Below are 72,089 nucleotides of genomic sequence, written 5' to 3'. Positions count from 1 at the left end.
AGGCGATCCAGGAATAGCACATATTAGCACACGTATTAGCAAGCTCCCCCTTCAGTGATTCTGCTGCATAGCTAAGGTTGAGATCTACTACCCCAAGAAGCTTTGTGAGTGGCCAGCCTGCAGAGTTAATGTGGAGCTTTTGAGAAAATGCAAATACCCTGGCTCCACCGCTGGAGAGTTTATGCAGTGGTGTGCTGGCTAATGTTTAACAACCATCTCTCTAAAGGAAAAACAAAATCTGATTTGTGGCGTTTGCCAATTTCCATGGTGTAAATATTCCCACCAGGATTTATTTCCAGCTGCATTATGTGAGGGCACTGACCTCAGAGTTGGGAAGACATGTGCACAATCGGTTCTTGCAAGCCAGTGCAAGCTGGCACCTGCACACTGGATGGGTGAATGTGAGAGGGTGTGAGTAGGAAGTTGGCGGGTAACATAGGAAGGCGGAGGCTATTAAATGCAGTTAGTACATGGCAGAGCTCGATTTAAACCCGGCTCTTTCTCACTCCAAAGTCCATGCCTTTAACCCTGCCATTTTCTATGCCTTTGTGCACACTATAGCCTGTTTCAGGAATATTCTTTCCTTCCAGCTCTGTCTATGAAAATTCCACCCATCCTTCAAGGCCCAGTTCAGCTGCAGCCACCTCCTTGAAGCCTTCCCTGTATCATTTCCCCACTCCCAGCAGATGTGTCCTCCCCCGTTGCTATGGGATGGGTTATGGAGAGACATCTTTATTGGAGGCATGCTCTTTCAGCAGACCCACCCTGATTAAACAGAGCAGCACGGTGCAGGAAAGCAATGGGGCATAGTGACAAGAGCATGGGGTTTTGGAGCTAGACATAGATGAATTCAAACCCCAGCTCCAATATTAGTCACCCTTCTAAGCCTCAGTTTACATAGATGTAAAATGGGAATAAGAGTGACCCTGCAGGATCATTATAAATATTAGTAATAATTTATGGGGAACACTTACAAATTGTGGCTATTATTATTCATGTATTTGCCCTATACCAACAAATGCTACTCCTGACTTTGCATCATCAATTATTTGATACCAGAGGCACAGACTACAGTGTAGCTTTCCCTTTATCAACTCTGAATACCACTCTCCAACACACACAACAAAAAGGATAGTATTTGAGATTGTCTTTGGTGACTCTCAGCCTCGCCCTGAGCTTTGGTCAGGGCTGCCAATCCATGCAAAAGCTATGTCCTTTGTTGCCCTGCACCTGTAAATGGCTGGCTTGCCTGATACCCATCTCTCCCCTCCTGCCTCATCTTCTTTATGGCTTTCAGTGCTATGAGTGAGTCAGGAGGGATAAAGTTGGGGTTGCGATGGAGCCCATGTACTACAGTATCAGTGTATCAAAACTCACTCTCCGTGCACTGCTTGAGTGGCAGCCAGGCTCAGTGGGCTGATGAAGTGATGAAGTGGTTGTCGAAGAAACAGCCGATACCAATCCATCAAGTCAGCCTTTGGCCTACAGACAGGAGAGAGCCAAATGTGTCTGGAGTTCACAAGCTTAGGCCTGGATCCTACAGGATGATTGCCGCCAGGCTGGCGTGCTGGAGAATATCCAACTCTACACAACTCTGTGGTGTCTAAAGACTTTCTGGAATGTTCTTTTTTAAACTAAAGGCATTATTGAAGGCTGATTTCAAAGTGTAATAATTGTGAGTGGGGCCACTATCTGATATGGACACCTGTGCAGAAATCAGTTTATCAGTTTAGTCCGTCATTCAGTAACGCTGAGTAAGAGTCAGGCAAGTGAGGTTTACAATTGTGGCCAGGATGGGCTGATTCACTATCAAAACTGGTCAGGGGTTAACAGAGCACTTGAATAGTAGGGTGTGAGGGGAGGGGGAATGTTGGAGTAGTTTTGAAAGTAAACTTAGCCATTCAGAAATGGGAGTTTTGTGGTTTAGGAACAAATTCGCCAGACTTTGCCGTCTTGCTCAGGCTGATTCTGGGTCCCAGACTTAGAGCAGCTCCCTGAATTGCCAAGCAGCAAATGACTTCACTCACTGTTATCCTGCACTGAGAAACAGAAGATAGTGCAGTGACGATACCTGGACATACTTGTATGCACTTGCTGACAGCCCAGGGACTCCGGTTGCAGAGCTATATTTCAACAGCCTTTTTCACTGCTCACTCTCCCTACCTGTGGATGCAGGGATCCTGGGGAATCTCAGTCTGTCAGAAGTAAGGATTTGAATAGCAATGAGGGGAGCCAGTGCTGATTGCATTTCTTGGAAGAGTCCTAGTTGAGGAGAGGGGTAGCCAGTGAGGACAAGGGCCCAGGATCAGCATTGGCTTTGGTCTGACTTCCTCCCGGCCATACCCAGACGTTCAGAGGCACCGTTTTTATTTTAATTGTAGCACAGTGAATTCTGTGAGGGATGTGGGGTTTTTTTCCATATAGTTATAATTTCGTCTCAAGATCTGGTTAGCTGGGAATTATCTCAGAAGAAAATTTCAAATCGATTTACTAAAACCAAGCAACCACACTCAGTCTTTCCTCACTGACTTCCTAATAAAGACAAAACACCAGACACCCAAACCCGCTATGAGATGAGTGATGCTTGCCATTTATGCCAAAGAAGGTGTCCCCTCTAGGGGAAAAAGCACCTCCACAAGGATTCAGCATCATTAATCCTCATTCAGCCCACTAATTATCTTGTCCACTCCTATCCAGTCTCTCGAGGGATGATGTTTTGTTTCTTTTGTCCCTCCTGTTGCAAATGCTAGGCTGTTTATTTCCACTCCATAAATATTTACTGAGTGTCTATTATGTATCAGGCACCATGCCAGGCACTGAGGCTGAAAATATAAATAATTACAATAGTTACCACTTGCTGAGTACTGAATATGTACCAGATACTTTAGATGGGTTTTCTCTTAAATCCTCCCAGTTACTCTAGTAGATATGTACTATTATTGTTCCCATTTTACAGATGAGCAAACTGATACACAGAGCGGCTAAGCAACTTGTTCATGGTCACAAGTGGTAGAAGTAAAACTTTAAACCTAGTTTTCTCTGGTTCAACAGTGAAAGCTTTTATTCTATCATGTATATTACTGTGATAAGGTCTTTACCTTATCTCATGTGATACTCATAAAAACCCTGTAAGGTAAGTATTATTATTCCCAGTTTACAGATGAGGGGACTGAGACTGAGAGGGATTATTTAACTTGCCTGAGTTCATATGAGGAATAAGTGGTGGGGACAAGATTTAAGCCTTGGTAGTCAGACTCCAGAGCACATGTACTTAACTGCTATGTTCTGCTGCCTCCTTGAAAGCGATCTTTGATTATTACATGAAGACCAAGAGGTCAAGAAGACATATCAGTGGCAATAAGACAGGGAAAACTAGAACTAGAAGCCCAGGAGATAACTTGGAATTGACAGGTATTTTAATTCAGGTGGACCAATGGAATACCAGCAAGATTACAAGGAGCAAGAAACCAGGTAACTTAGGTTCAGGTACAGGAGATGAAGCCTAGAAATGTCAGCTAAGGCAGGTAGTAGCACAAATGTATTCGGCAAAGGGGTCATATCTGTTTTTTTCACAGAAGTCTGGAGATTTGCACGCTAGTCTGAGCCCTACTCTCACCTCCCTGGGTGATAGTGGGCAAGTTAGGTCTCTTTGAGCTTCAGTCTTTTCATCAGTAAAATCCAAATTAGAGTCCCTACTCTGTCTATCTTACAGGGATAGTGTGAGGATAAAAGAAAATAATAGACTGTTCAAATGTTTTCATTTCTATTAAATTCATTTTTGGAGTAAGTAGGTCCATTTTTCTGTGTCTTTGCATCATGTAGGCACCACCTGAATTTGACTCTTGGTGATTAACTGATTCCAAATGAACCTTCCAATTGCTTTTATTTTATTTTATTTTTGGCTGTGTCAGGTCTTAGTTGCAGCACGCGGGATCTTCACTGTGGTGCGTGGGCTTCTCTCTAGCTGTGGCATGCAGGTTTTCTCCTCTCTAGTTGTGGCGTGCAGGCTCCAGCGTGCATGGGCTCTGTAGTTGTGGTGCGTGGGCTCTGTAGCTTGCCGCATGCAGGCTCTAGCTGAGGCACACAAGCTCAGTAGTTGTGGCATGTGGGCTTAGTTGCCCCACGGCACGTAGGATCTTAGTTCCCTGAACAGGGGTCGAACCCACGTCCCCTGCATTGTAAGGTGGATTCTTTACCACTGGACCACCAGGCAAGTCCCCCCAGTTGCTTTTAGACATATCTAAAAATGAGAGTCAACTGTTATTCCATAGGTGTTTCCCTGGGATCTCACACTGAGAGATCTGGGCATGGGCCCAAGCTGATTTCCAGTCACTTTTACTATCGACTTTCTAGTTTTTCAACTTGCTCATTTGATTAAGGCAGAGGACACTGGAGTGGGCTTCCCTGAATTTGACAGAAAATCCCCCACCCTTTCTTTGTTTCTTGAACCATTAGCTGGGATTTTCCTGCGTCCTCCTCCAGTTTACAAATTTTAGGAGACTAGGAAATTTCCCTATGTCTTCTTAATCCCCTACCCTCTTCCCCACCTTCCTTACTCCTTGAGGGGAACTAAGCTAAGGCCTAAAATCCTTTCCCTATTTTGAACCTGATTCTCAGGAAAGGGGGTTGTGGTATTGAAACCGTGCATCTCAGATTGGTACTTAAACCCACAGCCCGGGACTAGAACCGAGCCAAATCCCAGACTGGGACTTGAACCCACGGTCTTTCAACTGAGATCGCACACCTGGTCTCCGGACTTAATGAGGCTCAGGTTCTTGATATCTCATTGCAGAAAGAATTCAGTGAGAGACAAAGTGATAGGTAAGAAGTGGATTTATTTAGAGAGAAACACACTCCACAGACAGAGAGTGGGCCATCTCAGAAGGCCAGTGCAGCCCAAGGGTATGGGGTTGTCAGTTTTTATAGGGGTGCATAATTTCATAGGCTAATGATTGGGAGGAGTATTCCAGCTATTTTGGAGAAGGGGTGGGGATTTCCAGGAATTGGACCACTGCCCACTTGTTGACCTTTATGGTTAGCCTTGGAACTGTCATGGCGCCTGTGGGTGTGTCATTTAGCTTGATGACGTGTTACAATGAGCACATACTGAGGCTCAAGGACTAGTGGAAGTGACTCGTCTGCCATTTTGGACCTATTTGGTTCTAATCAGTTTATGTCATGTCCTCGGGCTATGTCATTCTTTTAAAGGTTGTGCCCTGACCCCTTCCCTCCCGTTTCAGTATTACAGCCATTGTTACCACTATTCATAGGGCAGCAGGAAGCATGGTCAGCCAGTCATATGGTCCTCAGCTTCTTTGGGACCAAGAAGTAGTAACAGTAGTAGTACTGAATCACCCATTTTGACTCAGAAGAACATTAATGCATCTTGGTGGGCACAGAGGGGAGAAACAGGCTTTACCCCTTCTTCTCACTGGTCATCTCAGTCACTCACCAACCATGTAGCTGCCAACAGAGTGTGAACTCACAGGAAGGTCACAGTGGGCATAGGGGAACATGTGGCAGAAAGGAAGCTCAAGGAACAGCCAACAGCATCCATCTCCTTCAAATCGGTTAGTTGATTTATCCTGTGGTTATAACTGAGTTGAACCTGTCTTTGGGGCTGTGTTGTTTTCATGCTGGGGAGAGCTCAGAAGAAGCTAAAACACATGGTTGTGGCCCAGAGTCGACTGATTTTGGAGCTGAGTTCTGTTATAGCCCTTGAGGCAAAGAGATCTCAGTCTGGGCATGACTGAGCTCTTAGACACCTCATAGGGAGTCAGTTGTTTGTTACTGAAGGAGTAGCAGCAAAAAGAATGTCGTTGGACTTTCTAAATCTTTCTATTGTCACTGTAGAACTTTGATTTTATTTATTGGAAGATTTTTCTCAAAAGTCATGATGAACCATTGATTTTGACTTTGGAGTCAGATAAAACCCTTACTGGCTGTGTGACCTTGGGCAATTCACCTAATCTTTCTGAACTGTAGTATCGTTTTTGCCCTGTCCACAGGGCTAGTGATGCTCTCCTCACAGATAGGCAATGAGGATTAAGTGAGATACCATAGGTAAAGCAGCGAGCATAGCACCCTGTCACATAGTAGACATGTAACAAGTACCAATTCCATGGCCCTCATTGTTTTGGCACTATTTGGCAAGGAGACATGGGTACTGATTTGCCTTAAAAAAATTTCTGCCACAAATAGTAAGGGGTTGGTTTGCTAACCAATAAATTCTTTATCTTACGGAACTTAAGGGCCAGAGTGTCACCTTATATATGGCTTACCCCTTTGTTCCTTCTGTTGGGTCATCAGCCCTGTACAAGTAGGACATAGCCATGAAAAAGAGAAACCAGTAAGTCTGAAACCCTAACCTGGGTTGATGTAAGAGTTGATTTGCCTGGGGCCCTCCACTGCAGTGATACCATCATTCACACCATATATTCTAGGGACTGGGAACCCCTGGGTCTTTGATCTAAATATAGGAGTGCTGTCTCCATGGTTACAGTCAGCTCTAGAACCAGTGGTCAACTTGCCAAAGTTTGTGATTTCCACAGGCTGCAGTTGGGACAAAGGCTGCAAGCCATGAGTCATCCTTGAATCCCACCCACCCACCTGTACTCACTCCTCCTTTTCCTCTCCCACTGCCAGAGCAAATGAGTGGCTGGAGAGAAGCCAGATTGATGACCTCCTTTCTGTACTCCAGAACAATCTGATTTTGAATCTCTACTTCAGGCAAGTGGGGTCAACATCACTGCCTCCCGTAAATATAAACATGGATGGCTTGATTTATCTCTCTCAAACAGTTTCATTAAGATCACTTTATGCTTCATGGAGCAAAAAGGTGGGGGGTAGTACTCAGTAGAGCTCTATGATTCTGGCCTGGTGGCTGATTATATTCACCCTGGCCTTGAGTTTGGCTAGTATTTACCAAGTGGGAGGGTAGGCTTGGCTTCTTAGATGTGTTTGGTGCTTCTGCTTTTGGAGTTTATGATTCAGACTTGCCTTTTTCAGGATTCAGGTAACTTTCCTTCCCTTTTTCTACTCCAAGTTGTTTCTGGCAGCAAAACTGAGAAATATTATCAAGGTCTGCTTATAGAATTATTTGCCACAGATGGTATCAAACTTGAATAAATATGTGTTCAGCTTGGGCTTCTTTAAAACCTACCACTTATCCCCGCAGCCAACTTATATTAGTGGACTCGGTCAAGGACAAATGACAAATAGCTACCCTAGGCCAGAATATGGTCTTCTTAGCAGCAAGTGACATGACCACAGTCCAAATGTGAGTCAAACCTGAGCCTGCAGCCTACTTGATAAAGGAAAGTGGACTTCAGCATCTAGGTCTGAAGTTCTAGGATACCTCCGCTAAGTCTCCAGAATGACTTAATGCTTCACAACAGCTATGTTCCTTTGCCTCTGGCCCAAAGCAATGCCTGTAATTGGCATCACTGCCAGGACTGCTGTTTGCCTTAGAGGCAGATTGTCTGCCTGACTGTGTCTTTTGTGAAGGCAGGGTTTGGCCACACAGCCTGTCATAGAATTGAGTCCCAGAGCTCTAAAACATTTCTTCTCTAATTATTGGGCAATATCGTTTTAGTTATTGTGACTTAAGTAAAAGTATAAATATTAGTTGCATCCAATAAAAATGCCAAGCCAATTCAGAATTCTGTAAGGTCTAGCCAAGGTCTCACTGAAAAGTTGGGCCTGGCATCCTTCCCAGAAGGTCAACAGACTGGCTTTATTGATGCATCATGGAAGGAGTCATTCCCAAGGCAAGGATTCTGACTTGCTCCCACCCTGTCCTTGGCTGTTTAACTCTGAGAAATATTATCAGGAGCATATTGGGAAATCTCAGCTCCCAAGAGTCTACTCATGAGTAAGGCTGAGGAAATGATCCATTTTAAGGCTGTAAATGTTTGTGGAAATAGCTCCTTACAAGTACTCATACAGAGTCACGCATCCCAGGCTGTACCAAATGTTTTTGGCAGTGGAGGAAGCTATTGCTTTGGAGGCGGGGTGGAAAGAGATGAAGAGAGGAGGGAAAGTGTGAAACAGTTTAGACTGCAAAGTTGGCTCAAGTGCCATGGAAGGGAAGAGAATGGTTTGAATGAACCTAGTAGCTCACCTATCAGGTTATTTTTGCCTAATTTTGATGAATTGGTTCAGGGAACCCAGCATGTTCCAATGTCACAACAGCATTCTCTCATCTATGGTTTGCCACTTCCTATCTGTGTGATCTAAGTAGGTGATGTAACCCCTTTGAGCCTATTTCCTCATTTACATATGGGGAAAATAGTATCTACCTTATAAGTTCATTGTAAGGATTAAATGTCCTTCCTTTCCCCTCTCTGTGGTATAGTGGCTACTCCTCATTCTCCCAGGTACTCGCTTATATATATTATCCTTTCAGAGTAACCAAAAGATAGGGAAATTCACACTGTCCAGACTCAAACCAGGGTCAACACCAGAAATCAGTAGACACCAGAGACAAATTTTGGATCAGGAGTCCAGACCACAAGGTGGATAAAGAAGCAAAGCAGAATAATGCCCCACCTCAGCCAAAGATATCTACATCCTAATCCCTGGAATCCATAAATATGTTACTTTACGTGGCAAAAGGGGTTTTACACATGTGATTAAATTAGGGATCTTGAGATGGAGAGATTATCCTGGATTACCTGGGTTGGGCCAGTATAATTACACGTGTTCTTATAAGCAAGAGCCAGAGGATCAAAGGTAGAAGAAGGCAATATGATGACAGAAGCAGAGGTTGGAGGGATGCCACTGCTGGCTTTGAAATGGAGGGGGGTGATGATCCGAGACAAGTGCGCATCCCCTAGAAGGTGGAAAAATCAAGGAAAGAGATTCTCCCTTAGAGCCTCCAGAAAGGAACCAAAGAGCCCCAGAATTAAGTGGTCTCTATTAAATAATCCTAGATTTCAGAACAGTCTCCTCTTCTTTTGATCAGGACTAACATTCTGTAGTGTGAGGTCAGCTGCCAAGATGGTTTTATGTCAGGGGCATCTAAAAGGGCTGCCTTGCTCATAAGAATTCACATTAGAATCATGGAGGGAAGACTTGTGTGTTTTATTGAGGAAGTAGGACAATTAGATAGCAGCCTGTGGGAGTAGAATGGTTTGCCACACAACAACTCCACTCATACAATTCACAGGGGCTAGACCTTTGCCTTGGAAATTCCCTGAGGATCAAGGTAGTGACCTCCATCTTGATCTCCTTTGAAGTGGCCTCCAAAGGGCAAGTTCACAAATGAATAATTGGAGCTAGCAGCAGAACAGATGGCTACAGTTTACTAACTGGCAAATTCTCTAGGGATTAGGTCCTACATTATGCTAGTTTAAGTACAAAATAAGGAAAGGAAACAGATATTTCCTCCTTCCAAGTCTTTAAAGCTCAATTATTATATCTTACCGAACTCTAAGGGAAAATTAGTCTGAACGTTTCTATAATGGAGGTATATACTCTGTATACATTTCTGTTATAGCTCTTGTATAATATATTTTGTTTCTAAATGCTGCCTTTGTATTATTCACCAGTGTATGCTCAGCACTTAGCATAGAGGGGAGCACTTACTACATTGTTTGAATGAATGCGGAGCAGTTTGTTCAGTGAGTCAAATGAGGCTGAGCCGGTCTCAATAAGTTTGGGACATGAGAAAGACTAAATGTCATGATCTATTAAAGGAGTATGTCGTGCTTTTCTAGAGTAAGGAAGGTCGACTCACTACAGACTGCATAACGACCACTTCAGAGGAAGTTCTATTTCCCTAACATGGCTCCTACAACAAAGCAAATGTATCCTTTGCCTTCTATTGAGACATATTAAAATACAGAAAAGTGCAAAGAAAAATAACACCCATATCCCCCAGCCCAGTCCTATAATGAACTATTAGCACTTTATCTTATTTCCTTCTATTTTCTTCCTTATTTCATTCTCACTGCTATTGCAAAGGGCATTGGAATGTCTTTTTTCAGACAAGATGGAGCAGCCTCATTCCTCCCACTTTCTCTCTCTTACAAATAAAAGAACATCGTCTTAACACATCAAACAAACAAGAAATATCCAAAAGGATGAAATAAGAAGGCAGACTGCTTTAGAAACCTCAGGACTTGAGTAACAACACAGCAGTAATTCTGCTGGACTTTCTTTTTTACCTCTCATCTATCCCAGACAGGGTACTATATTAGCCTCCAACCTGGAACCAACAGGTACAGCCAAAAAAAAAAAAAAAAAGCCTGTTACTCCTATTCAAAGCACTGGGAAAAAGGTGACCTAACAACGAAAAATCTTTTTGGCAATACCTGCCCTACTCCAGCTAAACACCAATGGAAAAACGGTACCATTTCCAGCCCCCCCATCTTATAGAAATAGGTGATTATATTCCAATTCCCCCACTGGGAAGCAGATCTTCCAACCTGTCTCCACCTACTGAAAGCAGATGGTGGTACTCTGAGTACTTCACCCAGGTGGTATTGATAGGCAGAGTAGGGAGCTGAACTTCCACTCTCCTACTCCTTCTCTCTATTACCTCTTGCTCCATGGAAGTAGGTGATATTCTGATTCCCTTCCTGGGATGGTGTTGGCAGGGCTAAGCAGTAGGGAGCTTATTTTACATCCCCCCACCTGGCAGGAGCAGGTAATACTCAAAGTCCTTACTTTGAGAGTCAGTGGGGCTCAGTGAGGAGGTAGGCTTCTACTCCTGCCCAACATCAACAAGGTAGGATGAAGAGTAGCAAGATGGGTCTAGTAAGGTAGGCACTCCCACTCGCCCCCTGCCCCCACCCATGTCAGCCTAGTAGGGGGACCAGCGGAGAGCTGAGTTTCCATCCCCAGGCAGCAAAAATGATACTGAATGACAGGGCATAAGGCAGGATAAATGAACACTGTGCTTTTCCCCTTGTTGGTGTCAGCTAGGCCCAGAGGGGAGCTGAGAGCTGAACTTCCACTCACACATGGCAGCAACTAGGCAGAACATGGCTGTGCAAGGTGGTAAGAGTTAGCCCTCTGTTTCTTCCCCCATCCTTGGTGTCAGTATAGCCCAGAGAGGTGCTGAGCTTATGCATCCACTTGGTGTGAGTTGGTACCCCACATTCACTAAGACAGTGGTAAGAAGAAGGGAACTGAACTTCCACTCCACCATCTACAACGGGACAGTATGATTTAGCATCCACTTTTCCCAAGGTGGTATTAACAGGCCAAGACAGAAGCTGAACATCCGCTTCCACCCATGCCCACAAATTATGATTAAACATGGTGACTGCCTGCAATAAAGAGATTAACTAGGATCCAGAGACTCACAACATGATACCCAAATCTTCTGGAATACAATTAAAAATCACTTGTTATATATCAAGAATCAGGAAAACCATAACTTGAATAAGAAAAGATAATTAACAGACATCAACAATGGGATGACTCAGATTTTGGAATTGTCTGACATTTTAAAACAGCAATGACAAACACTCTTAAAACAAATGAAACATTAAATATCTTGGTAAGGAAATAGAAAATATAAAGAATCAAAGGAATATTATAGAACTGAAAAATATAATAACTGAAATTAAAAATAAAAACTTCCTATGCAGGCTCAGTAGTAGATCAGATGCCAGAGGAAAGAATCAGTGAACTTGACAACAGATCAATGGAAATTACCCATTGTGAACAACAGAGAGAAAGTAGGCTGACAAAATAATGAGCAGAGCCTCGGGGACAATGGACAATAATAAAAAAATTAACATTTGTGTTATCAGAGTCTGGGAAAGGGAGAAAAAATACTGAGGACTGAAAAATTATTTGAAGAAATAGTGGCCAAAAACTTCACAGGTTTGGCAAGAGACATAAACCTACAGATTTAAGAAGCTAAGTGAATCACAAACAGGATAAACCTAAAGAAACCCATGCCAAGATTTCATGATAATCAAAATTCTGAAAACTGAAGACAATAAAAAATATTGAAAGAGGCTAGAGAGAAACAACACGCTATCAATACCTATAGGGGACCAATGATACAAATATCAGTGAATTTATCATCTGAAGCCATGGAAACCAGAAGTAAGTGGCACTAAAGTAACTGTCAACACCAAATTCTATATGCAGCAAAAATACCCTTCTGGAATAAAGGGGAAAGTAAAACAGTCTCAAATTAAGAAAAACTAAGAATTTGTTACCAGCATACCTACCCTGAAAGAATAGCTAAGGGACGTTTTCTAAAAAGAAATAAAATGATAACAAAAGAAGGCTGTGACTCCAGAAAGGAATAAAACAAGGACTGGGTAAAAATAGGAGTAAATATAGATTTGTTTCCTCCTCATCAGGTTTTTAATTGTTTGATGGTTGAAGCAAAAGTTATAACATTATCTGATTGTGGTGCCCAATGTATGTAGAGGAAATACTTCAGATATTTATATTTTAAAAGTGGTGAGAGTAAAGGGACTTACATGGATGTAAAGCTTCTTCACTTAAAGTGGTAAAACATTGGTACAAGTAGACTCTGATATATTCAGCATATGTATTGTAATACCTAGAGCAACCACTATAAAGCCTATACAAATACACTATAAATTATAAAATTCAAATACATTAAGTATAAATCAAAATGGAGTTCTGTTAAATGTTCAAGTGACCCAAAAGAAGGCCTGGAAAAGGAAACAGAGGAATAAGAAATAGAACAAACAAATAGGAAATGCATAATACAATAGCAGACTTAAGCCCTACATATGAATAATTACCTTAGATGTAAATGGTCCAAATATAGCATTTAAAAGACCGCGATTTTCATCACCTCAAAAAGAAACCTGTACCCATTAACAGTCATTCCCTATTTCCTCCCTCCCCATCCCCAGCCCTAGGTAAACACTGTCGACTTTTTGTCTCTATAGATTTGCCTATTCTGGACGTTTCCTATAAATAGAATCATACAACATATGATCTTTTGTTACTGGCTTCTTCCATTTAGCATTATGTTTTCAAGGTTCATCCATGTTGTAGCATGCCCCCCTCATTTTTAAAGTTATCATTTATTGGACACGTAACATGGCGCCAGGCTCAATGAGTGCTTTATTTTGTTTGATCTTCAAAACAATCCTTTGAAGATAAGTAAGATTATCTCTATTATAGATGAGAAATGTGAAATCCAGAAAAGTTTAATAATTTGCTCAATGTCCCACAGCTAGTAAATGGCTGAACCAGAAATTAAACAAGGTCTGATGCCAAAGCCCATGTCCTTTACACTATGCCGTGTCATTTCACTGTTCAAGAAAAGGTGGATCTATATCAGAAGACAACTTGGAATATGCTCAATGACCAGTGATTATTATGGCTTGGCCATAACAATAATATTTAAGGATTCTATTGGCCTTGACTTGAGTTGGTGCCTTTGAGAACAGGACAGACTTGTTCCCTCCAGCCATGAAAGCTGGTCTTGAAGAACTGGTCCTCCCACATCTTTCATTTGTGACCAATTCCGCTGTATGTAAACAGATTTGGCCAATATTATTCCCCATTTATAACAAAGGGTTAAGCATCTTTAAACCTTTGAGGTTTTAGATGAAAGAATATATATTTATTTTATACTGTAGTGAGCACTGATTTATCTAGGTTATCATGCTTAATCAATATAAGTGGAAGACATTGTTTGCTACAGATAGCTATAATTATTTCCAAGAGAAACTTGCAAGTTCCAGGGAAATTTGGTATTTCATTCTCTAGATCCTTTCTATAGTCACTTTAAAAAATATCTATTTTTCTTTAGTGGTGAAAAGAGCATTTTGAAATTTCCTCTCAGAGACTTGCAAGAAGAAAATTTGTTGAGCAAATAATGTGCAGTTGGGAAAAGCCGCTTAGGTAGCCAGATTTTTCAGTGGCTAATTTGATATTCTTAGATTGTCAGATACTGTAAGCCATCCAGGTAATTTGCTGCTTTGAACCAAAACACAGTTTCCTCCCCAAGCCCCCACAACTTATTTTTGTTGTTTGAAATGTTGCCTAACAATGGCTTTCTCCCTTCAACTCACCATTCTGAGCCATCTGTTAGGAGAGTGCCTATTTTGAACACAGTATCTCCCTATCATTCTTATAGCTCCTGGAGGAGCCAGGCTGTTTGGAGAAGGAATCCTGACATTGGGAAAGGGAAGAAGGAAAGAAGGTAGAACTGGAGTCTTCAATATATTTCTACAAAGTTTCTCTGCTGTAGCGGGATAACTGTCCCATGGCAGTCCATTCTTTGAATATGTGGAGTGGTGTTAAAAATGGATTAAGGTGTAGTCAAAGCCAGACCCAAATCAAGTAGAGAGTTTAAAAGGCCAAGCACCAATGAGTGCTTATTGGGTGCTTTATTTTATTTGCTCTTCAAAGCAATGATTTGCAGATCAGGAGGGTATTTTAGCTGTGTAGAGTTAATATCGGAGGTGGAGTCATGAATAAGAACCTAGGTTATCTCTAAAGGTAGCAATAGAATCGTAGTGGAAAATCAGATAAAGCCCGTCTAACTTCATCCTGCCTGATAGCCTATTGCTGGCACAGGCTTATTTTTAAAGTCCTGGGAGCATCCCTTCTATGCTGAACTGCTGTTTGTCTTTAAGGCATTAACCAGAGCCCAGCATTATCAAGTGGTTAGGAAGAGAAACAAAGTTGGGATACTCAGCGGTTTTCAGTGCAGCCGGTCAGAGTGAGGTTAGTGAGTGGGTTAAGGAAACAGCCTTATCTTCTCACCCTCCTAACCTTAAATAATCTATTTATGGACACTTGCTGGGGGAAACAGAAAGTGCTGATAGTTGGCAAGCCGTGTGTTGTACTGATGCCAATGGATAAAGATTCGGGGAGTTGGGGAATGGAGGTCAGTGTGTGAGCATGTGAGCAGCTTACTCTTTCATCTGACCATTTGGATCAACCTTAGATCCTGTGATGGTTAATTTTATGTGTCAACTTGCCTGGGCCATGTGGTGCCTCGATATCTGATTAAATTTTGTTTCTGGTTGTGTCTATGAGGGTGTTTTGGATGAGATTAACATTTGAATCAGTAGACTGAGTAAAACAGGTTGACCTTCCCAATGTGGGTGGGTTGAGTAAGAAAGAATACTTTCTCTCTGCCTCATTGTCTTCAGGCTGGACTTTGGTCTTCTCCTGTCTTTAGACTTGGCTTTCTCAGCTTCCATAATGGTGTGAGCCAGTTTCTTATAATCAGTCAATCAGTCTCTCTCTCTCTCTCTCTCTCTCTCTCTCTCTCTCTCTCTCTCTCTCTCTCTCTACACACACACACACACACACACACACACACACACACACACACACACACACACACACACACACACACACACACACACACACCCTATCGGTTCTGGAGAACCTTAATATAATACCAGATTCCCATTGCTTGCCCCGGGCTTCACATATGATCAGTCCAATTTTCCCACAGGTAACCTTCTTGGGATAACAGAGAGGAATGTTCTTTCACTGTTTCTATAACAGGAAGAAATAATTCTCTCCTGCCTAAACCCACAACCATCTTCTTCCATATAATTACAAAGATGCATGTGTAGACCTAAAATTTGAGATAAAGTTGTGTGGTTGTTGGTTTATTTAGTCCTGTGCTTGCTTGATTGTCTATAGCTATAACTGTACGGGATCAGCTCTTCTGGCTGAATTGACTGGCCAAATGGAAATGTTAAGTAGACCCAAGACTGTACATTACTTATGTCTGGGGATGTTACCTCTCTAAGTATTCACAAGGCCGAGACTGCATTGCTGTTTTGTCTGTACAATGTCCAGAGTAGTGCCACATGCACATGGAGGCTTCATTGGAGTTATTTGATGATACAATAATTGATAATCTGCCCTCTGTATGCAGATCTCTCAGGAGAAAGACTAACCAGAAGCACTGTTATATCTACGTGACAAAACATATTTAAAGTCAAAAAGAAAAATGCGATTGGTCTTCAAAATGCTTGATTGTTATCAGGAGTGGGGAACATTTAGCCCTCAGAGGGGGAAGATCAGATATGTGGCTTATTTTCGTTTAGCCCACAGGTCAGACTTTAGGATATGATCCCATTTATGTGTGTAGTTGGGAACATAAACATGACATTTAAAGTATTTTGTGGATATATTTAAAAAACAATGAGAGGAATCCTTTTCTGTGCAAGATCTTTATCTTGGTCAAAATGTAAGGACTGCGATGACTGGAAGGTTGACTATGATGATGGTGATGATAGTAGCTACCATGTACTGAGTATTTACTAAGTACTTGACACTGTTTTAAGTGCTTTTCATATAACAACTCATTTAATCTTCAGAAAACTACCTTCAGCTACAGACCTTCATTTAGGGATGCTCCTTAAATGAGAAAAAGGAAGCATTTTAGAAGTTCCTGCACTGCTAAACTTTAAATAGAAATTAAATTCTGTCAATTTTTACTTACTGTTAAAATATAAGAGATTGTATTATTTTCTTTTAAAAAGTCAATGTGTTAGATCTCTGCTTCTTGGTGCTTTGACCAACATCAAGCTCTTTCTGTCTTTTATGTCCTTGCCTCCTCCCCTCTGCCCATTCCTTCTTTCCTTTCATCCTCCACTTCCTTCCTTCCTTCCTTCCTTCCTTCCTTGGCCATCTATAGAAAGATAAAAGACATTCCTTATTTGTCGTGGGCACTGTTTATATCCTGCAAAACGTAACACTGCACATCAGGCCATCTGAAAATTTCTGGATTACTAAGGGAATTTTTCAGTATTCACAACGTTCAGAGTAAATAAGTCTTGATCAACCAAGTTATGTATCAGATTAGTTTTGACTATCTTTGACTGTTTTTCACACTTACGTAGACAGTATATAATGTGTGTGTGGGTGTATGTGTTCAAATTGAGGATAAAAGGTTAGAAATGACTCTGTATTGAACTTGCAGGCTGGCACTCCACTTACAACGCTTTACAGCCATAGCTCCTAGTCTCTAGCCCTCAAACACCTAGTGATGTTAAGCCAGGATGAAATAGCTTTTCATTTTAAAGCAGATATACAGCTTTACTTATTTTTTTAAAATAATGCCCCATGCCTAAGAGAAAAACAGGTGCACTTCGACTTCAAAGGATTTACTTGGTAAAGTTGTAAGCATTTTAATAAAAAAATGTGTCTTTGAACCTTATGAAAATGAGATACACTGAAGCACGGAAAGTGGATGTAAACCAAAGTGCACACAGAAAGAAAGATCAATCTCTGAGCTTTCTGCCATCCAAGGTCTGGGAGATGATTTAAGTGGGACTTTTTCCATGCTGCCAGCTGCTGCCCTGTTTGTCCTAAAAGATGAACAAAGAGCATCTCTAGGTGCGATGAAATTTACTGAACTGAACTGAGTCTAAAGTACACTGGTTCATAACTTCTTACCTGGCCCAAATTGTTTCAGGTGTCTTATTAGGAGTCACATTATTAAATAAAATGAGGCAATTAAAAAAAAAAACACCCTTCTCCTAGGCGATGAGCTCATTTTTTTCTCTGAGCTCAATCTCCTAACAAGTACTGCTATGATAACATGAGCTTGGGAAATATTTGTTTTATAACCTCCAATGCCAGGTTGGTTACTGAAATAAAGGTAGAATCAATTGTGAACTATTGTATTTGGAGAGACAGAGTGTGTGTGTGAGAAAGAGAGTGACAGAGAGAGAGAGAGTGTGTGTATACATGGGTCTGTGTGTGAATATGGAGGATTGGGCCTGAGCACTAAGAAATTATGAAGTAAGTACATTTTGTGATTTAGTAAACTCTATACGCCAACAACTGTGGGTGCCCCAGTTTTCCTGCTGGCTCTGTCCCATAGCTGTCCAAGTCCCCTGGCTCTCGTGCACCTACCAGACTTGGCCCCATGCAGTGCCTCCTGCCCTGTATATTTCTCTCTCCCTGTTCTATCACAATTTGCCTATTCTGAACCTTGCTAATTAGGTAGCATTTACTAGCTGATAATGAGTACCCTTCTGGGCTGAAGAAATATAGAAGCATAGAAGATCAGAGCTGGATGAGACTTGGTCTAAACCCCTCATTTTTACCTTGGTGATCCTGGAGCCCAGAGATGGAAATTACCTCAACCAAAGTCACACAGCTGGTTATTGAGAGCTAACAGGTTACCCTTCCCATGTCTTATTTTAACTGTCAGCTTCTGGAGTTAATGCTTCAGCTCAAAGGTTTGACTCTAATGGTGAAATTACTCCACGGTTGGTGTGGAACAATAAGATAAGAAAAGGTTTTGAGCCATTTTGAGGCTTTCAGTGAGAAGTCTTTCCCTCTTTTCTGCTACTGATTTGGCTCCTATCTCCTGAGGTGCAAAGCATGGGCCCCTGTGCTAGGTGAGCATGTCATCCTAGCTGGTTGCTTCTATGCTGTTTGCCATAGGAACTGCCTCTGGTACCTTCTCTGATGGATGTCAAAGAAGTGGCTCCTGGGGAAGATATGAGTCCATTGCAAACTGCTTTCACCATTTCATTGAGCTCATTTCCATCCTCTCTCTTTTTCGAATCGCTGATATGACTTGCCCACATAAATAGAAAGAAGCAGCTCCAATTAAACATGCATGGGGCTGTTTCCTAAGAATTTCACAGTGGGAAGCCAACCAGGAACACTCTAGAAGACACAGCCATCTTTATGCTTTGCTTCCTAGATTCTACTTGGAACTGAATATGCCAGAAACAAAAAGGTCAGGTGGGCTGGTATCAGGGGCCTGTGGGTGACGCACAGAGGTAGAGCTGTTTTTGTCCTAGGCTCCCTTTCTCTTGAAGTGTTCAAAGATTTATGATGTAGGTCTTGGCTCTAATGTATTACATCTCAGTGACCATAGAGTTGGAAAAAACCATAGAGATTATCTATTACAACCTACCTATTGACAAAGACTGTTCCCTTGACCAGTCTTTAGTCGGAATACTCTGAGACCTCTCCTCAACTAGACCTTGATCTTGGCCCCTGCCCTCCCTTTGGCCTGCCCAGCCCAGTCTTAGCAAAACATCCTGCTAAGTAATTCCCCCCCTTGATATCTGATCATCCTTGATATATGATCAATTTCCTCATCCCCCATCTTTGATGTCTAAGCCCTTTGCCTGCCTTTAGCAGGAATCTTATTAGGCCAGTTTAGTAAGAATGCCTCCTACCATTGATATTTCCTCTTAGTAATTTTCCATCCATTGACCCCCTCACCCTGCACATTGACTATAAATCCCCAGCTGTCTTTGCTGTATTCGGAGATGAGCCCAATCTCTCTTCCCTGTTTCAATACCTCTATTGCAGCAGTTTTGGGGTAAAGTTTGCCTTGCTGTTTAAGCAAGTATCAAAATATTTTTTTCTTTAACATTCCCAGTGTCAGAATCCCACCTTACTGCATCCCTAATGGGATGATAACTCAGGCTTTACTTGAATACTTCCAGTGACATGGAGTTCATTACTCTGAGGTAGACCATTCTCTTGTTTAGATAACGTGAAAGATGGAAAAGGCAGGAACTTATTGGAAAGAGCATAGGCTTTGGTGTCAGACAGGCCTGATTTGATTAGTTGGTTTCTTCCTTGTAACCTTCCTTTCACCTTCATTCAACAAACATTTTATGAACCTTCTGCTGGCAACAGGGGAAGATGGGGTAAGGAATCTGTTCTAGATAGAAGGAATAGGCTATGTGAGGGCCAAGAGGGAAGAAATAGGCAAGAAAGAAGAGAGCATGGCATAGGTTAAAAAGTAATTTTCAGAAAGAGGTAAAATCATGATGCTTACACATGTATAAAAATGAATATGTGTTAAAGAATTTATTTTATTTTACTCATAAGATATAAGTGAACCGGGCAGATGTTATAACTGGTTCAAAACCTGCCTCCTCCTGGTCAGCCTGGAAGACGCCATGTCAAGGCAGCTTCCTTTTGCCTGCCGATGCCCTGCAGGACTGGGCACCATGGGCCAAAATTTTGTGTCCAAGGAAGAGGCAAGAAGTGCCACCTATGTTTCACTTTGTGGTCAGGCTGTGTCTTCATGCTGCGACGGCATCGCCTTTATGGAGTGTAGACGTTGGCATTTATGTACAATTTTATTTGTGTCCTATTTTATTTTACCTTCAAAAGAAAAACACTATCAAAAACCAAGGAAGTCTGTGGTGTTCTCCAGAAGTGGTTGACATTTGACTACTTGTTTGAATTATGTATGGAAAGTCATTGACAGTGTGGGTTGTTCCAGGGGTTAGCTTGTTTTGTGTTTTTGTTTTTATTTTTGATTCTGAGTCATTGCATCCTCTACCAGCTATTAATCCATCACTTTGTGGGGGGGGGGATGTTGCATTGCTGTTTGTAAGCTTTTTTATTTTTTAAATTATAATTATTAAAGGCCTGCCTTTCTCCTCTCATCACTGTGAGATTACAGATCTATCTGAATGAAATGTAACATTGAAAAGACTTGTTTGTTGCTTTCTGTGCAGTTGCATTAGTGGGATGGGTGGGGCTGGGGGGTTGGGAATTGAAAATGGAGGGGCTGCTGAGGTCCTGTGAATGTTTCAGTCATTGTACTTCCTTGCAGAAGCCTGCAGAGAATGGAAGCATCTTCTTTACTGTGCTGGCATGTCCATCTCTATTGTCACTAAGTTGCAACTGGAGTTTCATTTGGATCTAGTTAAAAAATTTCTTCTGTGCAATAGGTGGGTTCGAGGATGTAGTTGCCCTGGTGTCTTGATCATATCCTGATAAGAATGTCCACGCTGAGGAGTCAGGTGCTGTATCGCAGGAGCGATGCAGGACAGGGCACGAGCCTGGCCGAGTTCCTGGGAAATCAGGGAAGAGGATAGAGACCCTTTCCTGCTGTTACCATGTGTTCCCTTCGGGGAAGTCAGAGGTTAAGGAGGGAGCTTTGTTCCCATGTAGGACTCCTTGCTTCTCCCTAGTTCCTCTCTTCAGTCAGTCCAGCTCTCACTTCCACGCCTCAGAGCCCCGTGGGGAAGGCGTTAGCAGGAATGAAGCAGGCAGGGGCCGCAGCACCAGTGAGGCTCCCCACTTCTTTCTGAATATTGTTCTGTACGTAAGAGGGGACAGGAACAGGGACAGCGGCCTCCCCCGTCCCCACACCATCCCAGCAGCTCAGCTAAGCCCCTGATTTGAAGAGGGCAGCAGGAGGTCTCTGAGGTGTGCTGAGAGGCTGGCCACACAAGAAGCCTTTGCCTTTGCAGGAGGTTCTGGTGTGCTTTTTCTTAAAAAGGTAAGGAGCTGAGATTTTTTTTTTTTAATATTAAGAATCTATTAAGAAAAAATACAGGACTGACCCTCAGGCATCTTCCCCTACTCCCCAACAAACCCCCAGAAGAGAGTGTGGAAGGCAGTGCGGAAGGCGGATTGCGCTTTGGTTCTGTAGCCAAGAAGAGGTCAGCTGCTAAGAACATCAGTGGGCGCTCGGACCCGCCTGCCCCGGGGCCTGCGCTCTGCCCTGGCCACACAGGCGCCCCACTTGCCTTTGTACCTTGGTTACTTCCCCTATTTAGATCTTATCACACATTTGCTTTTCTAGAAGATGAACTCTATTTCTTAACTGCGGGCAATGAAAAGTGCAATGCTGGAACTCCTGCTGCCCTGCTAGCTGGTCACGGAGGATAGTGCCAGGCCGGATTCTGGAAACCCAGTGCACTTAAACTTATCCTGAAAAGAGCACTCAGAGCACTCTGGACACCAGGAGGGCTAGATTCCCCAGAAACTGTCTTACCTTTTGCCCAAAGAAACATGCTCGGTATTCGGGATCCCGTGAATCCTGGTACTTCTGTTACCTCAGGGCCTTAGTACCTGGATACTGTCACAGAACTGGGGTGGGAGGAGGGGCCTATTTTTAAATAACTGTTCAAAGTTGGGGGATTTTTTAAAATTAAGAAAAAGGAAAGCTATTCTGTATTGCACCTTTTCACGGTTGAGTACATTTTCCTGTGATTTTTGAAATTAAACCATTGTGTGTCGTGTAATGTCCTAGTTGAGCCGCTGACCAGCAGCTTCCTTCAGAAGGCTTTGGAGCAAATGTGTCTGTTGCTTTGTCGCCTGCTGGAAGGGGACCTGGACGGCTGCTGGGGACTAGTTTCTGTACACACTTGTTTGGCCTTTTCTGTAGTTGATGCTGTAAACTCTTTGGCTTTTTAAAAAACAACTTCATGTTTTTATTTAGTATTGGAAATCCAACACACTTTTTTTAATCCAAAAAAAAAAAAAGAAGAAGAGTCAAAACAGCACAGATTTATATGGAGTAAAGGAATATTGAGATGAATTGTAAATAAAGACAAAACTGGTTTTTCACAAGGGTGGGGAGGAATCAACTAAATCACTACTGGGTAGGACATAACTTACGTGTCTCTCAGTTATCTACAACTTACAAAGAATTGTAAAATGGCTCAATGACAATGAAGAAATAGAATCTGATAACCTAGAAAAGTGGGCTATAGAGGATGCATAGTTTTCCATTGAAACACAATTTTCTTCTATGTATATTTGAGTAATTCAAAGATATTCAATGTGGCCATGGTATAGTTCCAAGTGGTGAGTGGTTATAGAGAAGTAAGCTATGGCCAGATCATGAAGGGCTTCATAAAAAATTTAAGTAGAGAAGTAACGTGATCAGATTCATGTTTTAAAAAGAGCATTCTGGCTACATTGGTATTGGAGGGACAGGATTGGATGTATGGAAACCAATTTAGGAGCCTGTTGTAAGCTTGGATTCAAATCCTTGCTCTGCTTCTACTAGCTGTAGAGACTTAGGTGAGGCTACTCAACCATTGTGAGACTCCACTTTCTCCTCTGGAAAGTGAAGAATAATATCTTCCTTGCAGGATTGCTGTGAGGTATGCAATGGGTTTGGCATGTTGTAGACAGTAAATATTAATTTCCTTTTACTCTGCTCCTGCTCTGCAACCAAATTGTTAGAACGTTTTTATAATGAGCCCAAACTTGTTTCCCTTAACCCTTGTGATTGTGGCGATCCTAGCTGTGCTATTTGAAAGAATATAAATTAAGGATAACCCCTCTTGCCTTCACATATTTGAAGATAGGTTTCTTATTTCCCTTAAGTCTTCCTTTTTGAAACTAATCTTTCTCAACTACTTCACAGTTCTTTCTCTCTCTCCCTGCTATTCTCCCCTACATGAAATATCCCTCCTAACTTATGGCATGCAGAAGTGAAATTAACATAATACTCCAGGTGTGCTTGAGATAGTATATAGTAAAGTGGAACAATCAGTTCTCTTGGTCTGGATAATAAAACTCTGTTATATTGCCTAAAATTGCATTAGCCTTTTTAAGCAACCATGTCATATGATTGGTTCATTTTTAGCCTACGGATAACTAAAGTGCCCAGGTATTTTTATTTTTCATGTGAACAGTTGTTTAAGTGAATTTTCCTTTATTTAGAATATATTCAATGGCATTTTTAACTTACAGATTGGGTTTTGTTTCATCCACTAAATTTCATTTTTGTTAATCTTGAACTAGCCTTCTAGCATATATATATATATACATACACACATAGCATATACATATTCAAACATCACAGAACTGTATACCAATGAGCAATATGTTTTCTTCCATTGATATACTGTCTCTTATTCTCCTTCCCCTGAAGCAACCACGGTTGCCATTTTCTTGTAAATCCTTTCAAAAATCTATTTCTATACAAGTAAATGTACAACTAAAAATACTAAAGACAGCATACTATACACAGTAGTCTGCACTTTGTCCTTTACATTAATAATTCCAATAGAATGTAAGCTCTGGGGAGGCAGGATTTTGTTTGTTTTTAGCATCTAGAAAAATATTTGACATGTACTAGAGGCTTCATAAATATTTGTTGAATGCTGAGCAATATTTGGAGATTTTCCATATCAGCATATACCAGGGATCAGCAAACTTTTTCTATGAAGGACTAGATAGTAAATATTTTAAACTTTGCAGGCCATATGGTATCTGTCACAATTACTCAAGCAGCCACAGATAATACATAAACAAATAGGTGTGACTGTATTCCAATAAAATTTTATTTACAAAAACATATGGTGAATCAGATTTGTTTTGTGGGCTATAGTTTGCTGGCCCCTGGTATATACAAATCAATCTAGCCTTTTTTCACAGTTGCATACTATTCCATCATATGGGTGTACTATAAATTTGTTAATGAGACCCCTGTTTATGTTCATCTAGATTAATAGTCCTTTGCTATTATAATCAATGCTGTAACAGTGTTTCAATGAGCAACATTTTTCTTTGTGCACCTGTCTGAAAACATCTTCCTAAATTGTAATGGCCAAGTAAAAGAGAACAGGGATTCTTAATTAAACAGGTACTGCACAATTGCCATCTCAAGAGATTGCATTAATTTGTGCTCCCACCTCTAGTGTATCACACTGCCTGCTTCTCTACACTCTCTCAGTGCTGTGCATTATTAAATTTTCATTTCTGCTAATCTAGGAGGTGAAAACTAGGTGATCATTCATTTTCATTTTTATTTTTAAAATCATCCAAACATACAAAAAGCCCAGAAAATCGTATAACAGACACAGCAAAAATTAAATAGTTGCTAATATTTTACTTTATGTGCTGCACATCTCTCCCTCTTCTTTCTTTTTAAAGAGGGAATAAAATGTTATTCATATAGCTAGAATCCCACTTCCTACCCTTTCCCTCTCCCTCCGTCCTCAGAGGTAACGTCTACATTGAAGTTGATGTGTATCACTACATATATGTATATTATATAATAATATGCAATATATATAACAAATATGTATATGGATAGTGGTATATAATAATATAGAAAGTTATATATCATTCCATATATGTGTGTATGCATATATATAATATGTATACCCACATTAATATATGTATCTCTCTGTGTTTTTAAGTTTTACATAAGTGGTATCATACTGTCTTTTTGCAACTTGCTTTTTCAGTTTAAAATTATTTTTGAGGTTTATTCAGCTTGCTTGTATGTATTCAAAATTACGTTTGAGATTTATATGGCTATATGTAGATCTAGTTCATTCATTTTAGCTATTATGTACTATTCCATTGTACAAAGAAACCACAGTTTAATTATCCATTCCCCTCCTGTGGGACAGTTAAAAGATGTCAAAGATTAACAAAGCTGGTCACTAATTAAAGTGGAAAAGACAGAGCTTAATCAGTAATATACTATCACAACAGGGACAAGAATCCAGTGTGAACTGAACTCGACTTTGATTTGTATAGAGGTGACTGGAAGATTTAAAGGGAGAATGAGGGAATAGGAAGGGGAGTGAGCAGGGACTCAGTAGAGTCAGGGAAGTGAAAAATTACAAAAAGTGGGAAGAAGGTCTTGGTCCATGTGAAACCCATCTGGATTTGCTAACTAGCCCTTATTGAAGTTAGATTCCTATCCTCCCACAGAGACTGGGAGACAGGGGTGCTATCTTCAGATGTTGGCTGGAACAAACTGTGAATTCTTATGGCAGACTTGAGTTTTCTCAGGCAGGCACTTTAAGGGGATCTAGGGTCATCCTAGGGATTTGACTTTGTGCTGTTAGAAATGATGTTAATGTTTTCTTCAAGCCTTCATAGGCCAAGGTTGAGGTGTAGTCAAGAAAGGGCTCAGAGAAGCCTGGATAGAGTTTGGTCAAGGAGAGAATCTTTGTCAACGATCACCTCCTTTTTTGCAAGAAGAGTGCTGCAGAGCAAACCCTTGTACGTTTGTGTACTGGTGTGAGAGTTTCTTTAAGATAGAATCTTTTAGAATTTATCTAGCAGGTTTTCCTGTCCACACCAGAAACTCTCCCCCCACCATAAAAAAAAAGGCTAGAATCTTAGAACTGGAATTACTGTGATGTAAGGTGTGGCATCTTCAGTGTTATCAAATGACTCTCCAAAATAGTTGTACAAATTTTTTATATTCCTACCAGAAATGCATAAATGATCCAATTTCCCCAAATCCTTACCAGGACTTTGATCCAACAGACCCAGATTAGAGTCAAGGCAAATAAGATGAGTCATGCGAGTGTATGGTGAGATTGTATCTTTGCTTAAAAGCTTGATACTTTGTTCATCATGGATTTTTTTTGGCATAAATTTTGAGTTTTGAAAATATTGCATTAAAATATCGTTTATCTTGACTGCTGAGATTTTTTGGTGTCCCCTTACATTTTGTGCCTAAGGAAAGAGTGCCTCACTCACCTCACCCTAGTCCTAGCCCTGCTCAATGTTAGTTAAATTTATTCCTTTTTGCCATACTGATGGGTACAAAATGGTCCCTCATTATCCTAACTTGCATTTGCCTGATTATTAGTGAACTCAAGTATGTTTTCCTATGTTTATTAACCATCTGTGAAGTACCTGTACATATCCTTTAATCAATTTTCTGTTGGGTAGTTTGCCTTCTCTTTATTAATTTATAGAATATATATTCTTCATTAAAAAAAGAAAAACCTCTGTTGGCTGTATGCATTGCAAATATCTTCTCAGTCTGTGTCTGGCCTCTTCGTTTGGTTTATGGTGTCTTTTAGTCACATAGAAATTTATAATATAATTTTAATGTGGTCAAATTCATCCATCTCTTCATTTCTAATCTGTGCTTTTCAGTGTGTTTTATTTAAAACAGTTTCTCTACCCCACTATCAAAGCTCTTCTCCCCTCTTTCCTTCTGAAAGTTTTGAAGTTTTGCTTTTCATACTTAACTCTTTAATTCAGCAGGATGAAGCATGAATCTAATTTTTGTCTTTTTTTCATATAGCTAGCTCGTTGCCCCCCAAATTTATTGACTAGTTCATCCCATTTTTTCCTAATTGATTTATAACGAAATCTATTCAGAGATAAAGCTCAGATATGTAAAGTGGGTCTGTTTCTGGGTTTTCTCTTACATTCTATTAGTCTATCCATGTAATGATACTACACTTAAAAAATGATAGTTTTTGTTACAATTGTTCTATTTTATTATGTTATTGCTGTTAATCTCTTGCAATACCTTAATTTATAAATAAACTTTAACATAGGTCTGTATTATAGGAACAAACATCGTATATATAGGGTTCATTATCTGCAGTTTCATGCATCCCCTGGGGGTCTTGGAACACATCCCTCACAGATAAAGGGGGACCACTGTACAAAACCCTGCTTTCTAATCCATATTTCTTTCATAGTAGGTAAATCCTCCATTTATCATCATTATCATCATCTTCATCTTCATCGTTATTATCCTGACTGCTCTTGGCCTTTTATTCTTTAATATACATTTTAGGACAAACTTTTGAAGGAAAAATTTTGTTGGAATTGTATTTTGGGTTTATAGATTAACTTGGGGGAAATTATAATTTTTGTGATATTGATTTTCCCATCCATGAACATGGCACATGAACATTGACAGTTCTCCATCTATTTATATACTTCTTATGCTTTTAATAATATTTTATAATTTTCTCCATAAAAGTCTTATACTTCTGTTGTCAGATTTATTGTTTAATACTTGTAGCCTTCTTTTTCTGTTGTAAATAGTGTCTATATTTGTTATTTTACTTTTAAATTATTTGTTGCTGATATATAAAAACACAACCTTTGTACATTAATTGTATACCCAGCAATATTTTAGTTTTAAAAACTCGTAGTTTTTTCTTGGGTTTTCTGTGTAGGCAATCATATTATCTCTAAATAACATCAGTTTTATTTTTTCTTTTCTATACTGAAATACTAGATTTTTTTTTCCTTGTGTAGTTGTGTTGGACAGGTCTCCCAATATAATATTGAATAAAAACAGTGGTAGTAGGCATTCTTTACTTATTCTTGACTCTAAGGCAAATAAGTATTTCAAAGGTATCATCAATTATAGTTGTTATACATTTTCCAGTAGTTAACTTTTATCAAGTTCAGCAAATTAACTTTTTAAAAGACTATTTTTTTAGAGCAGTTTTAAATTTACAGCAAAATTGAGAGGGAGGCACAGAGATATACCCCACACATGCATAGCCTCCCCCATTATCAACATCATTCACCAGAATGGTACATTTTTTTGTTTTTACCAAGGATGGACTTACAATGACACATCATAATCACCCAAAGTCCATAGTTTACCTTAGAATGCACTCTTGGTGTTGTACATTTTATGGGTTTGGTCAAATGCATAGTGGCATATATTCATCATTATAATATTATACAGAGCATTTTCACTGCCTTAAAAGTCCTCTGTGCTCTGCCTTTTCATCCCCATCCCCGACTGGCAGTCACTGATCTTTTCATCACCATAGTTTTGACTTTGAGGAAATTAATTTTTATTTTCAGTCTTCTGAGTGTTTTTATGCTGAAAAGGTGTTGATTTTTATCAAAAGCTTTTCCTGCATTTCATCAAATTAGTTTTCTGTTTGCTCTTATAGCATTAACAGACATTAAATACTTTTTTTCTTGAATGCTAAACCATTCTTTCAGTTTTCAGATATACCACACTTGGTCATGATGTAATACACAGATGGATTCATTTTGTAATATTTTATTTAGTGTTTATGTGTCTATGTTCATAATTCAGTTTGGCTTATACTTGTTCATTTTCATTCTCTCCTTTTCTGCTTTTGATGTCAAACTAAATATTTCTGTCAAAACTAAACTAGGCTCATTAGAGAACTGAGTACTTTTTCTGTAACATTTATGTAAATTAGAGATGATATGTTCTTTGAAAGTTTGTTTTTTGAAATTTGGTTGAAGGAATAGATTTTTAACTGTTCAAATTTTAAACAATAATTGTAGGGCTTGTTCGGTCTGTTTCTCTATGGGTTGGTTTGAAGAGAATTTTCCCTAAATTTAATTTGATTAGCATAAAGCTCTTCATAATCTTCTCTTCTGATGGTTTAAAATATTCTCACTAAAAAACGCATTTAATTACAATGGTGGGTACATGTTATTATACATCTGTCTAATGCAAAGGCATTCTGTATAATGAAAAAAGCCAAGCTTTGGAGACAGTGAAAAGATCAGTGGTTACCGGGGGTTGAGGAGGCGGGAGTGAGTACGAACAGGCAGAGCACAGAGGATTTTTAAGGCAGTGAAAATACTCTATGATACCATAATGATGGATACACGTCATTATACATTTTTCCAAGCCCATACATAGATTGTACAACAGGAAGAGTGAACCCTAATGTAAACTGTGGACTTTCGGTGATTATGACGGCTCAGTGTAGTCTCATTGATTGTAACAAATGTGCCACTCCAGTGGGGGATGGCAATCAATAATGGGGGAGGCTGTGTATGTGTCGGGGGACAGGAGGTATATGGGAAGTTTCTGTAGCTTCCATTCAATTTTGCTGTGATCCGAAAACTGCTCTGAAAGATAAAATATATTATGCATGTAATTATGGGTGAGGTTAAGCATTCATATATTTAAAAGCCACTTTTAAATATTTCTGGGAACTGCATGTCCATGTTGTTTGTCCATTTTTAATGGAGTTGTTTGAGTTTTCTGACAGATTTCTCAGAACTCTTTTTTTGTTTTTTTTGTTTTTTTGGCCTCGCTGCATGGCCTGTGAGATCTGCGGTACCCCACCAGTTCGGTTCCCCTGCACTGGAAGCGTGGAGTCCTAACTACTGGACCTCCAGGGAATTCCCTTAGAACTCTTTACATATAAATGGAATTAGGCCTTTGCCCTATGTTGTAAATATTGTTTCACTTTTCTTTTGATGTTTAGGATAGTTTGTGCTGTCAGAAGTTTTAACATTTTTCTGTATTCAAATCTATCAGTCTTTTCCTGCATGACTCCTAGGTTTTGTGTGTTGTTTAGAAAGGCCTTCCTCAATATTAGATTATTTTATAAATACTCTGCCATATTTCCATCTAGTATTTTTATTATCTTATTTTTTATATTTAAATCTTCTACTATCTGGAATGTATTTTTGGTTAGGGAGAGCCAATTTAATAACAATCGATAACGTGAGTTATCAATCAGTTATCAGTTCAGTAACATCAGTTATTGAATAACTCATTTGCTGACAGATTTTAAATACCATCCATAGAGTATAAAACTCCTTATGTGTATAGGGGCTCTTCTGGGCACTCTGTTCTGTTACACTGACCAGTTTGTTTTCTTATTAGCCAATCCTGTATTGTTGTAATTACCAGAGTTTTATAGTATTTTTTTCAGTACTTTTCTGGCTAGTCTTGCGTGTTTATTTTTCCACATGAACTTAATACCTTTATGTCTAAATCCAAAAAGTCCTGTTAGTATTTTCATTTGGATCACATTTAAGTTAATAGACTAAATTTTAGACTAATATGCGAATTGCTTTTTTACAATATTGAGTTTTTATATTCAAGAGCACTGTATCTTTCTGTTTGCACAAATTTTGTTTTATTCCTCTCAGCAATAAAGTGGTCTTCATAGAAATCTTTTATGTTTTTCTTTAATATGTTCTAACTGGAATTTTTATTCCATTAGAATTTCCAATGATATGAAAGTTAATGGTTTCTTCATTTGTAAATTAGTGATGATAATAATAGTTGCTACCTCCTGGAGATGTTACAATGATTGAAGGAAATAGTGTATTAAAGCACTTGGCACAGTGACTGATACATGATAACCACTCAATATTTGTTTGAGAATTTATTCCTTGACGTTATGTAATGAACCTACCAGGGGTATACAGTACAGTGCTACCCAGATATCTGCTTCCTTGCCATAGCATCTAGACTCTGTATGCCTTGGTATCCCCATTGGAAATTGGGACAAGCAATTCCAATCTCCATTTCAAGAAAAAATGGTGGCTAGTGATGAGAATGACTAATTCTCTAACCACCAGCAATCAAAGCAATTTTCAGGAACTCTCTTCTCTGTGTTTCTATCTTTCTGTCCTGAGTGCCTAGTAAAATACCAGATAGTATATTTTCTCCATACCCACCCCAAACTTCCCTGATTACTGAGAAGATAATAGTGTGGAATCTCTAGCTATGGTTGGGAAACAAGATAATAGTGTGGAATCTCTAGCTATGGTTGGGAAACATTTTCTACTGTGGTTACCATTAGATGATAATAAAAGGAATTTTGGTGAGCTGGGCAGATGCTTTCTGCCTTGGAATACCTTGTCACTTGTTCCTAGTGGTCTGAGCTTTTGGCTCTGATGAGGCCAATTCTTGAAGTTTGAGACAGATAAAATCTCAACTTTTGACCCACCTGGATGGAAAGCTCTGGGGCTTTTACAGTAGGATACAGAATCATAATTGGCTGGAAGGAGGAACAATTTATCTAGGACTGTTGGCTGCAGTATCTAACCCATTCATGCATATCAGCACCAGCTCATAGGAGTCCCTTACAGGAAATGGATCTGGGTCTTGGAAGCAAGTATAGCTTTTAAGACTGGTACATGTTCTATGATCTGGGGGGCTCCGAGCTGGTCCCACCACCCTTTGGAATCCTTCTCTGTCAGATCATGGTGGCCCTTTATTCTGCAATTGAGAAGTAAGTCCATGGGAAAAAGATTGCAGTGACGTGCTATTAATTCAAAAGGAAAGACTTGTGTTAGCTGGCTAACTTTTATAAGAGGAAGGCCTTGAATGTCTGGAGAAGGGGGTATTATATTGGGGAAATGTTACTACAGAGTGTTGATAGTGGTTCTGAAAGGGAGAGTTCGGTCTTCTAAAGGCAAATTTCCTTATTGCCAAACTTCATACACTAATAGCCAAATTAACACAATCGCCATCCTTCTTATATCCTGACTTCAGTGTTACTAGCTTTATATATCCATCTAAATGACCACCTGCAAGTCTGAAGGAAATGAGCATCTATATATAAGGCCTCTCCTTTCCCATTTATCTAAGCTCCGTCCTTCTTGCCTCAATACAGCTATACATATACATTATCTCACTGACATTGTACAGAATCTAAGCACAATCTCAGAAAGCTTTTGCAGATTTGTGCCTCAGGAGCATAAAGAACCCCACGAATATCTGTTGATACTTTTAGGTAAGGAACTTTGTTTTGGGGCATGAGCAGGCTAATGGGCTTATATAGCTTCATTCAGAATATCGAGTGGTTACTTGATCTAAAGTATAAATTGTATCCCTGGCAACTGATCCTGGGGGACTTACAATTTGATAAGGCATAACTAAGGCCAAGCCTTCGTTTTAATTCATTTATGAAACAGATAGTAATGGAATGTCCATAACATATCAGGCACTGTGCAAAGCACTGAGGATACAAGAATGAACAGGGCATGGGCTCTGCTCTCAAGAAGATTGCAGGTGAATAGGAAGATGGGGCTAAATGCAGTGGTAGAGAGAAGCACAGGGTCTGAGGCCTTGGGTACAGAGGTGATCACCCAGGGAGTGGTAAAGTAGAAACCTTGGAGCACAACAACATTTGAGGTTTGAGCAGAGAAAGACATTCCAGACTAGGAGACCAGGGATGAATGGCAAGAAAAGGAGAGGAGTGGGGAGAGAATGATTTCAAAGAAGTCAAAGAAAGAGAGGAGTTTTCCAGGGAATAGTCAGTAATGTCAAAGGGAACATAGAGATCAATTTAAGAAAATGACCGAAGAGTATCCATTGAATTTGGAATTATGGAGATCATTGGTGACTTCAGGGAGAGCAGTTTTAGTGGAATTATGAGAGAGGAAGACAATTTGTAGTAAGTAGAGGTATTAATGAGAGATCAGCGAGTTAAAATGGTGAGTGTAGGCTATCGTTCCAAAGGATTTAGCTGGGAAGGAAAAGGAATAAGAGGATGCCAGCTAAAAAGGATTGCAAGTTTAAGAATGTTTATAATTCTGTTTAAGGTAGGAGAGCCTTGAGCACGTTCCTATGCTGTGGAAAAAGAATCAGTAGGAGAAAGTGAGGTTGAGGATAAGGAGAGGGAGAGGATGCTTTAAACAATCAGTGTCCCTGAGAAGAGGTGGCAATAGGATCCAAGTAGATGAGTTAGCCTTGAACAGGAAGAGTGGCAGCTCACTCTTTGGGACTAGAGAAAAGGAGGCAACAGTGGGGCTGGTTGCTGCATAGGAAAGTCTCCCTTGATGGCCTTGATTTTCTCAGTGAAGCAAGAGGCTTAAGCATCTGTAGACAGTGATAGGAGAGGTGGCAGAGTAAGATTTATGACTGTCAGGTGTCTGGCTGAAACTATGGTGCCCAGGAGAGAACATGGGGAAAAATAAAAACTACTACTAATACTATTAAATATTTGGAATTTCAACAACCCTAACAGTTTGGGATTTTTAGGCTAGCGTGTAGAGAGATGCATTATCACCAAGCAAAGCTCAGCAATTTCTTTAGCTCCGGGTCTCAGCTGGGTTATTGAGGTAGCTCCGATTCATGTTCAGAGCCTTCCTATCTTCCTCTGTAAACAGCTTTATACATACTACAAGTCCCCAAACTTTGAAATATGCCTGAAGATAATAATGATGATGATAAGGGACATTATCATTCATTCAGTGTTTCATAAGTGCCAGACTTATGAAACACTTATCATTCATTCAGTGTTTCATAAGTTTCATAAGTGCCAGACACTGTTTTAAGCTCTTTACATGGATGAGAGTTAGCTAAGAAGGTTAATCCATGGAAATTGTTTGTGCGTGTGTGTGTGTGTGTGTGTGTGTGTGTAAAATAAACATCATATAGCTGACATATGTATAACATATATATTCCACACTGTGTCTGACACCCAGCGGAAACTCTAGTTTTTCGTTTCTTCCCACATATTCCCCATCTTTCACCCTTTGCCCTTGCTACCCATCGTTCCACAGGGCTGGGGGGCAGGAGAAAGGTGAACGCAGAAGGTGTCTCTGCATCATGGTCCCTGGTAACAGACTGGTTAGTGGAAAAGAGTGAAGCCCTTGAATTGCCTTTGGACTTGGTGTCTAAGCTTAGTCTCTCCATTCAGGTTGTCATGTTTTTGAGGGCAGGGGCTATGCTGGACCCCTGTTCAAGGCCCCCATAAGCACCGGCTCAGCGGTAGGCACACAGCTTAGTCTGGGCTCAGCTCCAGAGGTCCTAGTTTTCAGCAATTGCCGAAGCAGGTCTTGGAGTCACGGCTCCCGGCTTCTCCGGAGCACAGAGAGCAGCAGCCCAAGCCACCCGGTAGCAGCCCTCTCGGCAGCGCCCTGCTGGGGACGGGGCACCTGCATCCCGGATGCAGTTCTGCCACCAACTGGCCAGATGACCCCGTGCCAGCCTCCCTGATTGCCTGGGCCTCAGGGTTTTCACCTGGGGAGCGAAGGTCATAAGTTTTGTTCTGCCTACTTCACAGAGGTTCTCTAAGGAACAGTTTGGATGACAATCATGAAAGCTCTTTGCAAAGTGAAAAGCGTGCAGATGTGAAGGGATGTTAATTCCCGGGGCCAGACCTTGACTCCGAAGAAGACAGAAAGGGAGGGACCCTCTGAAACCTGGACATATGGGGGCTTTAATTGGTTTTCCTCCTCTTTACCCAGCATCCGTGATGCAAGCTGGTACTGCATGTGGAACACTCTGTCCTTTGAGATCCTCAGGGACAGGAGAATTTGTCAAGCAGTGAGGCAGCAACCAGCTCATGGCAGAGTGAAAAATAGATGAAATATGGTGGAGTTCTACTTGTGTTTCTTCAAACATTGCCTGGCTAATGGCAGTCAGGTGAAAGGCAGGACACTTGTCCTCTGTTCACTTCCCTAGTAAACCTTCCTCTCCTTGCAGGGTAGTCAGTCCCCGCAGCTCTATTCTGAACGCTCTCTCCTTCCTTTATCTTCCCTTCTTCCCCTGCATAACCTCATCCATTCTCTCAGCCTTGAGTGGTACTTCTCAAATCTGTGCCTGCAGTCAAGAGCTCTGACCCAAGCTCTGGATCTGAAACCACTTGGATGTCCTATAGGTGCCGCACATTCACCCTGTCCACAATCTGACTTCCCACTTCAAACCTGCTGCTTCTCTTTCAGCTTGAGCTATGCGGAAGAGATAACCTAAGAAGCAGAAAGGGAGATGGTTTGGATTTGAGGATACGAACCAGGCCTCTCTCTTGTGAAGCTAAGGAGAAATGAATAAGGGTGAAGCCTAGAGAGCTGGATGGAATATAGAGGAAGCTTTGTGTTAACTGATTTCACTTCATATTCACAACCACTAATCTCAGCTGGGCCCTTGGTGCTGACTGCCACTCCTATACATTCCCATGGTTCATTTACTCTCTCACTCTTTATAATTTTCTTTCTTGTTCAACATCCCAACACTCCCTCCCTCAAGCCCCCTCACAGCAGCTGACCTTCTGAAGCAGTCAGAAGAGAACTCCCACATCTACCCACCTACTTGCAAATATACCCATATTGTTTCTCTTCTCTCTTGTTACTGTGGGAGAACAATCTCTGCTCCTATCTAAGGCCAATTACCCCGTTTCTACACTACATCCCAACTCCTCTAGGTTACTCAAGGCTATTGCTCTAGCATTTCTCCCCTTGATCTTCTGCATCAGTGGTTTTCACTCTCTACTGGTTCATTCCTACCACTGTATAGACATACTGTTACTGCTTGCATCTTAAAAAAAAAAAAAGAATCCTCCTGTTGACTCCACCTGACTCTATATCTATGGCCTCATTTTTCAGCTCACCTTCGTAGCAAAACTCCTCAAAAGAGTTGTCTCTCCTTATTGTCCCCTATGCTCTTTTGAGCTCACTCCAATCAGGCTTTTGCCTCCATCACTCCACCAAAATTGTTCTTTGTAAAAGTCACCAATGACCTCTAGTTTGTTAGATAAATGACAAGTTCCTATTCCTTACCTTGCTAGACCTATCAGCAGCAATTAATACAATGAATATACTTCCTGAAATGCTTTCCTTTTTAAAAAAGTTGAAGTATAGGTGATATATTTATTTTTTAACTTTAGTATTTTTTAATTGAAGTATAGTTGATGTACAGTATTATATATGTTACCGTGTACAAGATAGTGATTCCCAATTTTTAAAGGTTATACTCCATTTATAGTTATTGTAAAGTATTGGCTGCATTCCCTGTGCTGTACAATATATGCTTGGAACTTATTTATTTTATATATATTAATTTGTACCTCTAACTCCCCTACTCCTATTTTGACCCTCCCCCTTCCCTCTCCCCATTGGTAATCACTATTTTGTTCTCTATATCTGTGAGTCTGTTTTTTGTTGTTATAGTCACTAGTTTGTTGTATTTTTTAGAGTCCACATGTAAGTGATAACATACAGTACTTGTCTTTCTCTGACTTATTTCAGTTGACAAAACGCCCTCCAAGTCCATCCATGTTGTTGCAAAGGGCAAAATTTCATTCTTTTTTATGGCTGAGTAGTATTCCAGTGTGTTTGTTTGTGTGTGTATGTGTGTGTATTTATTTATGTATCACATCTTCTTTATCATTCATCTGTTTATGGACACTTAGATTGCTTCAATTATCTTGGCAGTTGTAAATAATGCTGCTATGCACATTGGGCTATGTGGACCTTTTCGAATTAGTGTTTTTGGTTTTTTGGGGATATATACACAGGAGTGGAATTGCTAGGTCATATGGTAGTTCTATTTTTAGTCTTTTGAGAAACCTCCATACTGTTTTCCATAGTGGCTGCATCAATTTACATTCCCATCAACTGTGTACTAGGGTTCCCTTTTCTCCACATCCTTGCCAGCATTTGTTATTTGTATTCTTTTTGATGATAGCCATTCTGATGGGTGTGAGGTGATATCTCACTTTGGTTTTGATTTGCATTTCCTTGATGATTAGCAATATTGAGCATCTTTTCATGTGCTTGTTGGCCATCTGAACTCCTCTTTGGAAAAATGTCTATTCAGGTCTTCTGTCCAATTTTTTTTTAACATCTTTATTGGAGTATAATTGCTTTACAATTGTGTGTTAGTTTCTGCTTTATAACAAAGTGAATCAGCTGTACATATACATATATCCCCATATCTCCTCCCTCTTGTGTCTCCCTCCCACACTCCCTATCCCACCTCTCCAGGTGGTCACAAAATACCGAGCTGATCTCCCTGTGCTGTGTGGCTGCTTCCCACTAGCTATCTTTTTTTTTTTTTTTTTTTTTTTGCAGTACGTGGGCCTCTCACTGCTGTGGCCTCTCCCGTTGCGGAGCCGGACGCGCAGGCTCAGCGGCCATGGCTCACAGGCCTAGCCGCTCCGCGGCATGTGGGATCTTCCTGGACCGGGGCACGAACCCATGTCCCCTGCATCGGCAGGCGGACTCTCAACCACTGCACCACCAGGGAAGCCCTAGCTATCTATTTTTAATCAGGTTTTTTCTTTTCTGATGTTGAGTTGTATGAGCTGTTTATATATTTTGGATATTAACCCCTTATCAGTCATATCATTTGCAAATATTTTCTCCCATTCAGTAGGTTGTCTTTTTGTTTTGTCAATGGTTTCCTTTGCTGTGCAAAAACTTTTAAGTTTAATTTGGTCCCATTTGTTTATTTTTGCTTTTATTTATTTTGACTTGGGAGACTGATCTAAGAAAATATTGCTACAACTTATGTCAAAGAATGTTCTGCCTATGTTTTCCTCTAGGAGTTTTATGGTTTCTGGTCTTACATTTAGGTCTTTAATCCACTGTGAGTTTATTTTTGTATATGGTGTTAGAGAATGTTCTAATATCATTCTTTCACATGTAGCTATCCAGTTTTCCCAGCACCACTTATTGGAGAGATGGTCTTTTCTCCATTGTATATTCTTGCCTCCTTTGTCGTATAATAGATTAATTGGCCATATGTGCATGGGTTTATTTCGGGGCTCTCTATCCTGTTCCATTGATCTATATTTCTGTTTTGTGCCAGTACCATACTATTTTGATGACTGTAGCTTTATAGCATAGTCTGAAGTCAGGGAGCCTGATTCCTCCAGCTCTGTTCTTCTTTTTCAAGATTTTTCTGGCTATTAGCTATTTGGTTAGTCAATTTACTGCATCAGTGTATTACAGTTTTCAGAGTACAGGTCTTTTACCTCCTTAGGTAGGTTTATTCCTAGGTATTTTATTCTTTTTGATGTGATAGTAAATGGGATTGTTTCCTTAATTTCTGTTTCTGATAGTTCATTGTTAGTGTGCAGAAGTGCAAGAGATTTCTGTATATTAATTTTGTATCCTGCAACTTTACTGAATTCATTGATGAGTTCTAGTAGTTTTCTGTTGGTGTCTTTAGGATTTTCTATATATGGTATCATGTTATCTGCAAGGAGTGACAGTTTTACTTCTTCCTTTCCAGTTTTACTTCTTCCTTCCTTTGTATTCCTTTTATTTCTTTTTCTTGTCTGACTGCTGCGGCTAGGACTTCCAATACTGTGTTGAATAAAAGTAACAAGAGTGGGCATCTTTGTCTTGTTACTGATCTTAGAGAAAATGCTTTCAGCTTTTCACTGTTGAATATGATGTTAACTGTGGGTTTGTCATATATGGCCTTTATTTATGTTGAGGTAGGTTCCCTCTGTGCCCACTCTCTGGAGAGTTTTTATCATAAATTGATGTTGAATTTTGTCAAAAGCCTTTTCTGCATCTATTGAGATGATCATATGGTTTTTATTCTTCAATTTATTAATGTGGTGTATCACAATGATTGATTTGTAGATATTGAAAAATTCTTGCATCCCTAGGATAAATCCCACTTGATCATGGAGTATGATCCTTTTAATGTGTTGTTTGATTTGGTTTGCTAACATTTTGCTGAGGATTTTTGCATCTGTGTTCATCAGTGATATTGGCCTGTAATTTTCTTTTTCTGTGATATTTTTGTCTGGTTTGGGTATCAGGGTGATGGTGGCCTCATAGCATGAGTTCAGAAGTGTTCCTTCCTCTGCAATTTTCTTGGAATAGTTTCAGAAGGATAGGTGTTAACTCTTCTCTAGTTGTTTGGTAGAATTTACCTGTGAAGCCATCTGGTCCTGGACTTTTGTTTGTTGGGAGTTTTAAAATTACTGATTCAATTTCAATACTGGTAATTGGTCTATTCATATTTTATATTTCTTCCTGGTTCAATCTAGGTAGATTGTCCTTTTTAAGAATTTGTCTGTTTCTTCTAGGTTGTCCAATTTATTGGCATATAGTTGCTCGTAGTAGTCTCTTATGATCCTTCGTATTTCTGTGGTGTTGGTTATAACTTCTCATTTTTCATTTCTGTTTTATTGATTTGGGCCCTCTCCTTTTTTTTTCTTGATGAGTCTGGCTAAAGGTTTATCAATTTTGTTTATCTTTTCAAAGAACTAGCTTTTAGTTTCATTGATCTTTTCTATTTTTCTTTTGTCTCTATTTCATTTATTTCTGCTCTGGTCTTTATGATTTCTTTCCTTCTACTAACTTTGGGTTTTGTTTGTTCTTCTTTCTCTAGTTCCTTGGAATACTTTCTTTACTTGACTTCCAGGACTTGGAGCTCTTCTGGTTATCCTCCTACCTCACTGGCTGCTCCTTCTCTGTCTCCTTTACTGATTCCTCTTCCTCTGTTTCCTCTAATCTCTGTGATCCACAGGGTTACATCTCACAACTCTTTTCTGTCTCTACTCATTCCCTTAGTGATCTCATCCAGATTCATGGCTTTAAATACTAAGTATAAAATTATGACCCCCAATTTGATATCCCCAGCCCAGACCTCTTCTCTAACTTGAAGACTCATACTTCCAAAAACAGAATTCCTTTTCTTCACCTCCAAACCTGTTTCTTCCATAGCCTTTCCCATCTCAGTAAATGTCAACTCCATCCTTGAATCTCCTCTCTCTCTTTTGTTCTCCCTCTACATGCAATATTTAAGGAAACCACGTTAGCATTACCTTCAGAATATATACAGAATTTAACCACTTCTCACCATTTCCATTGCCATCCTGGTCCAGGCAATATGATTTCAAGCCTGGATCATTACAGAAGCCTTGTCTAACTAGACTCCCTGCTTCTGCCCTATACCCCTACATTTTATTTTCCACACAGAAGTATGAGTGAACCTTTTGAAACCTAAGTCAAGTCATATCACTCCTCCATTCAACACCCTCCAATGGCTCCCATTTCACTTAGAGGCGAAGCAAAGCTTTTATAATGGCCTGTAAGGTCCTATCTAACATGGCAGTGATCCCCATCCTTTACCTACTCTGATCTCATCTCCAACCATTCTCCCCTTTTGTTTACTTTGCTCTAGCCACACAAGTCTCCTGGCTCTTTCTAGAACATGTCAGTCATATTCCTGCTTATGGGTCTTTTTCCTTGTTGTTACTTCTGCCTGGAAGGATTTCCCCCCATGTATACATATGACTTGTTCTGTCAATGAAGGAAAGAACCAAAACAATTAGTGAATGATAAACAACCTCCTGAAACCCTCAAACACCCAAGGCTGTAAGGCCATTCTTCTTTGTCTTTATATATACTCTCTTTGAGCAGAGAGTCAGCTCTCACCTATAAGGTCATGACTCCCAAATCTCTCTATCCAGTCCAGATATGTCCCCTGAACTTCAGACTCACATCTTCAGTTGGCTACTGGCAGAGCAACTGCAAATGGTTCTGGAGGAAGTGGGGACCTTAATCTAGCTTGGTGCTCTGCTCACCAAGTCCTGTACCAGGCTGCATTAGACTGAGTAAAGGGGTGCTTTTTGTTCACATGAAGGTGCTAACTGTCCACTGACCAAGTCTTGTGCTCAGGACTGTCTACCTGGAGAGATTGCCTTGTTAAATATTCACACAAAAGCTCCAAAAAGACTAGCTGTAACTCTGCCTCCCAGGCATCACTGCCTAAATGTTCCACTGGCACCTCAAACACAACATGTCCAAAAATGAACTCATCTTCTCTATCTCCACTGTGAATCCACTCCTGTTCTCGACTTCCAAATGTCTGTTAGCATCATCATTTTCCCAGTCATTTAAGCTCCAAACCTCAGACATCTTCCTCCCACTACCTTCTGCCACTTGAAGGCAGTTTCAGGTTCTGTCAGTTCCATTTCCATGATATTTCCTGTCTCTGGAATCCTGAGACCTCACTGTATCCACTTGAGTCTAATCCTGTCCTAAGTAATTCTAAGAGCTGTTTAGGAAATTCACTTAGCAAATAGCTATGGAATTTGTGAGCTGCAGATGGGTAATTATCCATTTAAACTATGAACCTGGTTTAAGTAGAAAATCTAAGAAAAGATTGGAGAAGAATACCTCTTTTCCATGTTCCTGATCTGGACAGGAATGGTTAATGCAGAGGGAATTATAGACTTCCTCAGTATATTGAGGTGGGAATTCGTAGCCCCATTCCTATTTTATAATACAACCCACTATGGCATACTCAAATATTCTGAACTTCTGTTTTCTCGTCTGCAAAAATGAGGTAATTGAATAAGATGAACTCTCAATTTCCCCTTGCTCTAATAGCCCAAGTTTCCAAGACTTTTGCTGAAACAGACGCTTCACATCAGGGAAAAAGAAGAGGGGGATTAGTCCTTATTAAGTACTTCCCATATGTACCAGACTTGTTATATCCATCATGCAATTTAATACTCAGTAATACTTAATAATTCTGTGAGGTAGATACTGTTATGCCTGTTTTTCAGTTGAAAAAACTGAGGTTCAACCAAGTTAAATAAAACTTTTAGGGTCACACACTTGATAGAGGCTAGGCTTGACCTCAGGTGTCTTTGCCTTGAAAGCCTATCTCCCAGATATAGACATAGAATTTGCTCCTGTGATTTTTCACTTAGCTGCCTTACTTTAATCCCAAGCTGCAAGACAATTTGTTTTCAAACCAAGTGCACTCAAGTCCATTCTCTACATCTGCGTCTTTATTCCTGTCCTGCCCCTAGGCTTTGTGACCACCTAGAGGGGTGGGATAGGGAGGGTGGGAGGGAGACACAAGAGGGAGGAGATATGGGGATATATGTATATGATGTATAGCTGACTCACTTCGTTATAAATCAGAAACGAACACACCATTGTAAAGCAATTATACTTCAATAAAGATGTTAAAAAAAAAAAAAGAAAAAACAAGTGCATTGAACCAATCGTCTAAGCATCATTTACAGTCAGTTGAACTCTGGAGCTCACTCTTCTCTTCCTCTGATTGTCCAGTTCACTTCTAGCTACATATTGCAGTAATCTTGAAGCATGGTGTTCCTCCAGGGAAAAACATAGTCATGCATAGTTTTGTGGCGTGAGCAAGATTAATTATGAAGAAGCATAATTAGAATGCTAGGCGAGATCATTTATAATATCATTCAAGTCAAATTCTTGGCAGTATCCTTAGAGAGGACCCACTCCCTTCCCTCTTTTGCTCTAATCAAGTCCCCTTTTTCTGATACTCTGGAAGAACTCTGTTGGGAAAGTCCACCTTTAGGTGAGAAAGTTTAACCACATCCATTGGGATCACATCTACCAGTTGGAAAGTGAAAGAATCAACCTGTTGGCTAGGCACATTGGAATCTCTTGAGGTGCCATGACTGATTTGGATGATTTTTTTAAAATTACCAATGATGAATTAAAGTTCTTTCTACAATATTGCAAAACCACAAAACATTTTCTAGTTTAAAAATGTAGTTACGTATCTGGAGTTCGGTTTTTCCATTCTGTTGAAAACAAATGACTATTTTGATAAATATAAGCAGGAGTGGAGTACTTTAAGAGATATTAGCCATTAGTGCTTTTGCACAGATTAATTTTTATGACAGCAACATTATCCAGCAGGACTCCTAGGGAGAGAGACATAGAACAGGTAAATTTTGATGGGAAGAAGAGAGGTTATAGAGTTTGGGCAACGGTTTCAGTTGCTATAACTGAATTAGCCTATAATTTCATTCTTCTTTCTGTCTTTCGAGGGCTAAGTCCTCATCTAGACAGCTAGCAGGCAGGCCTGTGCCATTCATTGAAGAGAAAATGGATTGGCAGTTAGGAGGTGGCATGATGATGTTTGGTGCCTGCTTGGAGGAAGTAGGGTATACCTGAAGAGAATGGGGCTCTCTCGAGGCTTAATTTAGAGAAGTGAGTAATGTGAAATGCCACTTCCTTTCTGTATCCCAGGCTGTAAAGAAGGAGCATTTGAAGGGCAGTGAGCTTTTTATAAAAGGCCCTTCAGTAACACAGAGGTAACCAATGCATAGGCCAGCTGTGTCTATCAGCAATCATAGTTCCTCAGGGGTAAAGAAGTGGAATCAAGAATCAGTGAGGCACCCACTCTAAGCCGTGGAACTGCTGTGAAATATTTGGTCCAAGAGAGAGCAAACACCAGAATGGAACAACAGTAGTCCACATCAGTTAGGGTTTGCAGAAGAGAGATAAGAACAGCACAATGGGAGCTAACTTGATACTCTGATGAGATTAAGGAGAACAAGCAGGGCTTTCAGAGACAAAAGGATAAGGTGGAAGAATTGAGTGATTCATGTATAGGAGAGAGTGTGAGATTAGCAATGACTAAAAAATTGTCAGAAGCCTGAGCTGTTTTGAGATCAGTCTTTTGAAAGGAGCAAGATCAGAAAATAAATCCTTGAAAGTTTGAACATTTTGAAGGTTTGGCAGGAATTGGTATAGACCAAATTGCCCCCAGCCAACTGCTTAATTAACTTCGTTTGTTCTGAGACTACTCATCCATATGATTAATTGCTTTTGACTGTGCCTTTTAGATGTTTGCACATAGCAGTACTTTGTTCCATTCATTTATTCATTAAGCATTTAATAAAAACCTCTTGTGTACCTAGAACTGAGGTTGAAGCTATAAACACTTAAGAAAAAAAAAAAAGAATTGGAGACATACATGTTTCCTGCCCGTGAGGAGTTTATGATACTGTTTGGGGGGCAAGATTTTCAATCATTAAACAATTTAAAAATCATGATTATGCAGACATGTTCTTGAAAGAAGTCAAGAAATTCACAATTTGTGAGTTAAATAGTTTGTTTGGTACGCTAGCCCTGAATGAATGATCATGCCTAACATTATTTTCTGTAGGGAAATTGACTCCAAGCTGTAAATTTAGAAGCAAAGGGGTCGTTGTGAGTTGGGGTTCACCTGGGACACGGATGTTAAGCTGGGCCTGGATGGATGACCACGGAGGAGGGGGAAAGCAATAGGCACAGATCCAGAGGCCAGAGTTGCAAAGGCGCACTCAGTAGCAGTAAACAGTAAGGTTTGATTGGAATCTAGGTTTCATGTTGAGGAGATAAGTCAGGCTGTTAAGGTGAAGTCTCTTGAACGTCAATCTGAAAGTATTGATTTGAATTCTATAGGGCTTTTGAGTAGAAGAATGGCATGATTGCTTCTAATTTCTTCTTTGGTCACTTAACAGTATAGCATGTCTATTTCACACACCATAGAGTCTTTGAAAAGAGTGTACTTTAAGCTGAAACAGTTAAGTAAGAATAAGGTATTAAGGACTGTTTCCCAGACTTTTGTCTTCCAGGATCCATGTGGCCATTTAGAGCCTAAAATTAGTATTCACAGTTGAAGGCATTAGGTGTGATGCTCTCCCGGACCTAAGTGTGCCACCCTGGCATTTCTGTACCCAGGTGAAATCTCATGACAAAAGAACCATTCCATTTAACAAAACCAGTTTCAACATCTATGGACGATCACCATCTGGTTATAACAAACTACACAATAACCTTAAAAATGGGAACACTCTTTTCCCCCTATCATATGAGGAATGAGCTTTCAGGAAGGTGAATAGTAGTGCCTAGGAGCACAGGGTTTTTAAAGCCACACAGATCTAGGGTTGGAATCTGACTGTCACTTCCTAGCTGGGTCACTTTAAGTAAGTTTCTTTACCTCTCTGAGCCTCAGTTTCTTCATCTCTAGAATGGAAACAAGCATTCATATCTCAAAAGGTTTAGGATTAATTAACATCGTGCATTCAAAGCTTTCAGTACAGAGTCTCTGGCACACGGCCTTCAGCATTCGCTAAGAGCCATCATTTGTTGAAAGTGGTGTTGAGACTTCTGAGCGCAGACAGCATGGAAGGTGGAGGAGTGGGGTGGTTAAGATAAGGGCATGACTTCTGGAGCTAAGCTGCCTTGACTTGAACACCAGTTCTGCTTTGTGACCTTGTGCAAATAACTTAAGCTTTCTATGTCTGAATCTTCTCATCCGCAAAATGAGTATAATAATGATGGCTGAGTAATATTCCATTGTATGTATGTGCCACATCTTCTATGCCATAGAATTATGAGGATTAAATAAGTAAATACATGTAAAAAGCGCTAGAACACTGCCTGGCACATAGCAAACCTCAATAAATGTTAGCTACTATTATGTGCCAGGCACTATATGCTGAAGGTTTTTCATGCTTCATCTCCTTTAGTCCTCAGATGCCTTACGAGGAGGGAGATATTATTATCCCCATTTCATAGAAGAGGAAATTGAGGCTCAGATGAGTTCTAGTTAGTAATGGGTCAAAGGTCACACCACTAGTAAATAACTCAAATCCAGGTCTGTCTGACTCTAAAGCCCTGCAAGCCTCTTAACCACTGCTCCATAGTAAGGCTTGCTGTTTTCAGGAGCAGTTCAGATGTGGTATGCCAGGGGCCAGTGAGAAGGGAAGGGGACTCATCTGGCAGGAAGGTAAATTTGATGTGAGGATCGTTGAATTTGCAAGGCTGGAGGGGACTTTCACTGGAGGATGTCTTGCTATTTTCTGTAGAAAGACGTGTCCCCTTTAGAAGCAAGCAGTCTGTTCTGAGACCGTGCTGTAAAACACTTCAGGAGATTTGTGGTGCTTAATTAGAAAACTTGGGCCTATTTTAAAATAGCAATAATGCAAACTTCTACTTTAAAGGGCAAAAAGCTAATGAAGAGTAGCTGTAGAATGAAGAGCCACCCTCCTAACTGAGAAAGGTCAGTTATGCCAAATGAATAAAGTATTAAGAATCAAACAGGAAGCAAGGTTAAGAACACAAAAGAGCTGAGGTGGGTGGCAAAAAATCTCGTTAGGTCACATCCACAGCTACAGAGTAGGACTCAAGAAGCAGGGCAGCAGCAGAAAGGAAGGATCCTAGAGTATTAACCGCTTGACAGTACTTGGTTAGGGTCTCCCTCTCCACACGGTCTTTAATTACAGAGTAATTCCTGTTTTTCTGCTTTCCTTTAGAGCGCTTGCAATCTGAAATTCTACTTTTTGAGATTTCTTTCTTTAGCTCCATAAGTTTCCCATAATCAAATAATGATAGTCCTGATAGTGGGATACTAATCATAGCTAAAACTAATAGAGCATGTATCATGAGCAGGACACTGTTCTAAGTGCTTTACATACGTTAACTCATTTAATCCTTACAACAATCTTGTGAGAAAGATCCTATTATTATCCCCATTTCATAGATGAGAAAACTGAGGCATAGAGAAATTAAGGAATTTATGAAAATCATATAGCTGATAAATAGCAGAGCCATGATTCAAACCCAAGTACTTTGGCATCAGCATCTGCATGTTACTCATCACGTTATGCTTCACTGGACCATTATTTGCCGCTAACGTGTTAGTTTGATCTAGTTTTTCTGCTTTTTTTCCAGTGTGATCACTGTCCAAGAGCTAGGTAGAAAAAAATTCCTGAAGTCACCAAATTCATATGTGGGAACCAGACACAGAGCTGAATAAAGTTCTGGGTCTCCCTCCAGGGGAGGATGTGTTGTGGCTAAAGATGGGAGTATGCCAGTTAGACCAGCCTTGGACTAACCCTAAAGTTAATTGTGGCCCTTCCCCTGGAATTGTCATGATACTCTTTTAATAGCTTCTTCAATGAGAGAACTGAATATGGTGTTTAAAAGCACCACCCATGGAGGCATACAAACGGGTTCAAATGGAGGCTCTGAAATTTGCTTAACCGTGTGACTTTGTGTAAATTAAGTTTTCTGTGTATTGGTAACACTGGTACATTAGGAGAAAACTGGGACCAATCTCACATGATTGTTGGAAGGAGAAATGAAATGATCAATGTTTGAAAAAAAAAAAAAAGAGTAAGCACTCAGTTCATTTGGCAGTTATTCCCTCTGGGGAGCTTTTGGGAGCCTGAGTAGTTCATTTCTGAGCCTAACTCACAAGGCATTTTTGCCTTTTCAGGTCGTCTTTCAGAAGGTCTCTGAGGTCTTCATTCATTAGTCTTTATGGATTTTCTTTCCCCTACATTTGGCTTTTGATTTAAAGGAAGAGGACATTTATTCAAAGCAGTCAACCTTTTGACAGCCTCGACCATATTCTTCGCTAAAATGTGTCAGTAAATCCAATCATTTTGCTCAGGGGCAGAAGTGAAAAGAAACATGAACAAGAGATTGATGTTGAAAAGGCACCAAGATGGCAGGACCTTTTTTTTAATGAAGCCTTTGCCAAAGTGTGGTCTGTGGAACGTTAGTCTCATGAGATGCTCCTGGGAGAATTAAAAAAAACACAAAACAAGGTTTGCATTGTCAAAAAGTTTGGGAAATAGAGCATACTATATCTCCTTCTTAGAGAGCCATACTCCACACTAGTCTATTAAAAGCTCTAAATAATTTTATAATAATTAAATCTGTTTAACTTTGTCTTATCCAACACTTAAACATTAATTTGACCTCAGAACCTTTCAGAGTGGGAAATTACCTTGATTCAATGGTCATCTCCAAGTATGCTACCAGGCAAGGTATCCTAGAGGTCATGGGGCAGAAAGGCTCATAGACTGAATTAAGATGTTTGAATCATATGGTTTATTAAATCCATTTAAAATGTACATTGAGGGCTTCCCTGGTGGCGCAGTGGTCGAGAGTCCGCCTGCCGATGCAGGGGACGCGGGTTCGTGCCCCGGTCCAGGAAGATCCCACAGGCCGCGGAGTGGCTGGGCCCGTGAGCCATGGACGCTGAGCCTGCGCGTCCGGAGCCTGTGCTCCGCAACAGGAGAGGCCACAACAGTGGGAGGCCCGCGTACTGAAAAAAAAAAAAAAAAAAAAGTACATTGAAAAGCAAAGGAAAATAGATGGATGTCTTAATGCACAGGATATGGGGCTGCTGATACAGCTCATCGGTTCATTAAAATTTGCCTATTAAACTAGTTATTTTCAGATAATAGTAACATTTTAAAAATTGTTTTATTGGCATATACTTGCTTTACAATGTTGTGTTACTTTCTGCTGTACAGCAAAATGAATCAATTACACATATAGGTATATCAATGCTTTTTTAGGTTCTTTTCCCCTATAGGTCATTACAGAGTATTGAGTAGAGTTCCCTGTGCTATACAGTAGGTCCTTATTAGTTGTCTATTTTATATAGTAGTGTGTATATGTCAATCCCGATCTCCCAATTTATCCCTTCCTCCCTCACCATCCCCCCTCAGATTACAGTAACATAATTGACACATTGAGTGCTAGGCACTGTACTGTTGTTTGTATATATACTTAACACAGCGTTAGTTTTGCATATTTTGTGGTGGGGAAGTGATTAAAACGTTCAGTTCACAAAACGCACACTTGGTTTTGTCCTACGTCAATGATTGGAGTACCTAAATTTTCTTATTTATAGCCATCGCTATAGATTTTAATAAAAAGGAAATAAATGATCAGACTTCGCTGGTGGTGGATTGAACACATGCATTTAATTTCACTCCAAAAGTTTTCCCCATTTCTTGGGTCCAGTGAAAACTTCTGGTGTAATTCAGACAAGGGCAAGGGTACTGTATTAAAACCAGGGGAAATGAGTGAATCTATGCATACTAAAGTCAGAAGCCACCTGCCTTTTCCCTCTACTCAACTCTTAGAATGTTAGCAGCCAGAGCTTTACTCTGCAGACAGCAGATTGGAATCATATTTTCTGGGAAATCTCAGCAGCTTAGGAAGAAAGGCCCAAAGATACTGACATTGGAAAGTTCATCAGACCTCCTGAAACGCCTAAACTACAATAAAAGAATTACCTTTTAGAGGTGTAAAGCCCACTGGGATAGAGAGAAATACAGGGAAGATAACAATAATATTTTGGAAGATGGAAAACAGATAGATCAAGGTTAACTGAATTAGCAAATCTAAGAAAGATAAATTCTAGACTGGCAGTGGGGAAAGCTTAGAGTCCACCTGGTTTACCCTGCAGAGTCATCAAAATGATAACAGTTGGAGGCACCCTGTAGCTCTGGAACTGGCCATAAAGTAGAAGCTATTAAAGGAAGATTGATGGAAAGCTGTTAAAGAAGTAGAACCCTAGATCTGTTCCCTCGCCTCGAAACTTCTAGGTCACTGCCCCGCCTCTACCTCAGCAGAAACTAGAGATTTATTCTCTAGAGATGGTAAAACATTGGGTCTCTGGACTGGGTGATACCATGAACAGCTGACAGCTTGAATATCATAAGTAACATGGGATTATGTGAAATGAATCCTGAATGCTGAAACCCTGGGCTTTTCCTCCCTCTAGGTCGGTTCAAAAAAATTATCCAAAAGTTGGAAAGAAGAATAAAAGAGTATAGCATGTTCTTTTGATGTCATGGAAACATTGTTTAATAAGCCCACCCAATGATGATTTAATTATCTAGGGAAATATACATATATTTGACTTTGCTATTTATATTAAGGGCTCTGACTCTGTGCAGTTTTATGTTAACTTGCAGATCTTACCCAATAGAAACACAAATAATTTTTGTCCAGAAGAAAATATAACTTCAAAATTATAGTTTTTATTGCCTTGTTAGATATTAATCAGTTGTGTATCTAATCTAGCAGTCTTATTCTAAAATTGCTTCTTATATGACTATAAGTAATGTCTAGTTCCTCAAAATGTTCTTTGAATCTGCTTGACCCTAGATTTGTACGAGACTCATGTTTCTAATTTTATTAACATTTTATTTGGCAGTTTCTCAAATGTTGGCAGTCAGACCTTTACCTCTAGGTAGGAAAATGAAAGAGTATTACCCGGGAAATTTGACTAGCCAAAGAGAAAAAACCTAAAGATACTGACATCCAGTTTCCTAGCAAATGACCCAGGCAGACCACCTGTGTTTAGGATGACCATATATATTATCATACAAAATAGGACATTTTTGAGAGTAAGGGGAGGCTTTACTTTTCAAATTAATTTTATATTGAAACATAGTTGATTTACAAAGTTTTTTTAACATCTTTATTGGAGTATAATTGCTTTACAATGTTGAGTTACTTTCTGCTGTATAACAAACTGAATCAGCTATACATATACATATATCCTCATATACCCCCCTCTTATGTCTCCCTCCCACCCTCCCTATCCCACCCCTCTAGGTGGTCACAAAGCACCGAGCTGATCTCCCTGTGCTATGTGGCTGCTTCCCACTAGCTATCTATTTTACATTTGGTAGTGTATATATGTCCATGCCACTCTCTCACTTCGTCCAAGCTTACCCTTCCCCCTCCCCGTGTCCTCAAGTCCATTCTCTACATCTGCGTCTTTATTCCTGTGCTGCCCCTAGGTTCTTAGAACCATTTTTTTTTTAGATTCCTCATATGTGTGTTAGCATACGGTATTTGTTTTTCTCTTTCTGACTTACTTCGCTCGGTATGACAGATTCTAGGTCCATCCACCTGACTACAAATAACTCAGTTTTGTTTCCTTTTAAGGCTGAGCAATATTCCATTGTATATATGTGCCACATCTTCTTTATACATTCATCTGTTGATGGACACATAGTTTGCTTCCATGTCCTGGCTATTGTAAATAGTGCTGCAATGAACACTGTGGTACATGACTCTTTTTGAATTATGGTTTTCTCAAGGTAAATGCCCAGTAGTGGGATTGCTGGGTCGTATGGTAGTTCTATTTTTAATTTTTTAAGGAACTTCCAAACTGTTCTCCGTAGTGGCTGTATCAATTGACATTCCCACCAACAGTGCAAGAGGGTTCCCTTTTCTCCACACTCTCTCCAGCATTTATTGTTTGTAGATTTTTTGATGATGGCCATTCTGACTGGTGTGAAGTGTTACTTCATTGTAGTTTTGAATTGCATTTCTCTAATAATTAGTGATTTTGAATATCCTTTCATGTGTTTGTTGGCAGTCTGTATATCTTCTTTGGAGAAATGTCTATTTAGGTCTTCTGCCCATTTTTGGATTGGATTGTTTGTTTTCTTGGTACTGAGCTGCATGAGCTGCTTGTATATTTTGGAGATTAATCCTTTGTCAGTGGCTTCATTTGGAAATATTTTCTCCCATTCTGAGGGTTGTCTTTTCGTCTTGTTTATGGTTTCCTCTGCTGTGCAAAAGCTCAGAAGTTTCATTAGATCCCATTTGTTTATTTTTGGTTTTATTTCCATTTCTGTAGGAGGTGGGTCAGAAAGGATCTTGCTGTGATTTATGTCATAGAGTGTTCTGCCTATTTTCTCCTCTAAGAGTTTTATAGTGTCTGACCTTATATTTAGGTCTTTAATCCATTTTGAGTTTATTTTTGTGTATGGTGTTAGGGAGTGTTCTAATTTCATTCTTTTACATGTAGCCATCCAGTTTTCCCAGCACCACTTACTGAAGAGGTTGTCTTTTCTCCATGGTATATTCTTACCTCCTTTATCAGAGATAAGTTGACCATATATGTGTGGGTTTATCTCTGGGCTTTCTATCCTGTTCCATTGATCTATATTTCTGCTTTTGTGCCAGTACTATACTATCTTGATTACTGTAGCTTTGTAGTATAGTCTGAAGTCACGGATCCTGATTCCTCCAGCTCCGTTTTACTTTATCACGATTGCTTTGGCTATTTGGGGTCTTTTGTGTTTCCATACAAATTGTGAAATTTTTTGTTCTAGTTCTTTGAAAAATGCCATTGGTAGTTTGATAGGGATTTCATTGAATCTGTAGATTGCTTTGGGTAGTATAGTCATTTTCACAGTGTTGATTCTTCCGATCTAAGAACATGGTATATCTCTCCATCTGTTTGTATCATCTTTAATTTCTTTCATCAGTGTCTTATAGTTTTCTGCATACAGGTCTTTTGTGTCCTTAGGTAGGTTTATTCCTAGGTATTTTATGCTTTTGGTTGCAGTGGTAAATGGGAGTGTTTCCTTAAGTTCTCTTTCCGATTTTTCATCATTAGTGTATAAGAATGCAAGAGATTTCTGTGCATTAATTTTGTATCCTGCTACTTTACACAATTCATTGATTAGGTCTAGTAGTTTTCGAGTAGCCTCTTTAGGATTTTCTATTTATAGTATCATGTCATCTGCAAACAGTGACAATTTTACTTTTCTTTTACGATTTGGATTCCTTTTATTTCTTTTTCTTCTCTGATTGCTTTGGCTGAAACTTCCAAAACTATGTTGAATAATAGTGGTGAGAGCGGGCAACCTTGTCTTGTTCCTGTTCTTAGTGGAAATGGTTTCATTTTCTCGCCATTGACAATGATGTTGGCTGTGGGTTTGTCATATATGGCCTTTATTGTTAGGGTAACTTCCCTGTATACCTACTTTCTGGTGGGTTTTTATCATAAATAGGTGTTGAATTTTGTCGAAAACTTTTTCTGCATCTATTGAGATGATCATATGGTTTTTATCTTTAAATTTGTTAATATGGTGTATCACATTGATTGATTTGCGTATATTGAAGAATCCTTGCATTCCTGGGATAAACCCCACTTGATCATGGTGTATGATCCTTTTAATGTGATGTTAGACTCTGTTTGCTAGTATTTTATTGAGGATTTTCCCATCTATGTTCATCAGTGATATTGGCCTGTAGTTTTCTTTTGTGTGTCATCTTTGTCTGGTTTTGATATCAGGGTGATGGTGGCCTTGCAGGATGAATTTGGGAGTATTCCTCCCTCTGCTGTATTTTGGAAGAGTTTGAGAAGGATACATGTTAGCTCTTCTCTAAATGTTTGATAGAATTCGCCTGTGAAGCCATCAGGTCCTGGGCTTTTGTTTGTTGGAAGATTTTTAATCACAGTTTCAATTTCAGTGCTTGTGATTGGTCTGTTTATATTTTCTATTTCTTCCTGGTTCAGTCTCGGAAGGTTGTGCTTTTCTACGAATTTGTCCATTTCTTCCAGGTTGTCCATTTTAGTGGTATATAGTTGCTTGTAGTAATCTTTCATGATCGTTTGTATTACTGCAGTGTCACTTGTTACATCTCCTTCCTTTTTCATTTCTAATTCTGTTGATTTGAGTCTTCTTTTTTTTTTTTTTTTGATGAGTCTGGCTAATGTTTTATCAATTTTGTTTATCTTCTCAAAGAACCAGCTTTTAGTTTTATTGATCTTTGCTATCGTTTCCTTCATTTCCTTTTCATTTACCTCTGATCTGATCCTTATGATTTCTTTCCTTCTGCTAACTTTGAGGGTTTTTTGTTCTTCTTTCTCTAATTGCTTTAGGTGTAAGGTTAGGCTGTTTTTTGAGATTTTTCTTGTTTTTTGAGGTAGGATTGTATTGCTGTAAACTTCCCTCTTAGAACTGCTTTTGCTGCATCCCATAGGTTTTGTGTTGTTGTGTTTTCATTGTCATTTGTTTCTATGTATTTTTGATTTCCTCTTTGATTTCTTCAGTGATCTCTTGGTTATTAAGTAGTGTATTGTTTAGCCTCCTTGTGTTTGTGTTTTTTTACACTTTTTTCCTGTAATTGATATCTAGTCTCCTAGGATTGTGGTCGGAAAAGATACTTGAAATGATTTCAGTTTTCTTAAATTTACCAAGGCTTGATTTGTAACCCAAGATATGACCTATCCTGCAGAGTGTTCCATGAGCACTTGAGACGAAAGTGTATTCTGTTGTTTTTGGATGGAATGTCCTATAAATATCAATGAAGTCCATTGTGTTTAATGTATCATTTAAAGTTCGTGTTTCCTTATTTATTTTCATTTTGGATGATCTGTTCATTGGTGAAAGTGGTGTGTTAAAGTCCCCTACTCTCATTGTGTTGCTGTCAATTTCCCCTTTTATGGTTGTTAGTATTTGCCTTATGTATTGAGGTGCTCCTATGTTGGGTGCATAAATATTTACAATTGTTGTATCTTCTTCTTGGATTGATCCCTTGGTCATTATGTAGTGTCCTTCTTTGTCTCTTGTAATAGCCTTTATTTTAAAGTCTATTTTGTCTGATATGATGATATGAGAATTGCTACTCCAGCTTTCTTTTGGTTTCCAGTTGCATGGAATATGTTTTTCCATCCCCTCACTTTAGTCTGTATGTGTCCCTAAGTCTGAAGCGGGTCTCTTGTGGACAGCATATATACAGCTCTTGTTTTTGTATCCATTCAGCCAGTCTATGCCTTTTGGTGGGAGCATTTAATCCATTTACATTTAAGGTAATTATCGATATGTATGTTCCTATTACCATTTTCTTACTTGTTTTGGGTTTGTCATTGTAGGTCTTTTTCTTCTCTTGTGTTTCCTGCTTAGAGAACTTCCTTTAGCATTTGTTGTAAAGCTGGTTTTGTGGTGCTGAATTCTCTTAGCTTTTGCTTGTCTATAAAGGTTTTAATTTCTCTGTCGAATCTGAGTGAGATCCTTGCTGGTAGAGTAATCTTGGTTGTAGGTTTTTCCATTTTCCAAGTTTAAATATGTCCTGCCAGTCCCCTGTGGCTTGCAGAGCTTCTGCTGAAAGATCAGCTGTTAACCTTATGGGGATTCCCTTGTGTGTGATTTGTTGTTTTCTCTTGCTGCTTTTAATTTTTTTTCTTTGTATTTAATTTTTGATAATTTGATTAACATATGTCTTGGCATGTTTCTCTTTGGATTCATACTGTATGGGACTCTCTGCACTTCCTGGACTTTATTGACTATTTCCTTTACCATATTAGGGAAGTTTTCAACTGTAATCTCCAAATATTTTCTCAGTCGCTTTCTTTTTCTCTTCTTCTTCTGGGAACCCTATAATTTGAACATTGGTGCATTTAATGTTGTCCCAGAGGTCTCTGAGACTGCCCTCAATTCTTTTCATTCTTTTTTCTTTATTCTGGTCTGTGATAGTTATTTCCACTGTTTTATCTTCCAGGTCACTTATCCGTTCTTCTGCCCCAGTTATTCTGCTGTTGATTCCGTCTAGAGAATTTTTAATTTCATTTGTTGTGTTGTTCATGATTGTTTCTTTGCTCTTTAGTTCTTCTAGTTACTTGTTAAATGTTTCTTGTGCTTTCTCCATTCTCTTTCCTAGATTTTGGATCATCTTTACTGTCATTACTCTGAATTCTTTTTCTTTTCTTTTTTCTTTTTGGCGGTACACGGGCCTCTCATTGCTGTGGCCTCTCCCGTTGCGGAGCACAGGCTCCGGACGCGCAGGCTCAGTGGCCATGGCTCACGGGCCCAGCCGCTCCGCGGCATGTGGGATCTTCCCGGACTGGGGCACGAACCCGCGTCCCCTGCATCGGCAGGCAGACTCTCAACCACTGCGCCACCAGTGAAACCCTGAATTCTTTTTCAAGCAGACTGCCTATTTCCTCTTCATTTGTTTGGTCTGGTGGATTTTTACTTTGCTCCTTCATCTCCTGCGTATTTCTCTGTCTTCTCATTTTGCTTAACTTACTGTGTTTGGGGTCTCCTTTTCACAGGCTGCATGTTTGTAGTTTCCATTTTATTTGGTGTCTGCCCCCAGTGGCTAAGGTTTGTTCAGTGTATGTAGGCTTCCTGGTGGAGGGATCTGGTGCCTGTGTGCTGGTGGATGAGGCTGGATCTTGTCTTTCTGGTGGGCAGGACCACATCCAGTGGTGTGTTTTGGGGTGTCTGTGAACTTAGTTGATTTTAGGCAACCTCTCTGCTAATGGGTGGGGTTGTGATCCTGTCTTGCTAGCTGTTTAGCATGGGGTGTGCAGCGCTGGAGCTTGCTGGTCGTTGAGTGGAGCTGGGTCTTAGTGTTGAGGCAGAGATCTCTGGGAGAGCTCTCGCCAACTGGTATTATGTGGGACGCGGAGGTCTCTGATGGTCCAGTGTCCTGGACGCAGCTCTCCCACCTCAGAGGCTCAGGCCTGACACCCAGCCAGAGCACCAGGATCTTGTCAGCCACACGGCCAGCCTCCTGCACTCTGTTGGGTCCTCTAGCCAGTGTTGTCCTCCAGGCCTGGTCTATATGGTGAGCCTTCTTTGGATCCAGGTCTAGCTGTATTCCCTAGCTCTAGAAGAAGCAGCCGTTACTGCCATCCTCCCCAAGATTTACAGTGTTTTGTTAGTTTCTGGTGTACAGCAAAGTGATTCATATACATACATATATATATATTCTTTTTCATATTCTTTTGCATTATGGTTTACCACAAGATATTGAATATATTGAATATAGTTCCCTCTGCTATACAGTAGGACCTTGTTGTTTATCCATTCTATATATAATAGTTTGCATCTGCTAGTCCAAAACTCCCAATCCATCCTTCTCCTGCCCTCACTCCCCCTTGGCAACCACAAGTCTGTTCTCTGTGTCTATGAGTCTGTTTCTGTTTTGTAAATAAGTTCATGTGTGTCATATTTTAGATTCCACATATAAGTTATATCATATGGTATTTGACTTTCTGTTTTCGACTTACTTCACTTAATGTGATCATCTCTAGGTCCCCTCACGTTGCTGTAAATGGCATTATTTCAGTCTTTTTTATGGCTGAGTAGTATTCCATTGTGTGTGTGAGTGTGTGTGTGTGTGTTGTGTATACACATACACAGACACATTACATCTTCTTTATCCATTCATCTGTTGATGGACATTTAGTTTGCTTCCATGTCTTGGTTATTGTAAATAGTGTTGCTATGAACATAGGGGTACATATATCTTTTCAAATTACAGTTTTTTTCTGAATATGTGCCCAGGAGTGGGATTGCTGGATCATATGGCAACTCTATTTTTAGTTTTTTGAGGAACCTCCATACTGTTTTCCATAGTGGCTACACCAATTTACATTCTCACCAACAGTGTAGGAGGGTTCCCTTTTCTCCACATCCTTTTCAGCATTTGTTATTTGTAGATTTTTTAATGATGGCCGTTCTGACCAGTGTGAGGTGGTCCCTCAATGTAGTTTTGATTGGCATTTCTCTAATTATTAGCAATGCTGAGCATCTTTTCATGTGCCTATTGGCCATCTATATGTCGTCTTTAGAGACATGTCTGTTTATGTCTTCTGCCCATTTTTCGATCGATTTGTTTGTTTTTTTGTTGTCGAGTTGTATAAGCTGTTTGTATATTTTGGAAATTAAGCCCTTGTCGACCACATCATTTCCAAATATTTAGAATGGGGTAGAGAAAATTCACAAACAAAGCATCTAGAGTGCAACCTAAATGTCCATCGACAGATGAATGGATAAAGAAGATGTGGCACATATATACAATGGAATATTACTCAGCCATAAAAAGAAACGAAATTGAGTTATTTGTAGTGAGGTGGATGGACCTAGAATCTGTCATACAGAGTGAAGTAAGTCAGAAAGAGGAAAACAAATACCGTATGCTAACACTATATATGGAACCTAAAAAGAAAAAAAAAAGCTACCGATGAACCTAGGGGCAGGGCAGGAATAGAGACATAGACATAGAGAATGGACTTGAGGACACTGAGGGGGAGGGGGAAGCTGGGGTGAAGTGTGAGAGTAGCATCCACATATATACACTACCAAATGTAAAATAGATGGCTAGTGGGAAGCAGCCGCATAGCACAGGGAGATCAGCTCGGTGCTTTGGGATGACCTAGTGGGGTGGGATAGGGAGGGTGGGAGGGAATATGGGGATATATGTGTGCATGTGGCTGGTTCACTTCGTTGTACAACAGAAACTAACACAGTATTGTGAAGCAGTTATACTCCAATGAAGATGTATTTTAAAAAAAAGAGTGTTTTTGGACTTTCTAACAATAAAACAGGAAAGCAGAAAATAATGGAGCCATGCTTTCAAAAATCCGAAGAAAAAAATATTTCTAACTTAGAAACCCCAATTATTAATTCCAGGGAATATGAAAAGTTGGATGGCAAAGGAAAAATATCAAAGATTACTCTATGGTTATAATAATGTAAACACTGATCTAGACTAAATATAATTATCTTGGGAATTTGGAGAGATTGGGGGATGCCTATGTTTGTGGTAGGTAAGAAAAAGAAAGAGTACCAGATCTTCATCCTCCAAACAGGCACATCAAAAGATATGGCTAAAACTGAAAATTCATGAGTTAGCAATACAAGCATGTAAATTTAGAGATATTGAGATATGCAGCAAAAGAATCATTGAAAATATTTGAAGTGCTTTCCTAATGGGAAGGATAAATAGAGTGAGGGAAGAGGAATAGGGACTGTTGTCTGGCCTAACAAATCTTGTAGGATTAGTTGACTTATTATAATAGGTGCATGTGTGACTTCTATTTTTAAAGTGTTTTAAATATGAAAAGAAATGAATAATACTTTTGTTTGGGTCATGGTTCAGGAAACAGTACTAGAGTTTGGAAAATTAAGTACTTGGTTCAGGTTGAAGTTCTTTTTTTTTTTTTTTTTGCGGTACGCGGGCCTCTCACTGTTGTGGCCTCTCCCGTTGCGGAGCACAGGCTCCGGACGCGCAGGCTCAGCGGCCATGGCTCACGGGCCCAGCCGCTCCGCGGCATGTGGGATCTTCCCGGACCGGGGCACGAACCCGTGTCCCCTGCATCGGCAGGTGGAGTCTCAACCACTGCGCCACCAGGGAAGCCCTGAAGTTCATATTTTGGTTAAAGATTCGGGCTCATGGACTTAATTCAAAAGAACAGTGTATCAATAGAAAAGGTTTTCTCTTTCATAGAACCTTTTTTGGCTACTAAAATGCTTAAATTATTTTTTATCATATATGGACAAAATGGAATTGTTTTGAGGTAGTGCTTCTGTAGGTAATGAGTACTTAAGAATCAGGAGATTTTAATTTGAGTATCTGTTCTACCACTGAGTGCTGTATTATGTTGAATAAGTCATTCACCTTTTTTGGACAGCAGTTTCCTCAGCTGTAAAATGGATGTAGTAAGAGAATTTATGTCTACTGTCATGCAGTAGGTTAATAGTTCTCTCCTCCAGAACCCTGATTCCTATGTCAGAGGGATCTAGAACTCTTAGAGGAAAAGACTGATGAAGGGGCAACAAAGAATACCAGTGGATAGCCAATTTTTGAGTTGGAATGAAATCTTAACCCTACAGAAAGGACCCAAACCCACCCCCAGGGATGTAGTAATCCCAACAGGATCAGAAGCTTCTTGAATAGGTAAAGGATACAGCTGTTGACAAGAAACAAAGCTCCTATAGCAAGCCTATTGCCCTTTAAGATTACATAGGCTCCATTTAGTGGCAGAGCTCTTCAGACCACAACTATCTCCAAATTGAGTAAAAAAATGCTCCTTTTGCTTTACATCAAATTAATGAGTTTTTTTTTCTGTGTGTATGCCTCCTCTATGCCTTTCGTCCACTGTCTTTTTGTCCTGGAACACAATTTCTCTTATTGTCCTGCCAACCCTACTCTGACTATTCTTTCATCACCCTGACGTTTAGATACGTCATAACCTGTTCCTGTGACCATATTTTTTTTCTAGAACTTGGCGTTCATTTCCAATCTTAATTCTCTACCAAACTAGTACATATCTCAAAATGGTGAGCAAATCCTCAAATGAAACCATTCCATATTTTGTTTGGTTTTCTGTGTATTTGAAAATCCTAGGTTCATAGTGATGTCTCAGAATCCAAAAGGTGGCTGCAGTGGGGATTGAGGGGCAGGACTTAGGCCTAGTTCTTAGAGCTCCAGGCATCCTTCACTTTTAACGTGATAATCTCCACTTTTATATATCTATATATAAAAGTGGGGATGAATATATATGGCCTTTCAGCAAAATTTTGGGAGAAAGGAGTTCTTCAAAAAAATTAATTAAATTTGAAAGTTTCTGACTTGATAGATGTGAAAAATAGTCCTTGGATTCAATTTCACTTACTGGTTGTGGTCGTATGACTGTGCGTAAGTTACTTAGTCCTCTCTGAGTCTCAGTTTTACCAGCTGGAACGTGCTATAGTTTATGAAAAAACAGAATCCAAAGGTAAGGGAATATTATTTTTTCATTCTCCCTGAACTTTCTCGTGCCAATATCTCAGGTGGTTGTAAACTTCCAATAATCTTCTGTCCTCTGCCCATACTAAATTTGGGGATCAGTGAGCAAGGTTCTTTAAAATATGAAAAGCCAAAGTACCATTCTGTGGCCTTGGGTGGTTCTATGTGGCCCAAAGGAATCTTTGTCTGGGTCAGGCTGTAATCATTATTTAATGGGAAGGTGCCCTCCTTCCTTCTTTCCTTTAGGACATGACTCATAAGCACCTGGCATCCAGACCTCTATGACTTCTCTGCTCTCACTGCTTAGTTCCTGACAGCTCATTGTGCCTCTAACACAAAAGAGGCATACTGTCCCAGGCATCATCCATTTAGCATGTTTCAGTTGCCCACTCTGATCACAGAGCCACTCCAGAACCTTAATTCTTAACTGTTGAAAATTAATCTGACACTTTGTGCACTCTTAGATGGAGACAAATGGACCTTGAATAATTTAAAGGACATTTTCTCAAAGCATCCAACAGAGTTGAAGGCTCCTGATTTTTCATTTCTCCTACAACCTAAGGCACGCAAGCTAAATGACAAATATGGATGCTTCAGTTCCTCTAAAAACAATGGCTCAGTGAGCATGCCAGGTGATCAGAATGTATTTGCTTATTAAAGTTGAAAATCCATCTTGAGGAGCTTGTATCTTTGGATCTGCCTCCAGCTGGGTTCCTGACACTGAAGAATGAGAATTGGTTCAGCTTCTCCTAAAGTGTTTTACCTGTGCTGTGGTTAAAAAGAAGGAGAGACAAGCACAGGAAGCAAACTAAATGAAGGCCAAGGATGATCTACTAGTTATAGTAACATATGCTTGCATTTTAATATTAAGGGAATTTTCAGTAACAGTTATATTAATAGATTTCTTAAGTAACTCTAAATCATGAACCATAATAAACATTATTCAGACATATTTTCAACGGATAGATCCTTCCTAAATATGGCTCATCCCTTAGAAGATCCAGAAAAATACTGCTGTCTGAGAGTGGGTTTTATTTTGTACGTAGAGGAGTATTTGCGTCTTTTTTAACCCAGCATCCTGCCAAATCAGGACAAACCTGCTGAAAATGGACATTTAAGAGCCAAGGGATAATTGAGAGAGCCTGAAGGAAAAAAATTAAGGAAGAATGTTATTCATCATCCTGGTCTTTACTATTGTTGGTTGCTATAACCCAGTCCTGGGTCCTCTCCTCTTTTCACTGTATACTCCTTTCCAGTTTACCTTGTCCTCTTCCAGTCTTGTGGCTTTAAATACCATCTCTATGCTTATGGCTCTCAAATTTCTATCTCCAACTTGATCTGAGCTCCAGACTCCACTATGCAACTGCCTACTGGGCACCCTAACTTGGATGTCCCCAAATCATCTCCAGACCAACACATCCAAAGCTAAACTCATTGTGCAAACACAATTCTAGGTACTCGTGACATAGCAGTAAACAGGTTTCTGACTACCAGAATTTACATTTTACTGGTAGAGAGTAATAATAAAAAACAAACAAATAAATAATGGGTGTGTGTGAATATATATATACACATAGAGAGAGAGAGAATATTGAAGCAAAGTATACTAAGGAGATAATGATGGGGAGGTTAATATATTTGATAAGAGTGATTAAGGAAGTTCCCCCTGAGAAGACATGTTAAGGAAAACCTGAACAAAAAGAAGTAACACATCATGCAGATATCTGGGGGAACATTTCACATAGTGGAAACAGCAAGTGTGAATGCCCTGAGGTGGGAATATGCTCGGTATGTTTGAGAAAAAGCATAATGGCTAGAGAGCTATAAGCGAAAAGAAAAGTTTTAGGAAATGGAGTCAGAGAGGTAGTCAGGAATCAGATCATATATATGCTTGGAGGCCATGATAAGGAGAATTTGATTTTTGTTCCAAGTATGATAAAAAGTCATTGTAGGGTTTTGAGGAGAGAAGTAGCATAATTTGATTTATAGAGTTTGAAAACATCAAAATCTATAGACGGTAGGGGCCCGAGTGGAAGCAGGGAGACCTGTCAGGGTGCTATTGCAAAAGTCCAGGGGAGAGAGGGTGGTAAGTGGAATCAAGTGATAGCAATAGATATACTAAGATGTGTTTAGAGGCACGATGTATTTTGTAGGTAGAACTAATGAATTTGTCTATCTAAGGGAAACGCAACACCACCATCTATCCAGTCAGCAGGCCAGAAACTTAGGAGTCATTCTTGATTCTTTTCTTTTACTTCACCCCCAGCTATAATCCATTGCTAGAGTCTGTTGATTCTCCTCAGGTGAAGACTGGAAAGAAGAGCATTTCTGGCAGAAAGAGAGGCATGTTAGTTGAAATAAATGCGTAGTAGGATCAATTAGACCACAGACTATTTCTCAAGGAAACTAATTGAAGAAATTGCATCCAATTAAATATCAGTACATGGAATAACCTTGTCTGACTCCTACCTCAACCTAAATATGTTAACCCTGTTTCATGCTCCCATAATTCCTTGTTATTTTCCTTCATGACACTTATCACAAGTTGTGGGTACATATTTTTTCATTTGACTATTTATTTAATGTTTGTTTATCTCACTAGGCTGAAAGCTGAGATCAATGCAGGGACAGAATCTTACTTATCTTTGTATCTCTAGTGCCTAGTACTTGGTTCATAGAATGTACTAAATGTTTGATGAATGAATAACTGAGTGAATATAAACATAAAAATAGATTATTATAAAGAGAATACCGACGAAGTTCTACAAGTGATTTAGAGCACCGACAAAGAATAAGGTTAGGCATGAGAAAAAACAGCTTGACCAAAATATTTTTAAATCCTAGAATGAGGCTAAGAGTAATACCATCTCATTTCTTATATTCAGCAAACAGGAGATTTCCAGGTACTGGATATAAAAGAGGTTTGTTTCCACATGGGCTAAATGGTCTACAATTTCCCTCCTAGAATTGTAAGATTCTTAGAAGTATAATTGACAAAGCATGAATCTAGGGAACGTTCACTGACTTGTTGATTTGACAAAAACATATTGAGTGACTATACTAGGCACTGGGCTGGGCATTGTGGACTCAACATTGATTCACATTCCCTACTCAAGGGGTCTGCATACTAGTAAGGGCATTCATTTGAGAGATAGGCATGGTGTAAGTAGACATAATTTCCTGCTTCCAGGTCCCAAGTATGACATCTTAAGGAATGTCAACAAATTGGCCTATGTGGTTGTCAAGGTTCTCTGAGAAAGAGATACCAAGATGGAATTTAATGTCCATGGATTTTATTAGGGGAAATACCCGTGAGAGAAAATGGGGCGAGGGCCCATAAAGGCTGGGAGAGCTATCAGAGCACAAATTAAGTCTGACCTTGAATAAAGGAGAGAGTGAAGGAAAGTCCAGTGAAGTGTTCTAGACTTCTGAGCAGTCTAAAGAAGGTTGGGTGAGGCCTTGGGGGAGTCAGCCATCAGAGAAGTCCTTTGTTTCCCAGGGATGGGGCTTCCTTCATTTCTCTGCTATACTTAGTTAGGAGTCGCCTGCAGGGAGTGTGACTTTGGAGCAAATGTTGTGATGGATTTCGGAGCACAGCAGCTAGGGCCCTTGGTCAGTTATTCTCATTGTAGTTGGGTGTGTGTGTGCATGTGTAAGGCTCATTCTCATGACCGCCACAGCCCACTATCAAGGTATGATGACTTATGCAAACCAGAAACATGTACTTGGAGGCTGTACCATGAATAGTTTACCAGGGAGAACATTAGAAGTCTACTTTTATGAAAAACAACCAAAAGAAATAGTGCAACATAAGAAATTGACTACCAGGTTTTTAGTGAGAGAAGCATTCAAGGTTAGCTCTCCTGGTTTATGTGTTCACCAGATCCATGCAGATATATGTATACAGTTTCATTGTACTGGTGTTTGTTTTTATTGACACTCTATAAGGAAGGTGCTAACTACTTTGGTGAGGGTATTGCCATAGCCGTGACTGATTTATAGCGTTGTTTCCCCTCAAGTATGCTTATATTCAGCTTTCTAAACACCATTAGTCAATTAGACAGCTACCAGTAAATCCATGGCAACGGCTGTAAAGGGGAGTGGGATGCTGTTTTCTTTATTTTCCTCCTTTTACTCCGTATCAATCATGGTATTCTAGATTATGCTGCAGTAAGAAGTAACCTGAAAAATTACAGTGACTTGAATTGGCAGAAGTTTATTTTTCATTCCCCTTGTGGATTGGCTGCGGCTTTTCTCTATATCATCTTTATTCTGGGGCCCAGGCTAATGGGATAGCCACCATCAGTAATATTGCTGCTCATTGCTGTAGAGGGAAAATAGCAGGTAACCAAGCACGCAGTGTTAGAGCTTTTGCCCGGAAGTAATATGTGTCTCATTTTACTGACCCAAACGAGTCAAATGCCCAAGCCCTGACTTCTGGGGGTGGGAAGCATTATCCCTCCCCAGGGAGGTGATCCTCATGTTAGTGAACACTAATACATAGCATGCATTTCCAGTCTGGACAGTCTTGTCTGTAGCCCTGGTACCTAGAAAGGTACCTGGCACACAGTCGGTGCTCTGTATAGATTTGTTGAATGAATGAATGGAACTTAAACCTGAATGTGCAAGACACATTCGAGTCCCTAGCATCTCCTCATTTCATGTCTTGAAATAAGGATTATCCAGCCTGCTGAGTACAAAGGGGGAGAGGTGTAAGAAACTTAGAGGCAGGATTGGTAGGTAATGATCAAGGAGCCTGGTGAGTCTTAGGCAGGAAACCCTGTTTGTGAGTTCAGCAGTAAGAGAAGTGATACCCCTGTGCTTGAGGGGTTATAGTGTCTAGACTTTACTCCAAAAGCGCTCTCCGAGTCAGTGAATGTTTATTGAGAACCAACTTCATGGCAAACAAAAAGTGAGGGTTACAGTGGAGAGAGCAGCGGATCTGTCTATAAGTACTATAGGACATAGATTCTACCCTTGGAAGTTTATGGTCCTATTGGGAAGACGAGGTATGTTATAATAAAAACAACTTGAGGGCTTCCCTGGTGGCGCAGTGGTGGAGAGTCCGCCTGCCGATGCAGGGGACACGGGTTCGTGCCCCGGTCCGGGAGGATCCCACGTGCCGCGGAGCGGCTGGGCCCGTGAGCCATGGCCGCTGAGCCTGCGCGTCCGGAGCCTGTGCTCCGCAACGGGAGGGGCCACAACAGTGAGAGGCCAGTGTACCGCAAAAAAAAAAAAACAACAAAAAAAACCAAAACAAAACAACTTGAGTAAGCACTGTGTAATGGAAAGAACATTGACTTGGAGCAAGATCAATCTGGATTTGAATCCTGGAATTATCACTTTGTTTTGTATGATCTTAGAAATGTGTTTTAACCTTCCTGAGTTTTATTTTACTCATCAGGGAAGTGGGGGCAATAACAGAGCCTACGTCACAGGGTTGTCGTGTATATTAAATGGGATAATGTGTGTCACAAGCCTAGCACAGAGTGAGCAGGCAGGAAATAATACCTAATATTTACTGAACACTTATTACGTGATTGTACAATTCTAAGTTCTCTGTGTGTATGTATGTTCCAATGTTCATTCCAAGGTGATGTGTGTGTGTGTGTATGTATTCCTTTAATCTTTACCACAACCCTGTGAAGTAGGTGAGTTAGGCGCTATTATTATCCCCATTTTATAAATGAGAAAGCCGAGGCACAGAGGGATTATGTAGCTTACTCAACGTATATAGCTAGTAAGTGGGAGATGACTTGTGAAGTCACACAGTCTGGTCCTAGTGGCTGTACTCTCAATCACCATGCTGTGCTGGAGGTAAGCGTGGAACATGCAGACAACATTAAGACAAGACCATACATGGCATAAGTGTATATGTCAGAGAGAAGTAGGTTATAGAGCTGGAAGTAGGTCAAGTGGAGTTTTGGAAGTAGACAAACTTTGATTATTGAAATTATTGTCTTGGAATAGAGTAGAGACTGAAAAACGAGGGCTATTATAAATTGTAATGAGTAACCAGAGAATGATTTGAGAGTATTCATAAACAAGGACTGAATTTCTTGGTAGAGATGTGAAAGTTGTAGGCCTTCAAAGAAGGAAGCTGTTGAGTCAGGGTGAAATAATGAGGGACAGCTTCATGAAAGAAGCAGGATCTGAAGATTTAAAATTTTCAGATAGAAAGATGAACCAAGGCATGGCATGTGGAGAGGTGATGACAAACAAGACAGACAGTCCTGACCGAAGAGGAAGGGTTATCTTAAGGAATCATGATACAAGTTGATAATATAGTAATAAAATAAGGACAGTGGCATTAATACTTTTCCTGAGTATTGCACATTCCCCTTTGTACAGCTCAGTCCTGTGTGGTAGAAAGAGCACTGGATGGAGTCTGTGGACCTAGGTTCACACGCCACTGCTGTCACATACTAGCTGGATAACATTGGGCACATAGCTAACCCTTTGTAATTCTTAATTTTGCCATTTCTAATGTGAGTATAAGGATACAATATTTAGCACAGAGTTGTTGTTTTGGGGATTAAATTATATAGTAGCTATGAAAATAGTGAAAGGACTCCGCAAATGTTCTTTTTCTTCTGCGTCTCATTGGATCCTCCTGTGAGGAGGATAGTGCAAGTTTCATTACTCAAACATTTTTTTTCAGAGAAAGACACTGAGATTCAGAGAAACTGAGGTTTAGAGAAATTAAGTGATTTGTTCCCAAAACTACATGGCCATTCAGTGATATAGGGTCATTCTGACTTCCAGTCTAAGATACATCCCTTTGTCATTACATGTCCAGTAAGACAGTTAGGTGACACCGTGATTTTGTGGGAACAGGACCCAAGATAGGGACATTCTGTGTAGGAAAAAGGGAGGCAGGATCAGGTCTGAGTGAGTCCTTGCATGGGAAAAGTGGATTGAAAAAGAGCCCTAAGTAGCCCAGAGGCAGCATGAAGGTCCTGGGGGTGGGATAAGGTACCTAAGTTGGTAGCGGGATACTGGAAGGGTGGAGAGCACCACTGACTGACATATCTTCCCTCTGAGTTTGACCAGGACCAGTTTGACCAGGATGAGTATTGGCCCTGTCTCTTATAATGTGCATTTTGCAAAGAGAATTGAACCAGATTCATGAACATAGATATGTGTATATGGGCACACGTATGCACATGCGCACACAGGCACACAATGATGGGGTGGTGGGAGGAAAGGGAAAAAGTGATGTTTGAGTTTGTTTTCAACAGAAACATTGGCGTCTAAAAAGGGGGTCCATAGATCAATTGAGACACCACAAGGCAAAAGCCAGAATAAACACCATTCGCCCCTATGTACTTGACCTGATTAGACACCACCTAGTTCCATCAACTATCTCCCTGTCTCTTTCCCTCCCTAAGAGCTGGATTGCCTCCTCTCCTTACTTCTCCTACACTCACCAGTTGCAGCAAGGTGATTTCTGGAGAAATTGAATTCATTAGGATTTTTATGGATAATTATAGTTGCAATATGCTTGGAGTCATTTTATTAAAGCAGTTATGAGGTAATTAATCTTGTCAGTAACCTCTGGAGTGAATGTGCATTTTCTGTATTCTCCACACTTTTTGCCTCTGTTCAAGTCTCTGAAAATATCCAAATGTGTTTGCCACTTAAGATGCTCTCATCCCGACCACCCCTCCAGAGCTGAGAGCCAGCTGGGAGCCCAGACCAGAATTATTTTCTTAGCCAAGGAGAGATATAAGACAGAAGACCTTTAGTTGTCCTCCGTTGTTTTCTTTCTTTTTCTTTTTTTTTTTTTTTGCGGTATGCGGTCCTCTCACTGCTGTGGCCTCTCCCGTTGCGGAGCACAGGCTCCGGACGCTCAGGCTCAGCGGCCATGGCTCACTGGCCCAGCCGCTCCGTGGCATGTGGGATCCTCCCGGACCGGGTCACAAACCCGCGTCCCCTGCATCGGCAGGTGGACTCTCAACCACTGCGCCACCAGGGAAGCCCAGTTGTCCTTTGTTTCTTTTCTGTTCTTTGCTATTTAAGAATGAATCACTACCTGTAGTCAGGTATCTCCCTGTAGCCCCTTCTCCCCAAATTAGGAGAATTGACAGTGCTGCTAGAGAATGACTAGCAATGCAAGGGCCTCTGAATCCTGTTCCCCGCATTGAATACCCATGTGCTTCAATTTCCAAGACCACCTGATAAGCACAAAGCTGAATATACTGTACCATGAAATGTGGGTGCTTAGCACTTCAGTTGTCAAAAGATGATTCCTTGCACAGAGGTTTCCTTTAAATAGACACTTAATATAGGATCTAGTTTACAAAACCAATTAAACAAAAAATTCCATAAGCTGAAAATTTTAGAAAATGCTGGTTTGCTAAACTCAGAACCTAACTGCACCTCAGTATTTTTTTAAAAATATGACTGAACTCACCTAAAGAAAAATATATAAATATGTTATATATATGTGTGTGTGTGTGCGTGTGCATGTGTGCCTGTATCTTTTTAAAGTAAGGACCATACTAGAAAATTGAAACATTCTTTTTTTTTTTAACATCTTTGTTGGAGTATAATTGCTTTACAGTAGTGTGTTAGTTTCTGCTTCATAACAAAGTGAATCAACTATACATATACATATATCCCCATATCTCCTCCCTCTTGCGTCTCCCTCCCACCCTCCCTATCCCACCCCTCTAGGTGGTCACAAAGCACCGAGCTGATCTCCCTGTGCTGTGCGGCTGCAATCGAAACATTCTTTTTATGGAACCAACTGTTCATTGACTCGTTGACTTTCAGTCCCCAAGTTACAGCTGACTTTCCAAGAACACATCTACTGTGTAAAGAGGGCACCTTTGCTCTTCCTACTGTGCTTTTGAAAGCTTCTGTCCTAAGAATTGCTAATCAAAGGACAGGGCAATCTGGACCTCCAGCTACTCTTTGATCTTCTTCTTATGGCTCGTTCTCTAAGTCAAAGATAATGCCAGGGATGGTCATTATTCTCCATGTAGGCAAGATGGCTGAAGAGATAGATGTGACAAGCTGTCCTTTCTGTTAGGAGAACTTTTATCTTCCTTCTGGCTGAGTCAGAGAGGGCCTGCATTCAGTGCCCCCATCTATGGACATATACCCAATTCTGAAAGCCTGCATCCCAGTGATAGACGCATCTTCCCCAATTTTTTTTATTTTGCATTATTCTTGCCCTTTAGCTGCCGACTCTTTGTAGAACACAGCATCTATTATCCGTTCAGTTTTTAAAATGAATCATACACTTCCAATGAGAATTTTGGAATGCTATGATTATCTGCTAATATTACCTGAAGATTATCTGCTAATAACTTTGATAATCTTAATCAATAAGAATGGGGTAACAGTCTCCATGCAGTCGCCTGGGACAGAACAAAGGGAGTTGAGATGGTTCTTGGCTAAAATTAATTCCCTTTCTGGCGCTAAAATAAATCTAACTAAAACTGCAATAGCTATTGTATTGTGTGAGTGTGTGTGTGTGTGTGTGTGTGTGCGCGCACATATGTATATACACACACACACAATATATTATAATAGTTCATGGTCACAAAACTGTTGCTAAGGTTACATTGTTTACAAGATGGCCTCCCAGTTTTGGGACATGGAAGTAGTACCCACAGTGAAGTTGGTGGTTGTTCAGAATATTAGACAACAAGCAAAATTGTGACGGGCAAATTCCGTAACTCCAACAGTTTGAGCAGTTTGGGGGTTTGCACACTCTAAACTAGGTTTCCAGATGTGTTGCTTGATTGGCCAGTGTCTAGAACTGAATGATAGATATAAAATAGCAAGTGCTAATACTCAGGAAACCTCACTGGGACTATTCTTTGTAAATAAAACTTGTCTAGAAGTGGTCTTTCATTTCTGGGGTGTCTTTGACCATGTTGGGAATCAGATGAAAGCCATTTATTCTCTCCAGAGAAATACCTATATGCACATATTTTGTCATTAATTATGGGAGGTACGGTGATCTTACAAATTCTGGTCTAGATAACTCTTATACTAAATTGCTGAGTGGGTAAGCCTAAGCCGTCTTTGGACCCACAACATAGGCAGAGCTTTGGTTGATGAGGGCAGTGGATCAAATGTTTTCAGTGTGTCCTAGGGCTACTTGAAATAATAACCATTTTTCCCTCAGAACTTTTCTGTATCTGTTACAGAGTTTGTCATCTCACACTACTTTTAACCCTAATATTTTGAGTCAGCCTTAGTCTTTGGGGAATATATAGCATGTTCTTTGTAATTTCTCTGGTGTTTTTACATGGCTAACACCCTAGGAAGTTCATTTCGTTAGTAACTAGTAAGCTCAATACCTGATCTGACTGCTGAATAATAGATGACCTCTTTTTAATGCTCTGTGTACATTCCAATATTCCTATCAATGTACCATTCAAGGACAGGAAAGACCAATCTCTGAGCAGGCCTTGGTTTGCCTACTGTAATTAGATATTGCTACAAATATATTTTCTTATAATTTAACTTTACAACACACTTTCTCTTTGTCTCCAAGGGTTGCTCCCAAAAGCTAAGGGCTTTTGACTCATAGCATGTCCATGAGTTTCAGTATGTTTATACTCCACTCTGGAAGGTTTTATGGAAGTAACATAAGAGCTACTTGCTTTTCGAAAATGATTTTATTACGTCTAAGTGCACCCAAAATAAGTTTTGGCCTCATAGAGACCTTGAATGAAACGTCTCCAGGCAACAGCTGGTGTGTTCTTCCATCTCACTTCTCACAGTCTCCTGCCACTGAGACCTTCTGCTCTCCATTTGTTATTGTCGCCTTCTCCATCCCCCTTTCTCCCTGGCTTCCAGGACATTATGCCTTTGGGTATTTCCCATGAGCTTCCTTTCTTCATGTCCACTTGAAGTGTAGAAATTCCACTGCTTCTCTTCTCTTCACTTATTGTCCTCAAGTGGTTCCTGTAAGCCATTGTCCTCAAAGGGCCAAACCATACCAGAGCTTCTCCCCCTTCTCCTCTTGCCCTTCTGAGACTTTAAGCCTCAGAGCCAAATTCAGTACCTTGAGCCTCTAGGATGTTATAGCCAATCATTTTCAGCTATAGCTGATGGGAGGGATCCTGGAAAGAAGTGAGGTTAATGGGTCTCTTTCCATTCCTGCCCTCATCCTGTATAATGCCAACTTCATCAAACACTCTAAGTACCACTCATTAAGTTGGCATTTCCTTTTTTTCCCCCCATTGGAATTACTGTGCAATTTGTATAGTGTGTTTTTATATTGAAGTACATGAAGATTGTACCCAAATGTCCCAATTCCAAAAAAAATCAGGTTAGTGACAATAATCAGTTGTATTTTATGTTGCTGAAATATATTACTGAAAAATATTGCTGAAATGTATTCCTTGATACTGGAATGAACTCTCTGGCCATTTCTTCACACGTCCGTTACCACATTACAGAGAGGGGGAAGGATCAAAAGTGCTTTTCCTCCAGAGAAGTCAAGGCTCTGTGGGGACAGATGCCAAGGTCCGCCTTAAAGTACATAAGACCCTTTATCACTTGCCCTTGGGACTTCCTCTCTGTCCAGCTTCCTCTTTCATCACTTTCCCCTAAAACCCTGGCCACACCAAAGGACACCCTACTATTCTCTGGGTTGCCTTAGTGCCTTAGTTCATGCTATTGTCCCCTTTCCCCTCTTTACCTGGCTAATTCCTACAGATATTTTAAGACTCAGCCCAAATATTGGTTCTACTCTAGAATTCCTGGGTGAATCTTAGGAGTTATTACAGAATTAAATGTCTCCTTTAGCTGTACTACACTCTGTATCTCACTGCCTCCCGCAAACTCATAGAGATCCTGTGACCTCCTCCTAGAACCCCCCTCTTCCCCAGCTCTCAGTATGACTTCAGAGTATCCTGTTCCAGTCTCTTGTTTTCCCTTCCTTCTGAGTTTTCCTCTCTTAAGAATCCCTTTTCCTGGCCATCTCTTTCTTGGCCTCTTTTCTTCCTAAGTTATTCTTAGGTCTAAAAGATAAAAGTCAGGAGAAATGGGAAGACCGATTGTGTCCATCTTTGTCCCTTTTCCACTGCTGGCTGCCTTTTCCTGTGTTCCAGGGAGCTCTATCTCACCTACCATACGATTCAAGAAGAGAAGATAATGCTCTCCATGCTACCCATCCCCATTTTCTATCTTTTGTCAGCAACAAGTGGAATTAATGGTTCCCTCCTGTGTGTGCCTACAGCATATTACAGAGGCCAGATTGCAGTTACTGGTTTTTAGGTCTGTCTCCCCACCAGACAGTGGATACCAACTTTTAAAAAATG

Source organism: Delphinapterus leucas, chromosome X (genome assembly GCF_059928025.1).
Source record: "Delphinapterus leucas isolate spDelLeu-1000000601 "Yukka" chromosome X, BTC_Dleu_Yukka2, whole genome shotgun sequence".
Classification (NCBI taxonomy): Eukaryota; Metazoa; Chordata; class Mammalia; order Artiodactyla; family Monodontidae; genus Delphinapterus; species Delphinapterus leucas.
This window is presented reverse-complemented; position numbering follows the sequence as displayed.